The 72,089-nt window shown below is 44.2% G+C and overlaps 1 protein-coding gene across 1 annotated transcript; it reads right to left on the bottom strand.

Moving 5' to 3' along the window:
* Window positions 1-21,234: 21,234 nt before the first annotated feature.
* RAVER1 (ribonucleoprotein, PTB binding 1) lies at window positions 21,235-61,030 on the bottom strand. The gene is made up of 14 exons (XM_068274391.1): window positions 60,778-61,030; window positions 53,709-53,775; window positions 51,526-51,998; window positions 43,748-43,939; window positions 42,287-42,416; window positions 39,763-39,860; window positions 38,943-39,054; window positions 34,793-34,944; window positions 32,418-32,499; window positions 32,196-32,317; window positions 28,240-28,311; window positions 26,865-26,999; window positions 26,689-26,772; window positions 21,235-25,368 (listed from the first exon to the last, which is right to left on the bottom strand). Exons 1-14 carry the CDS (start codon window positions 61,003-61,005, stop codon window positions 25,222-25,224), a joined length of 2,094 nt encoding a protein of 697 aa, XP_068130492.1. The 5' UTR covers window positions 61,006-61,030; the 3' UTR covers window positions 21,235-25,221.
* Between the last annotated feature and the right edge of the window lie 11,059 nt (window positions 61,031-72,089).

Genomic DNA, 72,089 nt, shown 5'->3' with positions numbered 1-72,089 from the left:
TGTCCTTGGCGGATTTTGGTGCGCTGTATCGATTGTTATGGTTAGAGTGCTTGGGGGGGACCCCATTGTAAAACTTGCATTGTGGCCCACAGCTCCTTAGCTACGCCCCTGGGTGTGCAACTTTCTCACTGCTGGCCTGGCTAACAGTGGTATAACAGACTTGAGGGGGGGGGTCACACTTAAGGCCGCAGAAAAACTGCTGCGTTTCCCATGGCCAAATCATCATTCTTGGCCAGCAGAGAAAGGCTGACTGGCAAAGGGTAGCGTACTCGTTGTGATAAAAAGCAAGTGTTGGCTCCAAGCAGCCCCTTCCACTCCCCACACCTTGCACAAAAACACACTTTGCTCCCAGTGCACTGTCTGTGATTGTGCATTTTTTTTATTGCAATTTTTGGTAGGTGTGGGTTTTGCCCTTGTGGTCCGCCTTCACTTGCTGCATTAGCTCTTTATTGGTGCTATAGTGAGATAGTCAGTGAGAGGCAAATAATTCAGTTGATGCAAATGTGTGGGCAATTTTTAGGGCCCGTTTCCACTTGTGCGGTGTGGAATCGCCGCTATATTCCCTGCTGACAATCGCATGCAGGTGCGATTTCGCATAGGGTAGTATGCATGTGATTTTAACCATGTCACTGCATGTGTAAATGAACATTGGTTGCTATGCGAAATCGTGGGGAAAAACGCATGCCAAAACCGCATGCGATTTCCCTATGAAATAGATTGTATGCGATTCGCATAGCGGTGTGCGGGGAGCGAATTCTGACTGCTCTGCCGTGCAGATTTTTCCCGCACACAAACACGCTCTGCAATACGGATAAGTGGAAACAGGGCCATCCACTTGTATTGGCTATGCGAATCCACATGCGGACAACGCATGCGGATTCGCGTTAGTGGAAACAGGCCCTTAAGGGACTCCGAGCGCCTCTCATGGGCATGCCTTTAAAGAGTCTGAAGCGAGAATAAATCTCGCTTCAGACCTCATAGATAGCAGGGGCAAGTGTGCCCCTGCTAAACCGCCGCAATCGCGCCGCTAAACGGGGGTCCCTTCACCCCCAAATCCCCTCGGTGCAGCGGGGGATTGCTTCCTGGTTGAGGCAGGGCTAACCGCCGCAGCCCTGCCCCACGCGCATCTGTCAGCGTGTATCTCCGCCTCTCCCCGCCCCTCTGTCTTCCTTCACTGAGAGGGGCGGGGGAGAGGCGGCGATGCGCCGCTGATAGACGTGACTGGAGGCAGGGCTGCAGCCGTTAGCCCTGCCTCCAGGAGCGACCAAGTCTGCGACCAAGTGTCGCAGTGGGGGGTTTGGGGGTGAAGGGACCCCCGTTTAGCGGCGGTTTAGCAGGGGCACACATGCCCCTGCTAACTATGAGCTCTGAAGCGAGATTTATTCTTGCTTCAGTCTCTCAAGACTCTGAGGGCTCGTTTCCACTATAGCGAATCCGCATGCGGGCACTGCATGCGGATTCGCATAGTCAATGTAAGTGGATGGGGCTGTTTCCACTTGTGCGGCGGCGGGAGCGTTTTTCGGTGCGGCAGAAATCTGCACGGCAGAGCCGTCAGATTTCGCGGGAGGAATGCGGGCGAATCGCCGCTAATGCATTTAATAGGGAAATCGCATGCGGCTTTGTCATGCGGATTTCCCTGCGATTTCGCATGGTTTGCTATGGAGCTTTACTCAGGCAGTGACATGGTTAAATTCGCCTGGCTCCTTGCCATGCGAAATCGCAGCTAAATCCGCATGTGGAAACGCATTTCTTCTGCGGTGGAATCCAGGCGATTCCGCACCGCAACAGTGGAAACGAGCCCTTACCAGTACGGCAAAGTACTTAAAGATGCATACCTTTCTGTAGCTTGTGCTCTGATTTCATTTGATGCCTGAATTGCCGTCCTACACCAAATACTTTTTTTTCGATTTCAATTGAAAAATCGCGGCTGCCATTTTGGCTATGTTGTAACTTTTGGGTCACACCTGTCTTCTCTGTTAGAGAAGTGCATCACTGAATGAAGCAGGAAGTGACACGCATGGCCATTGCAAGAGCCTCCTCCTGAGGGGTCATATCACGACTTTGTTGGAAGTCGTCTGGCTTAAAGGCATGCCCATGACAGGCGCTCGGAGATTTGTGCTGCTTTCGTTTGAAGAGAATTATATATCTTTTTCCAAAACAATCGGTGCCCGTACAACAACCTGGAGGCATGAAACTGGTATGGGCGGCTAGTGCTGTGTGTGCTCATCTTTCCATCTTTTATAGTTTTTGAGATATTAAAGTTTTTTTTGTTTTTTTAAAGGTCAAAAGTTCACTCAGCCCCCCTATAACATTGGAAAGGCTGGGTGAACTTTTGACCTTTATAAAAACATGAATATCACATAAACTATAAGGCTATTTCTGCAGCGCAAATGAGCACTACCCACCCATACCCGTTTCATGTCCGTAGGTTGTTGTACGGGGGGGGGGGGGTGTCATGTTATAGTTTTGGAAATGAGTGCTATTATCAAAATGAAAGCAGCACAAGTCTTATATGGAGGCCTCCATATTTCTTTACATTTCAGCAATACTAGTTGCCTGGCAGCCCTGCTGGTCCTCTGCCTCTAATACGTTTAGCCATAGACCCTGAACAAGCATGCAGTATATCAGGTGTTTTGGACACTCAGATCTGACGAGATTAGCTGCATGCCTGTTTCTGGTGCGATTCAGATACTACTGCAGCCAAATAGATCAGGTCTGCCAGACAACTGGTATTATTTAAAAGGAAATAAATATGGCAGCCTCTGTATTTTCCTCACTTCAGTTGTCCTTTAATTCTTGTGGCACAAACCAAACATGATGGAATTTTTATTAATTTTATCCAAAATTGTTCAACTTGAAAATCGACCAATGCAATGCTGCTGTATTTGGTCAATTATCCATGAAATCTGCATTATATTAGCATTGGCCTGGAATTATTTGCCTATCAGCCATACTAACGTCAGATAGGCAATGAGATACAAATTTTGACTTGCATGAAAATTGCATGCCGTTGGCAACTGGAGCAATCAGTTTTAACAGGAAAGAAATATGGTTGTTTCAAACTGAATACAATTTGCATGAGGATTGAATGTGAATTCAAGCTATTGGCATCTCATTAACCATCTCTGCAAAACCATTCCTACACCTCTCTCATGGTGGATGTCCATGGAACTAAAGCCTGGTACACACATTCAATTATGATTGGCCAATCACTGACCAATTTTACCACCTCTATGTGGTATGAGGGTTTATCTATACAATCTTCTCATAGTAGTCAATATCTGTTGACCCTCATATTACATTGAGGTGGTAAAATTGGTAACTGACTGTTAATAACTTGAAGTGTGTACCAGGCTTTAGTTGCATGGACTAAGTCTAGGACATGGTCAACATATTAACCATTTGGGGACTGGCTACCTAACCCCTCCCCCCTTAAAGGGAACCTAAACTGAGGATATGGATTTTTCCTTTTAACCTCTTGCTGACCGCGTCACGCCGATGGCCGTGGCGGCAACCCAAGGACTGCCTAACACCGATTGGTGTAAAGTCCTGGGGCTCTGTTTTGTAGGAGATCGCGCGCAGGCTGCGCGTGCATCTCCTGCTTGGGGGTGGAGCTCCGCCCCTCCTTCAGTCTCCGAGCGGCTATTGCCGCTCGGGAGACTGTTAGACGGTGTGATCGCCGTCTATTTCCATGTACAGCGCTGCGATTGGCAGCAGCGCTGTCCCCCTGGGGGACGAGAGCGATTGGCTCTCATAGGCAGAAGCCTATGACAGACGATCGCCATAATTGGCTGGCTGTAGGGAGATTTTTAAAGAAACAGTTTTTTTGTTTTTTTTTAAAGTAACAATATTTATTAAAAATAAACATGGGGGAGCAATCAGACCCCACCAACAGAGAGCTCTGTTGGTGGGGAGAAAAGGAGGGATCACTTGTGTGCTGTTGTGCGGCCCTGCAGCTTAGTCTTAAAGCTGAAGTAGCCTATTTTACTAAAAAATGGCCTGGTCACTAGGGGGGTTTAGCACTGCGGTCCTCAAGGGGTTAAAATACCAGTTGCCGGACTCTCCTGCTGATCCTGTGTCTCTAATACTTTTAGCCACAGCCCCTCAACAAGCATGCAGATCAGGTGCTCTGACTGAAGTCAGACTGGATTAGCTGCATGCTTGTTTCAGGTGTGATTCAACCACTACTGCAGCCAAAGAGATCAGCAGGACTGCCAAGCAACTGGTATTGTATAAAAGGAAACATACCTATCCCTCTGTTTAGGTTCCTTTTTTAAGGACCAGGGGATTTTGCATGCTGGGGGGAGGGGGGATGCGGATGACTACTTTTGGTAGCTGGGCATGGTGTCCCCCTGTAGCCAGCAGCATTTACTCACCTTTCCAGGCTCCAGCGATGAGCTTCCGTGGACCCCTCTGCTCTGGCCGGCATCCAGGCTCGTACTGATGCTAAGTTCCAGGTTTGGCTTGATGACCTCATCAAGCCGTGACCCGGCACTTATGTCAGAGCAAGCGGAGATGCCGGCCAGAGCGAAGGGGAGCGCCTATCGCGGGTAAATGACAGGTGAGTGGATCCTCTTCTTTCCACCCCCCACAGCCGCATCAGTAACTAGGATCACTACGAACCGCCAGCGATCGTACTGACCAGGAGCCATACACTATGGCTTCTGATCACTGAGGGGAGATTTCAGCTGTCATGACAGCTTAATCTCCCCCTCGGGTGAGCACAATCGCGTTGAGAGCGGAAACGGTGGGTGGTGTAAATTCTATGTTGCATCAACCTATAGCAGCCACAAGTGCAGTGTAGTATTTACTTGTGTCGGTCTGCAAAAGGTTAAGACTAAGACGTGTCAATCCCCATGTGTTTTCCACAAATTCACAAGAGAATGTAATTTACTGAATTATGTATATTTTTAATTATCACAGGACTAAGGAAGGTTTGCTAATAGATACTTTGGCGATGCGTAGCAGTCAACTACAAGGTGAAAGCCAACATGATGCAGAAGCAGGCCCATCCACAAGATGAGGTGTTCACACTGTCCGAAGGAGGTATCGTGATGGGGAGCTGCTTGGACTATTGCCACCAACCTAATTTGTTTTCCAACAATTGAAGAGGTGGAGGCAGAGCTAAGAACAGCTGTCACCCAGACAAACGTTGGCGGATTGCCTGGTTACATATATGGAGAATGTTCCTGATAACACTACCATACATGTTTAAAGAGATGATAGATGTTATAATAAAGTTCCAACAGACAATAGAACCCAACAGTCATACCATCCCAACAGGCAACATAACCCAACAGTCATTTACCATCCCAACAGAACTTAAGTCCTATACCATCACAACAAACCCAACCACCTTCATAACACAATCGGCACACTTGCAACACCCTGCAACTACTGGTATGTCTGTTAACCAAACGTATGCTTTCACACAAGCTCACTCCTATCACCCAGAACACACACCAGTTTATTCCTAATACTGTAGCCTACAAACTATACTTGCTCATCCATTTGCATCAAAATCAGTCACAACCAATACCCTGAAATCCACACTAAATACCAGGATTCAATTTTTTTTGTGTATGTTGCCAAAGTTTTGGTGAATTTATTTTCTTTTATGGTTTATATTTGTTTGATATTAAAGAGAACCTGTACTGAGTCAAAATATTTAAAATAAACACATGAGGTAATTTCAAATGAACATTACATAGTTACCTTGCCATCAGTTCCTCTCAGAAGCTCACCATTTTCTTCTGACAATGATCCCTTCCAGTTCTGACAATATTTTGTCAGATCTGAAATATATCAGTTGCTGTCAATAAAATATCAGTTGCTGTCAGTTATAGCTGAGAGGAAAACTGATGTACCAGGTAATGTCCATGTTTCCCTATGGCTCAAGTGGGCGATGTTACAGTTTAACTGTGTGCTGACCAGAAAGCTGTTATGGGTAATGGCCATTTTCAAAATGGAGGACGGAAAATTCCCTTGATCACAGTGAACAAACAGGACGCGGGACAGGAGAAAGACACTGAGAAGTAGACTACATGGAAGGTAAGTATGACTTGTGTATGCTTATTTTGACTCTTAATTTTCAGTTCAGGTTTTCTTTAAGGCCACAAAGTAAATTGTTAAAGTTAATCAAGTTGTCTTTTATCAAATGCAAAATACAGAAATAATTTATTTCAATATTGTGTGAATTGGCATATTACTGATCGGTGTGTACCAGGTATAGAATTTGGGGGGGTTGCCCCTAGTTTTTGTCCTCTGGATCTAGTGCATCTAAGGCACTATACTGGGACTCACAAAATCAGTAGTGGTTTGCGAAGTGATTGTCCTGTTTTTTGTTTTTTTTTAATATTCACTGTACAGGAAAGTGATTTTGGAGTGATCACATTTTGCGATTCTATAACATGAAATACCTAAAAAGGCTGCAAGTTTTCGATTTCAGCCAATCACTGGCGATCATGAAGTATCAACACTGCTGTACACTTTACATTGCAGTAGTGCTTGTCAATATGTCATCACCAGTGATTGAAACCGCTGCTGAAATTACTAGTAAAATGCTGCAGTGTGAAGGAGGCCTGATGGTCAGGAGAGCCTTATGGTCTAAATAGTTTATTGTGGGGTCTCCATAGTTGCTAAACAGCTCAAATGCGTTGGTGCAATCATGGCATTTGAGCATTCTCCTGCAGGGAGGCCTATCCTATATGATGCTGGCACCTAAAGACTAACGTAGACACACATCAGCACAACATGGTCATGTGCATTTTACACATTCTGGATACATACAGTATATATTAATCACTTAAGCCTAACTGGACGAGATTTCTCGTCCAGTTAGGCTGCGTGCATTCCCGTGGGTCACGCGTGCTCCCGCTTCCGCTACCTGCCATTTACCCAGCGATCGGGATTATAGATCCCTTTCACCGATCGCATCCTCCCGGAGAAAAGCTGACAGCGTCTCTCTGCGTGCAAAAAAGTTCCAGGTCTTCTTTCTTCTTCCTGGGAGCAAGCTCGATTGCTCCCAGGACTATTTGACTGTGGCCATCTTGTGGCCAAATAGTAAAACTACACCCACATGCATGTTACATTATACATGCACACTTTTTACATTAAAAATTACTGTTTACCTCCCACACCACTAATTACCCACATACAATATTTAATTAAAAAAAATGTACAATAAAAAAATACATAAATAGTTACCCAAGGGTCTGAACTTTATAAATATGCATGTCAAAGGAGTATATGAATATATTTTTTTTAAATTCTGGGCTTGTAAATAGTGATGGATGCAAATTGAAAATTTGCACCTTATTTCCAAATAAAATATCGGCGCTATACATTGTGATAGGGACATAATTTGTATAAATTTCAAACTACTGGTATATTGGCCAAAAGCTGATAAATAATTTTGTTTGCCATTTCTTAACCACTTGCCAAACAGGGCTGTATTGGCTGATCTGTGCTGCGTGGGCTCTCCAGCCCGCAGCACAGATCAGTATTATGGCAGGGCGATCAGACTTCCCCCCCCCCCCCCCTTTTTTTTTTTCCCCACTAGGGGGATGTCCTGCTGGGGGGGGGTCTGATCGCCGCCGGCCATCTGTGTTTTGCGGGGGGGGGGGGGGGGGGGCTCCTCAAAGCCCCCCTCCGCAGCCATTTCCGCCCTCTGTCTCCTTACCTCCCTCCCTCTCTCAGTAATGCGCAGGACGGAGTTCCGTCCTGCGCATTGAAGGATAGGCTTCCGCCTATCAGATGCCGGCGATTGCCGATCTGCCCTACGGCGCTGCTGCGCAGCATGATGTAAACAGCGGGGATTTCTTCCCCGCATGTTTACATTTTGCCGGAGAGCCGGCTCCGGCTGTTCACGGAGACAGCGTTTCCATGGTAACCCGCAGACGACCAGTTTACGCAGATCGGCGTTAGCTGGTCGTCAGGAGGTTAATATTCCTGTTAAAATGGATTTAGAATAAATTAATTTTCAGCAAAGAGTATCACCCACAAAAAGTCTAATTGGTGGTGGAAAAAACAAGATATAGATTCATTCATTGTGATTAGTGATAGTTATTGGCAAATGAATGGGAGGTGAAAGTTGCTCAGATGCAAAAAAATTTCAACCCTGTGGGCTTAAGTGGTTAAACTTCTGTTGCATTTCAAGGCACCATATGGCTGATCTATTCACACAATTTTTTTATGCCTATTTTTATTATAACTCTACATCTATACACAGCGTGATTACTTCCTAGGGATGCTCATTCACATTCTGCAGAATTGAAATTTCCAAGTTTGATTGGCAATTCCCCCATTTTAGGCCAATCACAGAACTCTAAAGCATTGGACCAATCAGGAAATGCAGATCTTTTCCGCCAAAGTCAGATTACTGTGGTCATTTTAGACCAGCCACAAGACTCCGGATATTAGCGTATTCTTGCATCTTGTGATTGGCCTAAAATTTCCATGGTGTTCCGATTAATGTGGTAAAATTCTGCACTCTCTGATTGGTCCAATACTTCTGAATCAACTCAAAGTATTTAGCCAATCAGAGGATACAAAAAGCTTATCAGAAACCAGCATTGGTGAGAATTGGAATGTCTGCGGTATCGGAAATGGCATTTCCAACCATCCCTATTACTGACATTATATGATTTTAATGAGATGTGAGAAACTGCTGGTTCTAATAATGGGTTCCTTCCCAACACTTCTGGGCCTCTGAGCTGCCTGCTAACCCTCCCTCCCAATTTAACTGTGGCCCCTGCAGAGTTTTGGGCAGAGTAGGGTCTTGCCTGCCCCTAGGGATGATCAGATATGCAAATTCTTCTGTTTATGCAAATTTATATGCTGCTTCAAATTGGACCAATCAATTTGAACCTGGGTTTAAACTGATTGGTACATTTTCAAACTGCATATATTTGCATAAAAAATTTGCATCAGCTTGGAAAAATCTCATTGATCATCCCTACTGCCTGCCAGCACACGTAAGATGCTACTCTGCCAAAGACTCTGAAGAGATCCCGGGGAGCAACAGTTAAGATGGGAGGGGGAGGAGAAAACCTTGGGGATCAATACAGGCTCTGGGACAATTGCCCCCTTTGCCTCTATGGTAGTGCCAGCCCTGGTGTGAAAAAAATTTATTTACAATCTGTGTGGCCATCATAAAGAAAAATAAAGGCTTACAGCTTCAGCCAACAAAGGCTAGGAGCACGCTAAGCAGCATTGCCTGTTTCAGCAACTGCATGCATTTTTGTGCATAATGAATGTTTGTGGGCTGCATGAAAGAAAAAAAAGCCTATCTGCTTTCCAAAACTCATGAGTTGCTGCCTATTCATAGGAAACTAATCTGAAATGCACATGACTTTCAATGGAGATGCAGATGTGTGATATACTGTTTATCCATTGAAAACAATGCACAATACAGAAAAATTATGGTTTTCTGTACAGCCAAGTGGTATTTGAAAATCAAATTATCCTGCCCTGGCACATGGTCTTTTGGAATCACAAAATAATGTGACAAGGCATTGCATATATTGTGTCAATGTTTCATGTGGTGGGTTTCTAGAGATGACAAACCCCCATTTCATCTGCCCATGCTCTTCCTCACATCATGGTGAAGGGCACAAGCTGCTTTGATGAATGCTACAGCATTAGGCAGATATTCTTACTGGCCAAAATCTCAAAGGCACATTCTACTTTTATGCCTTGCCTGGGATAGGAGGTAGTTACAAATGCACTGCAATGGAGTTGCACATGAGGACGTATAGGTCTTCATCAGATGAGAGCCAAGGCCACATTCCTCAACATCATATATTGGATCTCAGGACCAGCTGTTCCTGGCCAGGCTTTTAGGGGAGGAAAAATTAAAGGGAACTTGAAGCGAGTAAATAAAAATAAAATTAAACACATGCTGCACCTGCAAATGAATATTACATACATGCTTTGCTGTCAATTCCTCTCAGAAGCTCACCATTTTCTTCTTACAATGATCTCTTCCAGTACTGACAAGATTGTCAGAATTTAAATATGTCCGTTGCTGTCAGTTATAGCTAAAAGGACAGCTGATGTGCAAGGTAATGTCCATGTTTCCCTTTAGCTTAAGTGGGCGATATTAACCCTCCTGCTGGTCAATTAAAACCTCCAGAGGGCAGTGCAGCACTTTTTTTTTAAAATCATGTAGCTAGCCTAGCACTAGCTACATGACAGCTGCTGTGCAGCGGCATCCCCCCACCCTCTTCGATCGCCTCCTGCGATCAAGCACGTCTGGAAATCCCGTTCTGAACGGGATTTTCATTAGGCGATTGGGCAGTACACACAGCTAGCAAAGTGCTAGCTGCGTGTACCCAAAAAAAATTATGCAATCCTCCTGCGTGGCATAGCCTGAGCTCAGCTCGGGCTTACCGCCAGGGAGGTTAAACAGTGTGCTGACCAGGAAGCTGTTACAGGGTCATTACCCTGCAATTGATGAGTAGACTACATGGGAGGAGTATGCCATTTTGTTTATTTTGACACTTAATTTGCAGTTCAGGTTTGCTTTAAATTTGGGCTTTCTTTTCATGGATGGATGACCTGCTGCTAGAAATGAAAATGCAGCTGAACGGCAGCGTCCACGCATGTCATCACTTGGCATGTGGTGGCATTACCAGGTGTCAAAAAAGTCTCCTGTTGCAGGAACTGCCATGCTCAGATGGAAATACATTGATCCACCACCCATACCAAGCAAGCGCATGACCAGTGGATGGGAGCAGCTGACAGGCAGTAAATTCACCACCTGTTAGATGTTCATGGGAAAAAGGCCTAAAGGTGGCCACACATGTTACAATTTTTGTTTGATTTTTTTACCCCAATTCGATGAAAACAATTGGTTGTACCGATAAAAGTGAATTTTTCCATTTCTCTTGATTTTTTTGAGATTAGACTCTGAGAATTTAGACCAACTTTACCAAGAATTGTATGGTATGTGATGGATTGCAATATATTGCTTGGACTAACTGACTAACACCGCTCAATTCTGTACTGAACTCTGCTGCTCGACTCATTCATCTCTCCTCTCGCTCTTCCTCTGCTGACCCTCTCTGTCAAGCTCTTCACTGGCTACCAATTAATGAAAGGATTCAGTTCAAACTCTTAACTCTAACCTACAAAGCTCTCCACAATCTCTCTCCCCTGTACATCTCCTCACTAGTCTCCAGATACCAACCCAACTGCAATCTCAGATCTGCACATGAGGTTCTAAAATTACCTCCTCACATTCACGTGTACAAGACTTCTCACGTGCCTCACCCCTCTGGAATGCTCTTCCACAACACATCCGCCACTCTCCCACCTTTGAAATCTTTAAACGCTCCCTCAAAACCCACCTTTTCCAACGAGCGTATTCTCTAGCTTAGGCCATGCACCCACTAAATAACCTAATTACGCACTGCCTGTACATATACTGTATACATCCCCACCTCTTGTTTCCACCCCATTCCTTTAGATTGTAAGCTCGAAAGGGCAGGGCTCACCCTTTTGTGTCATGGAATGTTATTAATTTAATTGCTTGCACACTGTTAGAAATTTATACATTTTAGTCATCATGTTAAATCAAATTGTAATCAGCAGTGCTGTATCTTGTATCAGTGTTTATATTTGATGTATATCATTGTCTGTATCATTATGTATCCCTTGTTTGTTTTCTTACATTGTACAGCGCCATGGAATATGTTGGTGCTTTATAAATAAATAATTGTCAGTGTATTCAACCAGAATCAATTGTAAATAACTTCAGTACATACCAAACTTTGCATAAAAGTAAGTTATGGTGTGTAGCGTGAAAATATTAAGTCCCATTATTTGGCATAGGCAGAGATTGCCAGATACACATGCTTGCTGCTGGTTGCTTTAAACTGCGCTAGACTAACACATGACCACCCCCCCCCCCCCCCCCGATGCTCCTGGCACTGTCTTCACACAACAGTTATCAAAAGTGTGTACACACCAAACCTCATGTAAGGAGGTTACAGGAGGAGGGACTGATGCTTTTTTACCAGGGGCGTAGCAATAGGGGGTGCAGAGGTAGTGACCGCATCGGGGCCCTTGGGGAAGAGGGGCCCCGAAGGGCCCACCCTCAATTACAGTATTAGCTCTCTTTTGGTCCTGTGCTCATAATAATCACTTCTATAGATACTTTGAACAGTGGTAATCATTAACAAGCTATTCCCCATCCCCTTCTTGCACCTCTGACACTGTAGTTGCCATTGGCAGGTTTTGGTCTGCCGTATCAATTATGTATAGAGTGCTTGGGGAGGCCCCATTGTAAAACTTGCATCGGGGCCCACAGCTCCTTAGCTACGCCACTGGTTTTTTACAAACCATTGGCCAGTCAGAATCAAAGCAAGAGCGGTTGTCTCTTGCTCCTGAAACTATCTTACAACAGCAGCCGTGTGACTTACATGTGTCGGGCGGGGCAGCAGGAAATAGACTTCTCCACTATATTATTTTTACCTCAGTGATGTCACAAAGGTGGATTACCACAGTCTATAGGAAGCTTTCTTTCAGGTACATAAAGGAAACCAGATATATGCAGCTCCTTTATTTACATTTATTAATGTTGGCATAAAATTGCTTTGCTCCGGATCACAGGACATGCATTGGGAGCCATAGGTATGCAGCACGGAGTGTTGCCGTCACAAGGAAGCAGTTAAATATTAATACACAAGTTAGCCCACAACTTGCACAGTTTCAGATTTTGACACCTCACATGATTGAGTTTAACACCCCTGGTCTAAATGTTCATATTTTCTGTCCAGGGAGATTTTCTTTATTTACAGAAGTCAACCAAGGTTACACCAAGCAGCAGTCTAAAGGCTTGTACACTATTTCATTTATGATTGGCCAAACAACCAATTTTACCACCTCCATGTAGTATTATGGTGTGCTTACTCAATCTTTACCACCATCATAGTATTTAAAAGCTGGTGACCAACATACAAGAGGCAAATCAAAATTGAGGGTGTGTACCAGGCTTAAAGGACAACTGTAGTGAGAGGGATATGGAGGCTGCCATATTTATTTATTTTTTTTAATACCAATTTCAATACCAGTTACCTGGCTATCCTGCCTCAAATACTTTTAGCCATAGACCCTGAACAAGCATGCAACATAACATGTAAGGTGTTTGACAAGATTAGCTGCATGCTTGTTTCTGGTGTGATTCAGACACTGGCAGCCAAATAGATTAACAGGGCTGCCAAGCAACTGGCATTGTTTTAAGCAAACCTGTAACAGAAAAACCTCCCCTGGAGGGTACTCAACTCAGGTGGGGGGAAGCCTCCGGATCCTATTGAGGCTTCCCCCATCCTCCTCAGTCCCACGGCGGCAGCAATAAAGCTCCCTGAACAGCGAGGATGTAAATATTTACCTTCCTGGCTCCAGCTAAAGCAGCGCTTATCGAGGGAGGATTGCTGGGCACCTCGGGGGAGCCAGCGCTGGACTGCCTGCAGCTACAGGGGAGGGGGGAAGCCTCATTGGGATCCTGAAGCTTCCCCCTCCCGAGGTGAGTACCCCCCAGGGGAATTTTTTTTTGTTACAGGTTCTCTTTAAAAGGAAAGAAATATGGCAGCCTCCATATTTTATCCATACTAAACATACAATTCATTATAGCATACTTTTTTTTTGCTTCAGTGTCACTTGAACAAGTACTGTACGTTTTTTCCCAAATTAAGATGCACTAGAAAATACTTTTTTTCTTCTATGTTGCTGTCACAGTATGTAGTAAAAATCAGACAGATCTGGCTTTGGACCAGTTCATCTCTCCCTTTCTAAAGTTTATTTAGTAAAGGATACAGAAAATACTGAGCATGAATTATCTATACAAAGATGTTAGGAAGTCTCCCTACTCATATTCAACTGCAGTACAGCAAAGTCTTTAGAAAATTAAAGAAAACAAACAAAAAAAATCCTTAAGAATGAGCAGATTAACTACTTCAAAAATTTCTGATTTTTACTGCTTACTGTAAGGCAGGGGTCTCAAACTCGCGGCCCGCGGACCATTTGTGGCCCTCGATACAATATATTGTGGCCCTCGCCGGCAAAAGCTTCCTTATAGTTCGCTTCAGTGCTCCCAAGTAATCCGCCGCATCCCCGCCACTAAACGAGGGCTGCAGAGCCCCCAAATCGCCCGGGGGCAATCCGTCGGCATTTCCTGGAAGGGGCAGAGCTTTCAGCTTCCACTCTGCCCCTCCTGACGTCAATCGCTGCATGGATCGATGCCTCTCCCCGCCCCTCTCTGTGAAGGAAGAGTGAGAGGGGCGGGCAGAGGCAGTGATGCGCAGCGATTGTAAAACTCCTTATGCGGCCCAGCCTCATCCTGACTTTGCCTCCTGCGGCTCCCAGGTAAATTGAGTTTGAGACCCCTGCTGTAAAGTGAAGAAGTCATTTATAGTGCATTTTACTTTGACAAATATAATTACATAGTTTAGGATTTTTCAATAAGCGGTTTTTGGTGATTCTTGAACCATTTCAGCCCTGTTTTTACCCTTATGCCCAGTTCACATTAGCATTTTTTTCCGGAACGTATACTGTACAAATGGAACGGATGTAAATGAATCCAATGTTAGGCACGGTTCACATCTGCAAAAGGATCCGGTGAGCAGATCCGGTCTCCATTTCACCAGATCCAGATGGCTCAGTTCACATATGAAAACAGATCTGATCAATGATTAATCGGATCGGTTTTCACTCAGCATATACAGTGGCTTGCAAAAGTATTCGGCCCCCTTGAAGTTTTCCACATTTTGTCACATTACTACCACAAACATGAATCAATTTTATTGGAATTCCACGTGAAAGACCAATACAAAGTGGTGTACACATGAGAAGTGGATCGAAAATCATACATGATTCCAAACATTTTTTACAAATCAACAACTGCAAAGTGGGGTGTGCATATTTATTCAGCCCCCTTTGGTCTGAGTGCAATCAGTTGCCCATAGACATTGCCTGATGAGTGCTAATGACTAAATAGAGTGCACCTGTGTGTAATCTAATGTCAGTACAAATACAGCTCCTCTGTGACGGCCTCAGAGGTTGTCTAAGAGAATATTGGGTGCAACACCATGAAGTCCAAAGAACGCACCAGACAGGTCAGGGATAAAGTTTTCTCCCCATTGCACAGGTCAGGGATAAAGTTATTGAGAAATTTAAAGCAGGCTTAGGCTGCAAAAAGACTTCCAAAGCCTTGAACATTCCACGCAGCACTGTTCAAGCGATCATTCAGAAATGGAAGGAGTATGGCACAACTGTAAACCTACCAAGACAAGGCCGTCCACCTAAACTCACAGACCGAACAAGAAGAGCGCTGATCAGAAATGCAGTCAAGAGGCCCATGGTGACTCTGGACGAGCTGCAGAGATCTACAGCTCAGGTGGGAGACTGTTTATAGGACAACTATTAGTCGTGCACTGCACAAAGTTGGCCTTTATGGAAGAGTGGCAAGAAGAAAGCCATTGTTAACAGAAAAGCATAAGAAGTCCCGTTTGCAGTTTTCCACAAGCCATGTGGGGGACACATCAAACATGTGGAAGATGGTGCTCTGGTCAGATGAGATAAAAATGGAACTTTTTGGCCAAAATGCAAAGCGCTATGTGTGGTGGAAAACTAACACTACACATCACTCTGAACACACCATCCCCACTGTCAAATATGGTGGTGGCAGCATCATGCTCTGGGGGTGCTCCTCTTCGACAGGGAAGCTAGTCAGAGTTGATGGAAAGATGGATGGAGCCAAATACAGGGCAATCTTGGAAGGAAACCGCTTGGAGTCTGCACCTTTCACCTTCCAGCAGGACACCGACCCCAAACAAAGCCAGGGCAACAATGGAATGGTTTAAAGAAAACATATCCATGTGTTAGAATGGCCCAGTCAAAGTCCAGATCTAAATCCAATCGAGAATCTGTGGCAAGATCTGAAAACTGCTGTTCACAAATGCTGTCCATCTAATCTGATTGAGCTGGAGCTGTTTTGCAAACAAGAATGGGCAAGGAATTCAGTCCTTAAATGTGCAACGCTGGTAGAGACATACCCTAAAAGACTGGCAGCTGTAATTGCAGCAAAAGGTGGTTCTACAAAGTATTAAATTCAGGGGGCTGAATAATTATGCACACCCCACTTTGCATTTATTGATTTGTAAAAAAAAATGTTTGGAATCATGTATGATTTTCGTTCCACTTCTTACACGTACACCACTTTGTATTGGTCTTTTACTGGGAATTCCAATAAAATTGATTCATGTTTGTGGCAGTAATGTGACAAAATGTGGAAAACTTCAAGGAAGCCGAATACTTTTGCAAGCCACTGTACATACCCAATCTTCTGCAGCAGAGAGGAGTTCTTCCACGGCGACTACACAGCGTCATATGACTAGTCACATGACAGAAGAAGACGGAAGCCTCTACCGCCTGCTGCTACGGAAGATTGGGTATGTATAAACCCGCCCAGCTGCTGCACCCTCCCCTCACGTCACTAGATTCACGTCAGCCCATGCCCCCATCCCCAGTGGAACGGTCCGTTTCTTCACTAGTGTGAAGAAACGTTCAGTTTTCCATTGCCCCCAATGCTGCTGCCTTTTTGTCCAGATCTGTTCCGCTAAGCAGAACAGTCCGGAAAATTAGGACCTACAGCAATTTTAGGTCCGGGGACTGTAACATACAGAACATATCTGTACCAATGGACGCATCTGAATGGATCCATAGGTTAACATTGGATCCATTTACATCCATTCCCTTTGCACAGTGTATGTTCCGGAAAAAATGCTAATGTGAACTGGGCCTTAACCTATGGGGATCCATTCACATGCATCCGTTGGTACAGATACGTTCCGGTCCCCAGACCTAAAAACTGCTGCAGGCCCTAATTTTCCAGACCACTCTGCTGAGCGGAACGGATCCGGACAAAAATGCAGCAGCTTTGGGGGCAATGGGAAACGTTTCTTCACACTAGTGAAGAAACAGACTGTTCCACTGGGGGATGGGGGCAACGCAAATCTAGCGACGTGAGGGGAGGGTGCAGCAGGCGGATGGGCTAAGGAGGGTTTATACATACCTAATCTTCTGTAGCAGCCAGCAGTAGAGACTTCAGTCTTCTTCCGCGTCATATTACTAGTCACAGCGGAAGAAGAGAAACCCTTTACCACCGGCTGCTGCAGATTAGGTATGTATATGCTGAGTGAAACGGGATCCGATCAATCATTGATTAGATCAGTTTTCCTATGTGGACTGAGCCATTCAGATCCGGTGAAGCGGAGACTGGATCCTTTTGGCTCATTTTGCAGATGTGAACCAGGCCTTACTGCCAAGAACCTCAGTGCTGCTCCTATTCATTTGGTCAGAACTTTAAAGTGGACCCACATTAAAAATACAAGATTTCAGAAATAAAAATCTATTTTCTAAATAATAAATAGCCTTTGTCAGCTGTATGACAAATAAAAAATATTTTATATTTATTGGAGGAACCCCCTCCCTTATTGCCGGGACAGAATCCAGCAAACTAGTAGAGCAGGAAGTGTCCGGCGAAGGAGGAATTGCTAATGGCTGGCACCTGTATAACCCTAGCAATGAAAAGAGTACAGTGAAAAGCATGAACTGAAATGCTCATAGGCTTAAAGGAGTGTTTATTTACCTTTGCATGTGTCAGAGTGGTGCAACTAAATATTTAGAATTAAAAAATGTTTGGTTTGAGCTCGCTTTAACCAGTTATTGGTACTGACAGTATATCTACACCCTGTAGAACTTCATTTTTAACCTCAGGGGCTTAGATATACATAACCTTCCAAAAATGGCCATCGCAAGTCCCATGGCCTCCCATTACCAGACTGATCAGTGAATGGGAACATTGTTCCCATTCATTGATCAAAGTGCTCGTGATCATTGACAAATGAAAGTAATACATACATTACTTCCTCCTGGGTACTGTTCAGCATACAATAGGAAAAAGTATTTTGGGGGGGGGGGGGAATATCTAGTGGCCAAATAACCCTTACATACATGCATGCATTACATTAAATAAACCCCATTAAGTCACTTACCTCCCATAGCTACCAAAATAATAAAAAAAGGCACTTGTATAAAACGTTAAAAAGTGACATTGCAAAAATAATATGACCTACATATTTAAAGTTACTCTTGGGAATCCACTTTAATAAGGGCTTGTAATTAGTGACAGACACAAAAATGGAAAAAAAAATGCACATTTCCAAATTTAAATCAAGACCCTAGTACAATGTATGGTGATAAAATTTTAACATCTTAATAACTGGAGTAAATGGGCAAATAAAACATGCTACTGTATATAAAAACTTCTTTATAAAAAAAAAAAGCTGAAAACAAGTTTTCCCATTTTTCTGATTCCTGTTAAAATGCATAAAATAATGTTTAGCAAAACATACCACCCAAGCAAAGCCAAATTGGTGGCAATAAAACCAGTGGATTGTTTTGTGATAAGTAGTGAAAGTTATTAGCGAATGAATGGGAGGACTGCTGAAATGTGAAAATTGCTCTGGTCCATAAGGATTTTTTTTTTAATGCACATAAAGAAAAAATTAAAAAAAGGGGGGGGGGGGGGGGAGACTAGTTCTCCATTAACATCCTCTATAGTGTGTTTTATCAACAGTAGCATTATTTTCACTTTGCGCTGGCTATTGCAACATTTTAATTAGGTTCCTAGTGCAATGTATGAGGACAAGATATTTGAATGGATATAAATGGTGTGTTTGTTTTGTCATAACTCGTAACTACAAGCCCTTATTTGCCAAAAAAAAAAAAAAAAAAAAAAAAGAAGTTCACACCTTCATGACATGTTTAAAAAGTTGAATTCCTAGGGGAGACATGGAGGGTTCCATTACACTTGACATTACTGTCACACACCTGATCGAGCATGACACCTGAGATTTTCCAGTATGTCCAATCAATACATTCAACCAATTCTATCCCAACATAAGTCACATCACTGATCGGGCATGCTGGTGGCAGCACAGATTTTCAATTGTAATTCTCATGCATTGCCCTGGCCTACGTGAATAGTTTTGACCATGCTCATACATGGACAGGAGCGTGAGTGCAAAGGAAATCCTGGCAAGCAGTGGTGGAGGACTGTAGAAGCCTCAATCATCCAGACACTTCCCTCCCCAAGTATATCTTCGTTGCACTCCCTCTGCTTACTTTCTCTCTCAACCCCCCCCCCCCCCCAAGGCTAGTATCACACAAATCACCATTGCGATTTCAAGTGAACATAGCCTAACTGGGATCATTCTCAAAAGTTGCACCACTAGGATCACAGAATAGGTTCCCATGCACCATTGTGTTTTTTTTTTAAAGGTTAGGAGCATCCTTTTAAGTGCACACATGAGAGCCCCTGCACTAGAGTACATGCAGGATCATGTGTACACATGCACAATCGTGTGTACATAATGATTGTGCACAGCAGCAGTAACCGTGAGACTCACATCCTTGCATAACTAGATATAGGAAAAAAGGAGGATGAGAGTCTCATGTCCTATTGGAGAATGATCACGGTTTACATGCGTACACACCTTTGAGGTTGCCCGATGGTGGATCAGGACCCCATCCCCTGGGGCAACATCAATGGGCTAAACTGTACAGATGCTGAGTCATGCTGCGTAGCTGACACCATGATCTGTTGCTATGCGGGGAGGCAGAGGGGCACATGCATTACGAAGCAGAGCAGCATTTTCAAAAGCAGTCAATCAATGGGGAGATTTGCGCCACTGGGCAGCTCTCAGGCCACAGTACACCTGAAATCAACGGAGGCGGTTATTAGCCACCTCAGCCAACTTTAATCAAGTGTTTGAGGCTGAACATGTATTTGCAAGGTTCCATTTCAATGGTCACAGGGCATACAGTATGTGTGAAGAACCTGCTAATTGCATGGCAGCCCCCTTACCCCTTTAAGTTCAATGTATTATACATATGTACATGTACTGCAGTTTGTGATTTTTGCATACACATTATGGTTGCTGGGTTTCCCATTTGACTGTCCCATTTTACCACTTCTAGGTAGTATGAGGGTCAACAGTTTTGAATGCTGGGAACAAATTGGGTAAGCCCTCATACATGGAAGTGGTAGAATCGGATATGTGTATGCACACTAAAAAAAAAAAAAAAAAAAAAAAAAAGGTACATACACTGGATTGTCATTGTGGACAGATATTGTAGACCCACATGTTAACTATGTATGAAGTTTTAGGGTGCATACACACCAATTCTTATTGTGTAGCTTAAACTCATACTACATTAGTCAAAGTGGTAGAATTAATCTGTTCCCAGTACTCAAATATGTTGGCCCTCATACTACCTGGAATTGGTAAAATTGGTCTATCAAAGCTGTACACACCCTTACACCAGGTAGACATGTACAACTACTGTCACCTGGCAGGAATCAGGACTTGATCCATTGGGCACCAGTCAGGCAAAGTTCTCTACAGCTGCAGCAGATAACCACCAAGTCTTCTAGGTAAATACTGCGCTCCAATGAGAACTCACAAATTCAGGGGTACGCAATTACGAGAGGTTCACTCCACCTATCAGTAACACTTATATCAATCACTGCGCACACTTTTCCCTTTAAAATCATAAAAAGCATAGTGCCCAGTACTGCTTAAATCAAGCTATAACTAACACCCCGTGCCGCACACCTGGGGGTAGGGCCACCACCTTATAGGGGAAGTTTAACAGGTCCCAGCAGTGGAGCAGAGATTTCTGCTTGTAAGCCTGCGAGATGCTTTTACCTTATTAAATGGATTGATATCTGTATACTTCCCCTTGGCCGGCAAAGAAGTGTGGATTTGATGTGATATGCAATAGAGCAAGACGCTCTTTTGGTGAGTGCAAGCACGAAGGGAGGACCTGTTAAACTTCCCCTGTAAGGTGGTGGCACTACCCCCAGGTGTGCGGCACGGGGTGTTCGTTATAGCCTGATTTAAGCAGTACTGGGCACTGTGCTCTTTATGATTTTACAGGGAAAAGTAGTATGTGCAGATAAACCATCAGCGCAGTGAGTGTTGGGGGGGGGGGGGGGGGGGGGGGTGAGGATTCTGAAAACACCGAATTCTCAGCCAACAGCCCTTACTGACAATTGTCGTGTCTAAAGCTGTGTACACACACACACACACACACACACACACACACACTTATATAACCAATATGTTATAATTAATGTTACTAAATCAAATAAAGAGGCAATTCATGTTTTTCCATAAAAGTTAAATTTTACTTTCAAAACCCATTCAAAAATATACCAGCAAGTAAAAACAGTCAAATCACAAAAGTAGATTATGTGGTCCAGAGTCGGAGGCTTAAGACTTCCTGTAAGATCTTCACAGCTGCTTTGATCCTTCAAGAAACACTACAGACCCGGACTTCAGCCCAACAAGCGCAAGACAATGGGTGGAAAGGACTTCTAGGAGAGCAAAAGTCATAAGAATGTGCAAAGAAAAAGTTGAGCCAATCAAACCCTTCTAACGGCTGGGTACTCAGGGATTTGGCACTGATCAAGTTACTAGTTAAGGGATTGGCTCCAGCCTTGAGTAGAGGACTTGTGTGTTCAAGTGTGGGAATCAAAGTAGAAACGGATTTAATTTAGCTCAATCCAAAAAAAAAAAAAAAAAAAAATAAAAAATAAATTTTCCATTTGTCAAAAAACACCAGTGCATAAATATAAGCTTTTCAAATTACTTGTGGAACAAAATTGCCCAATTTTGTCAATTTATATAGTCTCCAGTGATGCAAATTAATTCTTACAGGGTTTAGGAACCAAATCTTACTGAAGCAGCTAGAGTCTTATTGGACAAAAGCACAATTTATTGTAAAATGAATTAGGTATAGACATCTTGCCACTGGGGACTACCCCTGGAGACGAACACTGCGAATCCAGCACAGGAGATTTGGGCGCAGCCAGTGCCACCATAGGCCATAATAGGAATTACAGCTATAGCAGTGCACAGGGAGCAACTCCGGCACTGTCAGAAGACGGAGCTCAAGTTACTTTTATAGCACAATAATTCGGCCTCCAGCAATTGCTGGAAGCCGAATCATTTCATTCCCCACTACCCATGGCGGCCTGGAGGTGGAATATTTAACACAGCCGGGAACTTGTGCAGCAGCAGGATCAGCCATATACCGGCTGGATCCTGCACCCAAGTCTCCCACGCCGATTCCTTACGCTATGGAGAAGCATCCAGTATGCAAGTCAGTGACAAGTTACCAACCTCCACACCCTGTGAAAGATCACCAATGGTAGCAGATCATTAGAACCTGCCATAGCTTGTAAAGATTGTATACCAATGCTGTTGCCTCTAGAGAAGGCAGCCACTGCTAACAGGGAAAGCTGGCACTCTCCCAACTGTTATAGGACAGTTGGAGCAGGTATGCACATCTGCATTTCTGACTTTCCTTATGACGTTCCAGATTGTTACATACAGCAACCCAAGAACAAGAAAAGAAAAAATGAATACAGTGAGCAACATTAATGTCTCACACCACTTCAGCAACACAGGGAATACCTACTGCTATAGTTAATCTGATTTTGGCCATTATCCCCAACGGAGGTGTGCAGAGTAAGAGGGAAATAGAGCACTATCTGGGCCATCTCACTAACTTACATCAGAGCAGCCAGTCCTCTGCATTAGTCCAGAGGTGGTCTATGTAGTTTAGATCAGCAGTGGAGGTATGGACTACTGGGGCCCTACAGTAGCTCAGGAAAGCCCCAGTCTTGACCACTTACTACCAGTTACAAGCAGAGAGATCTACACAGAATTGTGACCAGCTCTAATGCTCACACAATGACAGGGCAAGGATGAGACTGTCCCAATCATCCAGAGAGCGGGGAAGATCCAAGAAGTTCCCTTTACAAAAACTGAAGTACAGAAATGAAAAGTTAAGTTAGGAAACGCAGCAGAAGTGCAACCTTTACAAAAATAAGCATTTGTCTATTGTGAAACAAGGCAGTGCAATACAAAAATAGTCTGCAATGCTAGTTTACTTTTGGGTGGCATGTTATTTCCAACTGCAAGATCTACTTATATGGCAAATGAAGAAAAAAAAATTGCAGTTAAGCAGGGGGTAGGCAAATTTAACATGGAAATTAGGAGCCAGCTCCATTGACAACAGTTGGAGAGAAAGTCAAAAATTGCAGCTGGCATCTTACTTTAAGAAGCCTCAGCTACCTGACTCCGGGGACTTGTCCAGCCTCGACTTCTAGTGCCTGTAGAGGGAGGAGCATGGAAGCTGCCATCTTTATTCCTTTTAATAAGTGACCAGTTACCTGGCTGTCATGCTAGTCTCTTGGCTTCAATAGTGCCAGAGTCACAGCTACAGCTACCATGCAGCCAGCAGAAGACCTGATCTGCATTCTCATTCTGGAGTCCTTTATTCAGAAGGTATTGACAGTATGAACAGAGCAGCCAAGGGAGATGAAGTAGAAAGGCAGCCTCCATATTTAAGTCAAAAATACATGAACAGCAATTGAGCAAACCCCAAGCAAAAGCAATTATAGTAAGTCTTCCATAACCAAAAAATGGACCCTTGCATACACAGCTGGTGCCTACTACAGTTCGGATGAGCTCTGTTCAGAAGATAGTGTAAAAATGCCCTCCTCGGCATCCAGCTTCTCTATAGCCTTTAGGTAATGCTAGAGTACAACACAACAATTTATCACCCAATTACAGTGTCATACCATGGAATGACAGTAGGTACCTTAACCAGTTGGGGTTAAAGTACTTTATTGGTTCAGTTCCAAACTAAGTTGCTTGTTTGGCACATTTGCTGGAACACCTCACGGAGAGAGCCCAACCTTTAGGTTCTCAGCTCCCTCCTCCCATACAGGAGGCATACACCGATTTCCAAGGTTCTCACTCTGTATGCGAGATTGTCACACTGCAGTGATAAATTGAGCCATCTTCATTTGCCTAAGCGTTGAACAGAGCTCATACACCATGTAGCACTAATTACCAATTAACCTAAATGGGGAATAAATGACCATCTCATAGCCGGATCTTTGGGAGGGACCATCTTGCTGATATGCCAATTTCCATTTTATTTAATGGTTTTGTTGCTTAAGAAAGTACAGAGGTACTAAGCAAAATATTTCATGCTCTACAAATGGAAGTCAAACGTTTGCCTCAATTTCTACTTTGAAACCCTCTGACCATGTATTCCAAAGCATTAGTAGTGCTAAATCCACACCTACATTGGGTGCAGTGTATTAAATAGCGGCAATGAAGATATTCACCATCAGCAATATATGAGGACAAACTGCAGTGGGAGGGATATGGAGGATGCCACAATTTCCTTATAAACAATACCAAATGCCTGGCCGTCAGCTGATCCATTTGGCTGCAGTAGTATATTAACACCAGAAACAAGCATGCAGTTAATCTTGTCAGATCTGACAGTGTCAGAAAAACCTGATTTGTATGCGCTTGTTCAGGGGCTATGGCTAAAAGTATTAGCAGAGAATTAGCAGGATAGCCAGGAAACCGGTATTGCTTAAAGAAAATATGGCAGCCTCCACAGCCCTCTTGTTCCAGTTGTACTTGCAACCTGCTAATACAAGCACTTGGTGTGCTGACAGCAGTAGAGCTTACATAGAGATAAACTTTCAATGGGCAACCACCACCTGCTGCATGAGATGCCTTGACTCAGTACAAACAGCCAATGTAGAGAATCCCTTCATAAGTTGATAGAGGAACCCTTATTTGGCTCAGAAAGGCAACATTAAAAACACCAGCACAAGAGACGACTTGACTAAACACCACAATAAAAACAGAGCAAAACAAAAAATTGAAAGCAGCATTTTACAGGCACTACAATTAAAAACAGACATGTTAAATAATACTCAAAATAGACGTAGTCTTCAACTACACAACACTTAAAATCTTTAAATAAGAACAAAAAGTCACTTTAAAAATATATATCGCAGCAGGAAGCCTCTGTGCTGTACATATAAGCTTCTCAATTTAATCTGATCCCGTTTGTCAACCCCAAAGCTGCCACTTTCCGCAGGCAGCTTAGGAGTTACACTACGGGGGAATAAAACTATACAGGAAATAAAACTATACAGGAAATAAAACTATACAGGATAAAAACTTAGAAGCCATCAGAAGAGGCAGCAGACCGCCCTGCAGGCACTTGTGTGGCATTTAGCGATTGCTGCCAGTCTCAGACTTGCTGTGTGCGCTAGAATATCCGCTTGCGCTTCATGTAGGAGTCTGCATAATGCCCTCCGAGACCTTGTGAGTGTTGTCCGACATATACGCCCTCAGGACTGGGCTCTGGGGATGGGATCAAGTGGGAGAAACTGCGTTTCTGGGCACCAATCGGGGTCTAAAGATGGGGAGAAAAAAAAAAAAAAAAAAAAAGATTAGGCGTAGAGTTCATGATATACAGGTAGTCACTAGTTAAAGTGAACCTAAAGCCGGTGTAAAAAAACAAAAACAAAAAAAAAACCTGGGGCTTCCCTCAGCCCCCTGCAGCTCCAGGACCCGCCGGCGAACACTTCCGGTGTCACCGGCCGACAGGCATGGGACTGCGATTGTTCGCGTTCCCAGCCTGTATATCGCCCCCCTATGCTGCTATTGCGGCCAGGAGGCCGCAATAGCAGCATAGGGGGCGATATACAGGCTGGGAACGCGAACAATCACTCGCGGTCCCAATGCCTGTCGGCGACACCAGAAGTGTTCGCCGGCGGGTCCAGAAGCATTGGACCGGAGCTGCGAGGGCACCGATCGGCTGCAGGGGGCTGAGGGAAGCCCCAGGTGAGTTCATCTTTTTTTTTAACTGGCTTTAGGTTCACTTTAAGGAAGGAGATTGGATTCAGTAAAAACCAACCTACAGTGCCTTTAACCACTTAAGTACCAGCGGTCTCTAGCCCCTTAAGGACCAGAGGCCGCTGGTACAAGAAACGGTGGGACGAATAGCTGCAGTCACCGTCCATGCCACAAGCGCGGAACCTCAGCCACCCATTCTGCTGGCTGACAGCAGAGTTCCTGTGAGCTGGTCAGGAGCAGCTTTCATTGGCCCTGCCCCACTTGTACTTCCTGCACTCCAGTGGCCAAGTGTAGAGTATGTTCAGCATCACTTGCCTCACCTGATCCGGGCACCTCCAGCAATAGACGACCCTCTCACAGACCCCCCCCCCCCCCCCCCCCCCCCCCCAGCTTCCCGATTTCACAATTACATGCAGGTGATGCTGGCACTAGGGTGGAGCAGTGAGGGAGATGGGAGGAGGATTCCCATTGCTGGAGGTGCCCAGAGCAGGTGATCAAAGCGCTGCTGCCCATTACTCCAAGTCATGGACTCCCTGTACTGTGTACTTACTACCACACCACTGAAAAAGCCACTACTTCCTCTAACCTCAGGTCACGTCAGAGGACTTGAGTACAGGGAGAAGATTTAATGAATACATACTGTGAGCAGGAGATTCACAGTAGGTTCATGTAAAAAAACTGATCCATTTTATTGGGCATCAGTTTTTGATCTGTTCCATTAATGTGTGATTAACACATGCGTCACTCTTGAATTACCATGAAATAGTAATTCCACATTCTGTGCTGGGCAGTGCCAGTTAGCACATAGGTGGTCCCACGTTTCAAGCACAGAAGCAGAAAGCCTGAGGGAGGGGAGAGTGTAAAGGGCGTATCGTACCTTAGTTGAGTTTATAGCAGCAAGAGCATGATCCTCATAGTCTAGAGGAACTCCTCCGGGGCTGGTAGGAGGCATGCCAACAGTCTGCAGAGAAGACAAAACCAGCGTTTATTAGACAGCCACACCACAAGCCCACAGCAAGATAGACAGCTCTACCAATACAAGCCAGGCCTCACTTTGTTCAGTTGTGTCTGATGCAGCCCGGCCTGCAGTCCACTGGTGAAGTACGACGTAGGAGACCCAACATTGTAGGGAATCAGAGAGGCCGGCATGCTGCTGCCACGCTCCCGAAATCTTGAAGGTGGAGAAACCTGCAGAAAAGGCTGCATGGTGAGTTTTCCCTCAATAGCTTATTTTCAAAGACATTTACATCTAAAAGAGAAGTGTGTGCAATGTACCTACTCTTATGTACACACTTACAGCAGCCAGTGCTTGCAGATGCTGCAGACAGCCTCTCCAGTCATAATACATAGACAATATCCACAGTATCCTTAAAGAGGAACTGTTGTGAAAATCTTAAACAAACAAAAAACAAAAAAACAAAAAACACAAAGAAGTACGTTTTTTTCCAGAGTAAAATGAGCCATAAATTACTTTTCTCCTATGTTGCCGTCACATTATGTAGAAATCTGTCATTACTGACAGATTTTGGACTAGCCCATCTTTTTAGAGGGGGGGGGGGTTCCTCAGGGTTTTCTTTATTTTTAAAAGCACTTAGTGAATGGCAGTTGCTCCATCCAACTGCCAAAACAGTGTGCAGCGAGCAGGGAGGCTGGCCAGCATCTTTGTAAAAAATTTTTTTAGAGAATGTCTTTATAAATAAATGCCATGCTGAGAATCCCCTATGGAGAGATGGACTAGCCCAAAACCTGTCAGTAATGTCAGATTTCTACTACCTACTGTGAGTGACAGCAACATAGGAGAAAAGTAATTTATGGCTCATTTTACTCTGGGAGAAGTGTACTTGTTTGTATGAGTTTTAAATTAAGATTTTTGCAACAGTTACTCTTTAAAGGACAACTGAAGGAAGAGATATGGAGGATGCCACATTTCCTTTTCAGCAATACCAGTTACCTGGTTGTCCTACTGATCCTCTGCCAAACACTTTTAGCCATAGACCCCAAACAAGCATGCAGCAGATCAGGTGGACATTTTCAGAATGGATTAGCTGCATGCTTGTTTCTGGTGTAACAATTGCAGCCAAATAGGCCAGCCAGGCAGTTTAATTGTATAAAGAGTAAACAAATACAGCAGCCTCCATATTTTTATATCTATAAAATTCGCAGCAAAACTGCCGTGATCATGATTTGGAGGGGCTGCAATTTTTAATTATAATGCAAGTTGATGGGATTGCATTTTTAAACAGGAAAACTGGAATGAGTCAGCTAAAAGGCAGACTATGCAAAGCGCCTTTCAAGCAGAGATTTGGGAAGAAGAAGAAAAAAAAAAAAACACTTCTAAGATTAACAGGGGTATATAGCCCAGTGAACCCATTTTTCATCACTACAATTTTATACTGATCAATGGGAAACCTCTACTGCCAACACCTACCTTATGTCTGTGCTCGTAGGGGCTTGGCACAACATGCCCCCTGCTTTGGGAAAAGGTACGTGGAGGCAACTCCTGTGGAAAAACAAAAATCCAAAAAGCTAACACCCCACGTGACAAAATGTTCCATTTCTCAGATCATCATTTGTATATAAAGTAATAAGTCAGTCCACAAAAATTGAAACTATAAGCCAATCGAAAAAACTGCTTTTGTTGCAGCAGCACAAGGAACTGTCACCACATTTTGATAAAAACACATGTCTGTAACTGGATGCATATACTCTGGAATATTTTAGCTAATATCCCTGCTCTAAGAATAAAGCCCGATGAGTAGTTGTGTCACCAACAGTAATGGTCAGTTAAATGCAAACTATTCTGTGTTGATGCAGGTTTATGCAAGTGTAGCTTTTCAGCTTGAAAATGGATTAGTGATAGTCAAATTTCACCTTTGCATTTTACGATCTGTAATTTGTTTAAACAAGTGCATTTGAGTGTTAACACATGTAACTATAGTCAACTCCAGTATCAATTATATATGATTTCCAGACTCCCTTTGCTCAGGAAAAGAGATAAAATTTTGGGTTGGTGACCAAGTTATACAGTAGTACTATACTCTAAACCGGTGGTTCTCAAACTAAGGCCCGTGGGCCAAATGTGGCCTGCCGAGGTATTTTAACTGGCCCTCCAAACAAAACAGATGCTGCCCACTGTACCTGTAAATATTGTCAGCCCACATATAGAATAGCCATGCTGGCTTCACCCATCCACATACTGTAGAAGCCAGCGAGCAGTCATTTTCTGGCTTCCAATTCTGCATCAGGTGTCACTGCTGACCAATTGGACAGCAAGCTGACACCTGGGTATGCTTCACAGTCTGGTGCACAAAGTAGTTCAGGCACCACGACTGAATGGCTGCTGCTGGAAATTCTCCTCTGGGCATGGGGGTGTAGGAATACCTTGCTTCAATATGTTTTTCAACATCATTTTATGTATGTTCCGGCCCCCCAGCAGTCTGAAGTATGTTCCAGACCTTCACTGAAAACGTTTGGGGACGCCTGCTCTAAATACTTCCTGCAGGGTTGTGTCAGATCATTCAAGAATGTGTAATGGAGGAAGAATCCCCTCATTCTCCTGCAGAGTACCTGCACACCACTCTTACACGTACCCACAGTTACATTTCCCAAGGACCAATTGGTGTTTGTGCTTGGTAGTACATGTAGATAGTGCAGACATTTATAAATAATGTGTGCAGAAAATGTGATGGTACTATAGTAACTGACCGAGCTATCAACAGTCATTTGCATTCCACAACGAGCGATGTGACCATCTTACTAACAAAGTGGGATGAAACGCTGTAAGCTTAAAAAAAAAGCGAACTACTCTAAGGGTAGGAACACACCAGGGCTTTTTTTGGGCAGCATTTTGGGATCCCCAGCAATTCCCAAAAACGCTTTGCCAATGAAAGTGTGGAAACCACTTTTTTTTGGGATTAGGTGTAATCACAGGACATGTAGCAATTTAAGCATGATTACGCTCAAAGTATACAAGTGCTGCCTAAATGGCTTATCAAAGCATTTTGCAGCATTTTAGGGGTAGAGCAATTAGCCTTTTAATACTTTATTACACTTACCGAGTCTCCATTTCCTTTTTCCTTCCACAGCCCCCTAAGGGAAGTGGTCACAGGCGCTTCAGATTGGTCAGAGAAGCACCTATAACCTTCCTTTAGGGGTGGAACTACAGATGGGAGGAGAAGTTGCCTTATCGGATCTTGAGCTGGTAATTAGAGGCGATAGTCTAGTACCAAAAGGATATCGCAAACCCACAGTAAGCAATGCCCTATTGCACAAGTAGTTTCCATCCTGCACATGTCACGTGGACACCGCACTACGCCCAGTTCCTCCAACAACGCAGACTTTCGTCAACAGTCTGAGGAATTGGGCGTGAGGTTACTAGCTAGAGGCTACAACACAGGAGATCCAGGAGGTGTTCATAAGAACCAATCAGAAAATGAGATCAGATCTTCTGAAAAGAAAGTTCCTTCTAATCATCAAAGGGTCCCTTTCTCTTTGACTATACAAACATGGCGGACCATATAAAGAAAGTTATCCAAAGGAACTGGGATGTTCTGCTCAGAGACCCCTACTGAAACCTATAGTTACCGAGGGGCCCCTCTTTTCCTTTAGAAGGTCACCAACAATAGGCTCGTTAGTCAGCAGGAGTGAGTTAAAGTCAAGAAGTGGGAGCGATTGACTACATGAGGGTGGGCCTCGGGAAACCACAGGTGTGGCCACTGCAAATCGTGTAGTCAGATGGCAGTCGGTTGTCAGCTTTATATCGGCCCACTTCGACGGTCCGTACGTTCCCTATTTACATGCCAAACACGATTTGTCGTGTATGCAATGTGGTGCCCCTGTGGAAGGTTTTATATAGGAGAAACCACAACATCAATAAAATGAACGGTTTAGAGAACATTAATTCTCTGAAATCTGGCAAAGGTTCTCCAAGACTGATTCAGCACATGGAAGGAAAGACTGAAAAGGGGAGGAAGCCATGTGGATTCTGCAGTCGTAAGCTATGGGACCTTTATGCCTAAATAACCATACAGATCTCTCATGCTTCCTTGAAATCCCTGGTATTCCTTCTGGATCTCCATAACTGTCAACTGTATATGGTCTTGATATACTTTATACTGTATGTTTGGCAAGTGTGGTGCATATCCATGTACTCCCCTCCCCTCCATCTTTTCAGCCATTGCTCATCCCCCTGGCGGGCAAACGCCAGAGGAGTAGGCTTTTTTCACTTTCCCCTGTTCCGTTCCCCACTTTTCCTAAAGAATATTTTTTGCATTTGCACAAGCACGACAATAAGGGCCACGTATTCTTCACCTTTTCAGAATTTCCTGATCTTCCACTTTTTGCTATGTTTCCTCATCGTCTCTTTATTTTTCCTTTTCTCCTCAATTTCACCCCTTTGCCCATGTTGCCTGCACTGATGGAGCCATGCTGCACTCTTTGGTCGCTAGATGGAGCTCTCCATTCATGGCGACCTTTTATGCATGCATAATAATGCAGGAGGCGAGTATCAATTTGACTCACGTCCATTATAGGCCGCATGCTTAATTACGTACGCCCCATACTGGCGTGAATATGTCATATGGGGGGGGGGGGGGGGGTGAGGTAACCTTTGCCAGCTACCACTGCCCTGGTTTCTTCACTCAGCTCTCCCTACTTCTGCTGATGCGACTCTGCTCTCTAATACACATTCCTCCGCACAGTAATGCAGCTAGGCGGATTTCCGGAGGAGTGGGACAGAAGCCAGAGCAGGTACCAGCAGCAGTAAGGGACTACCTGGCTAACCTGTACTGTGACACCTATACTAGCAACAGCTGAGTGAAGAGGCCAGGCAGATAAGCCTATTCTGGCCAGCAATGATTACATTTGCCAATTAGATTACAACAAACCTGCAATGAAGGGGAATACGTTCATTATGTACCTAAAAGTAGGTACTGTAAGTATTCAGGGAGATCTGCTCCACCTTAAAGACAAGTGATAGTCACGTACATGCAAATTTATATAGCTTGAAAATGAATCAAAATTTTACCTCAGCGGGTTTTGATTGGTTCATTTTCAGGCTGCATACATTTGCATCAACTTGAAGTTATTTGCATCTACTTGACCATCACTATTAAATACTTCATAATAAAAAGCAGGTTTGCAAATTGGATCTCCGAAAGGGCAACTTATGTACAAAATAGACCCTGGAAACACTGCCCCATAGCTAGAAGACTAAAGACACTTCCAGAATGCAGTCCTGAAGAGAAGTCCAGAGCCTTAGAGGTACAGTTTGGGGAACATTCTAATAAGTCAATGAGAATCCTTGGTTTTCAAACCCTCATAATTTTGTCAAACTGTAGGCTGCAGCAGATGTAGATCCAAAAATAAAAGCTATGGAGGTCTTACTGCCTGGAATTCAAAAGGATAGCCCTCTGTGGGTGTCGGCATGGATTCCTGCAAGGAGGCGAGAGGAACTCTTGAGCTTGATGCCTTGTGCTTGTAAACTGCTGGTGGTTTATTGGGAGGGCCTGCGCAAAAAAAAAAAAAAAAAAAAAAAAAACCCAGATTACAAAAAGGTGACCATTGTTTGGTTAACAGTACAGTTTATTTCCACCACTTGCTTCTTACCCAATGCTCCTGTGCTGGGAAAGCGGAAATACGACCCAGAATGAACATTCAGATCCCGAGGAGGCTCTCCAAGCAGAGACAACTAGGATGTAAACACAAAGCCATACAGTAGATAAGTCTAACAGGGCTTCAAGTAAATTCTTTAGGGGAGCTTATGGACACGTGAGTGCAAACTGGTGTGTTGTAGCAGTGCCTATGGGTTGAGTTTGACAACAAGTACAAGTACATGACTCAAAAAAAAAAAAAAAAAATCATGGTCCGCTAATCCTAAAGTCAAGGCTCATGGAAAGTGTTTGAGAGAAATTGCATTTACCCCCAGAAATTAGAGGGGGAAGAGGACCTGGAAATCCATGGGAAAAAAAAAAAAAAAAAAAGCCATCTCTATCTGAAGAGGACCCTAGAAGTTCATACCGCCTTTAACCACAGATTGACACCCCCCCCCCCCCCCCCCCCGAGCGGTTTTCACATAACCCTCATTTCATTCGCCAATAACTATCATTACTTACCACATTGAATTAATCTAGATCTTGTTTTATTAGCCACAAATTATGCTCTTTGGTTGGTTTCAGTTTGGTTATTTTATAAGCTTTTTAAAGAGAAAAAAAAGCTTTCGTTTAAAAAAAAAAAAAAATTAGTAATCTACAATCATAACAAATTAACAAAATGCATAGATACCTTGACTTTATTTTAGCATCTATGGGGTAGGGGTGTAAGGGGTTAAATTGCAACTAATGTAGATTAAAGAGAACCCGAGGTGGGTTTGAAGCATATTATCTGCATACAGAGGCTGGATCTGCCTATACAGCCCAGCCTCTGTTGCTATCCCAAACCCCCCTAAGGTCCCCCTGCACTCTGCAATCCCTCATAAATCACAGCCACGCTGCTGACAAACAGCTTGTCAGAGCTGGCTGTGTTTATCTCTATAGTGTCAGTCTGCTGCTCTCCCCGCCTCCTTCAGAATTCCAGTCCCCGCCTGCATCCCTTCCCTCCCTGCTGATTGGAGGGAAGGGACAGGGGCAGGGACCGGAGCTATGCAGGAGGCGGGGGAGCAGCTGAGACTGACACTACAGATGTAAATACAGCCTCACAGCATGACTGTGATTTATGAGGGATTGCAGAGTGCAGGGGGACCTTAGTGGGGTTTGGGATAGCAACAGAGGCTGGGCTGTATAGGCAGATCCAGCCTCTGTATGCAGATAACATTCTTTAAACACACCTCGGGTTCTCTTTAATGCATTTTATGTACTTTATGTAATGTTAGATGGATTTTACTTTTTGGCCACAAGATGGCGATACACTTCCGTGTTATTAATATATGGACATACTTTTGGCTTTTGTGAATGCCAGCCTGCGTCTCACTGCTGCAGGCCCTCATTCATTACAGGCACTGCGATTGGGATTTAGAACAAGTTGTTTTTATTCCCTGATCCCAGAGCGGCAAGACTGCAGCAGAATGGTAAAGCAAACAGGAATGTGTATCTACCCAAACAGCAGTACAGAACTGGTTAAACTCAGCCCAAGCAGTCAGATAATGTTACCAATATGCCTGCCAATTCAGTCATACCACATCTTGCTTGAAGCCATTGTTCTCTCCCCCACAAAAAGTGGCAGAACACATAGCTAGCCTGCAGGCTAACAACAAATCTGTATCTTCCATCACCAACTCTGACCCAATTTATTGCATTCCACTCCCTGCCAGGTGACAGTGTGTAGGTGGCTTAAAGAGAAACTGTAGTGAACATACAAAAATAAAAAGCTTCATTTTTACAATTATGTTTAAATGATTTAGTCAGCGTTTACCTATTGTAAAAGCTTTCCTCGCCCCGATTTATATTCGGACATTTATCACATGGTGACATTTTTACTGCTGGCAGGTGATGTCACTGGAAGAGATGCCGCTTGTTTTTGGCAGTTGGAAACAGCTGTAAACAGCCATTTCCCACAATGCAACAAGGTTCACAGACAGGCAATTGCCAGGGCCATGGTCCACAGTTTCCTGTGGGAGGGGTTTCACCACAATATCAGCCATACAGAGCCCCCCTGATGATTTGTTTGTGGGGGAAAAACAAACAAACAAAAAACCACAATCCATCCATGGAGAGAGTTCCAACAATAGACTTCATTCTTGCCCAGCTTACAGGCAGCCCTTTAATCTTCTGGGTATGCATCCAGGACACACACTGGCACTAGAAATATTTCCTCTGAGAAACTCCAGCTAAAGGCCTGTGCCCTCAAAATTTTAGGAGTATTGAAAGAGCCAACCAGGCCAGAAGGCATTCCTGCACAGATGTAACGCTTCAAATGCAGAAATCTGGTCAACCACACATACAACACTGATTGTAGATACATCAATGGGAACTACAAATATGACCTACCCCTGACTCAGTCTTTGGTAGCCCACCCAGCAGGGAACCCAAGACAGGAGTAGGTGGAGGACTGTCCCAGTCAGGCGTCTGAAGTCCTAGAAACGTCTGGAGTTGTGATGTGCCCAGGTCAGAAGGAACTCCCACAGCAGGAATAGGGCCACCTAAAATAAAAAGATATGAAGATGGTTCATTAGGACACTGCATTTCTCTAACATAGCAAAGACCATGGTAAGATCACTTAGATGCCTCAAAGTCTCACCCTGCTTAACTACAGTAGGCTGTGGAACAGTACATGTATTTTTAGCACGGTCGAAGCAACAGCCAGTGTCAAGTTTTATGAATGATTTACTAAGCATGAGCAAGAAGAGACGTAAAAACCACAGTAGTCACTCACAAATCATGGCCAGAAGGATTTTGTAAGCAACCATTTACAGAATACCTTAATGTAGCATGGGGACAAACGTGAGCAACCTAATACCAATCCTATTTAGAACTTGACAGTTTTACTTTTATTGCAAAGGTAAAAAAAAAAAAAAAAAAAACAACACTAAACAAAAACACAAAACAAACTTTAATCGATACAGGTGGAGCAGTTGGACTGCTGCACAGCTTTGCTGAGAAAACAATTAGAGGGCATAAAACTTCTGTGGCTGCGCAGGATAGTGGTTAAGAGTTCAATAGGTTGTTTCTCTGTGTGGGTGCTGAACAGCAGTTGCATGAGTGTTTGAAACCTAGCTCAGATATTCAGCACTTAAAGTGTACCAGAGCGGAAGGAAAATTTGCAGCTGGTGCTGGAGGAAGCAAAACCAGTTGCCTGGCAGCCCTGCTGGTCTATTTGGCTGCAGTAGTCTCTGAATCACACCAGAAACAAGCATGCAGCTAATCTTATCAGATCTGACTGTCAGAAACACCCGAGATGCTGCATACTTGTTTAGGGTCTATAGCTGGAAGTATTACAAGCAGAGGATCAGCAGGGTTGCCAGGCAACTGGTATTGCTTAAAAAGGAAATATGGCAGCATCTATATCCCTCATTACAATTGTCCTTTAGAACTTGCCTGGAATCCCACGTTATAAGTTTTGGTTTAGTTACGATTAGATCTACAATTACTGTATTTATTTTATTGTACTTTATCTAAACTTTTATAAGTCTTTCATGCTTTGGACAACCAATCACTCCAACAAAAGTGAAGGTTCCCAAAAGTCTCATAGCAACTGTATGCAGTAGCAGTAAACAAAGTACTGTTGCTACAGCTGCAAAGAAAATTTGAGCTTCCTGACAAAATTTGTAGCTGGATGAAATGTAAAGATCATTTTTGACACTAATGCTGCATACACACTTGAGATAAGTCTTTGGACAAGGCAAGATCACAGACCAATTTTACCCCCTTCCATGTAGTATGAGAGCCACAGTCTATTCTATGGAGCTGAACTCCCCATCAGATAAAATCTTTGCAAGATGCTGCACACAAAGATGCCCGTACACATTCAAAAGATTATTATCTGCAAAAGATCCCTTTCTGCAATAGATCCATTCCTGCAAAATGCATTCATAGTCTATGAGATCTGCAGATCCTCATACACACCTTGTTTAACAGACTTCATCTGCATATCTGGCAATCTGCAGATCTGAAAATCCATCCTGGTGGATCTGATCTGCAGATGATTGCCTGTAAAACAAGGTGTGCATGATGCTCTGCAGATCTCATAGACTATGAATGCATTTTGCAGGAATGGATCTATTGCAGGAAGAGATCTTTTGCAGATACTGATCTTTTAAATGTGTACGGGCATCTTTGTGTGCAGCATCTTGCAAAGATTTTATCTGATGGGGAGTGCAGCTCCATAGAATATACTGTGTAGAGTGTGGCTCTCATACTACATGGAAGGGGGTAAAAATTGGTCTGTGATCTTGCCTTTTCCAAAGACATTTATCTCAAGTGTGTATGCAGCATAAATTGCAAGATAGCTTCTGCAGCACTGATGGGGTATCCAGAGGAGTTTCTGGTTAAAGTGGACCAGATCTCTTGCACAGGACAGAGGGAAAAAAAAACATAAATGCACACTGTATATACTTAGAGAGACTAATTACAACTGTAATTTTGACTCATTTGTCACCTGACTGCCACAGCATATAAGCTCATTTGAAAACACAGGATGAATGCCTCCATTAAAGCAGGAAGTAGACACTAGATTTATTGTAGGATTTTTATCAGCTGTAACAAACAAACGTTTTACTTTAACGTGGACCTGAACTCTTGCACAGGACACAAGGAAAACATAACGGGGAATTCCACAGCCTAAACTCTTTAAATACATATAGGGTACATTTCTCTCATTTGTGTCTAATCACTAGTAAATTGGCCTCGCCGCGTCACATGACTGCCTATGGCAGATAAACCCATTTGAAAGCACAGGCTGTAAACAATATGTCTGCTTCCATGAATCAGGAAGTAGAAACTGAAGATTTTAGGATTTGTAGCAGCTGTAACAAAGAAATGTTTGTTTAAAGGTTACTATGCTGTTGTGTATTTTTTAGAGCAGAGAGGAGTTCTGAGTTCAGGTCCACTTTAACTTGTGTCCCTACACAACAGTATGGAAATGAAGGGACCTGTTCCAGTAACAAAACTGAACAGAAGGGGGGGGCGGCTCTAGTGCAATCATGTATTAAAGCGGAATATAACCCTGCATTTCAACTTTGCTCTAAAACATTTACAGTATTATATGCAACCAGCATTTTTTTTTACTAGACCAGCATTGGAAGGGTTACACAGGGCTTTTAAGTTCCTGGAGATTTCTGCAGACACATCCGAAGCTGAATATATTTATTTAATATTTGCATATAATGTGCTGTAAATAATATTTTAGAGCAAAGTTGAAATGCAGGGTTATATTCTGCTTTAAGTGTATCTGAAGTCCCAAGTTCCAATCATTTGGAGACCAAAGTAAAAAAAATAAATAAATAAAGTTAACACGCTTCCTTTCCAGATAAAGGAGATGTGTATAACCAGCTGCAAATCTTTGAAAAGCCACTCAGGAAAAGTGGGCATGTTCTTGCATTTCACAAGTCAGAAGACTATGAAATTAGTCAAGTAGGAAGGACAACTCTGCAACTGAATAAGCTAGGTAGTAAGCTTTTGTCACACAAGCTTGCCAATGTTTTAGCCATTCATCTTCAAACACCGTTGTTTTGTGCAAACATGTCCAGTAGTCCGATAGTCACGCCCCTGCAGCTTTGCCAGTAGCCACAAGTCCCCTGTGCCAATCAGAGCACGACCGCTGAGAACACTGTTTTTGTTCAAATTATATCCTATGACAAGAGGGCATATAATAGAATGTAAAAATAAAAAAAAAAAAAATTTAAAAAAAATGCACCGTTATTTCCAAATATTGTCACCATAAAATTATATCCCTAGTATAATGTAACGTTGCAATAACCAGGACAAATGGTCAAATAAAATAGGGGGATTTTAATTATAATAGCATGAATTTTAAAACTATAATTGCTGAAAACTGATTTTTCTCCTTTTGTCATACCCATTATAATGCATTTAGAATAAAATACTTAGCATAATGCACCACCCAAAGCAAGCGTAATAGGTGGTGGAAAAAAAAAAAAAAAAAAAGTGTAGATAATTTTGTTGTGATAAGTACTGATTAAGTTATTGGGGAATGAAAGGGAGGAGGGCTGAAATGTGAATATTCCTCTTGTCCACAAGGTGAAAAATACCTGCGGGCTGAAATTGTTAAAAAGAAATATGGCAGCCGCCATATTTTTTACTTCAGTAGTCCTTTAACCTAGGCTGTCATGTAGCCTTCTACCCCAGAGACTTTAGGAGATCATGTGACATGGAATGGTAACATTTAATTCTTTTTAAGCAGCATTATTCCTAGAGGCGGTCTATGATGCCAATTCCTGCTTGTGTGCAAGTTGTACACCACTTAGCAATTGGGCTAATACTGGCAGGAGGCACTTTTGATTAGCCCATCTCTAAGCTGCACACAACCAGGGGCACTTTTTTTTAGTCTTGGTGGACTAGAAGGTAAAGCAGCCCAGCTGTTAGAGGAAAAAAACACCTAGAACCTTATTGACCACTTCTTCCTCACGGGTTTTTATGCAGATTAGTTTCTTGGTTTGTATATGCAGCAGTGAATATTTACCAATCCCCAGATCAGGTAATAGAGGCTTTCCTGGCGTAGGTGTGAGCTGTGGGGACAGGCCCAGAGCTCCATATAGAGCAGTAAGCGGGGAGTCACCCAGAATGCCAGGCTTCTGCAAGACAAGGAGCAGGGAATACATATTACACTCTGAAATATACTGAAAATAATGCATTGATTAACCAAATGCTACTGTTTAGACTCAATTTTCATACAAACACACGATGAAGGGGTGTCCCTTGCAGGAGAGGCACTCCTGCAAAAGACCCTCTGGGAGCATTCCAAAGAACCTTTCCCCAGCTGTCATTGAGCAGCTCTATGATAAGACACGCACACAAAGTTTGCAGCGTTGTGACCCAGGTCACTGAAAGTGATGGATTGCTGGCCATAGGAGTGGCAGAATTGAGGCTACCGGATCCAACTAGACACCAAACCACCCCCTTCCTCTGATCAGGTAGGTTTTTTGTTTTTAGATTTAAAAAAATATAAATAAAATAAAAAATAAAAAAAAAAAAATATATATAAAAAAAAAAAATAGTCCATCGCATATTCACATTAATGTCAATAGAAGAAAAAAAAATTTAAATTACATACACGCAAATTCACGTAATAGATACAAATGAAAATTTGCATGTCAACTCATGCTTCTAGTGGAAAAACAGGCCCTTAGAGCTAGAATTGAAATCAGGCCTAGGCAAGGCAATGGTTTAGCATGGGAAGCAAGATTTGAGGTCATGTTGGCCATTTCACTTTGTCATTCTTATGGAATATCCTCCTCACAGTTCAGTTTTTGGAACATTACATGTAGGAGTGTGACACTTACCTGCGAGAGGCTCTGTGCCTGCAGTACCAGCTGCAACAGAGCGGCAGACACAGCAGGGCTGCCTAGAAGAGACACTGCAGGAGCTGCACCCAGGAGTCCTACAACACAAAAAAACACGAACACAGATGCAAGGTTCTTAAAGACATGTACCTCTTACAAGCCACTTAATGTAAGCTTAAAGAGACTCTAACATCAAAAACGTCCCCAGGGGGGGGGGGGGGGGGGGGGGGGGGGGGGGGGGGGAAGCCTCAGGATCCTAATAAGGCTTCCCACGCCGTCCTCTGTCCCATGGGGGTCTTGCTGCAGCCCTCCGAACAGCCGGCAACAGGCCCGACTGTTCAATTCAATGTTTACCTTTGCAGGCTCCAGCGGGGGCGCTGTGGCTGCTTTCGCTCCGAAGGAGGCGGAAATACCCGATCTCAGTCGGGTCCGCTCTACTGCGCAGGCGCCGGAGACTTGCGCCTGCGCAGTAGAGCGGACCCGATGGCGATCGGGTATTTCCGCCTCCTTCGGAGCCGACAGCCGCCAGAGCGCCTGCGCAGGAGCCAGGAAGGTAAATATTAAGTCACCGCTGTACGGAGGGCTACAGCGAGACCCGAGGGACGGCAGACGGCGTGGGAAGCCTCATTAGGATCCTGAGGCTTCCCCCATCCGAGGTGAGTACCCCCCCAGGGGACGTTTTGTCGTTACAGATTCTCGTTAAGACAAAAAGTGATATAATCCCCAAACATACACTGGATCCCATGGAGCCTTCCCAGACCTGTCCCCCCATTGAATACCTGAGCCAGGTTCCCAAGTGCTCTGAAGATGGGCACCTCATTACTACACATGCATGAAATCCAGACACCTACATGAGCAGTACAGATCAACTGGTCATGCAAACAGGTTGCTCAGTTTTGGGATAAGTTGCTGCTCTATGCTAACAAACTGTGGCAAAAAGATTGCAAAGGACCATTATCTTTGTATCTTTAATTATGTAAGCAAGGATGTACAAGATGGTCATTTGAGGCAGTCCCCATCATTATTGATAACCGCTAGAAAAACACTTTTCCTAAAATGGCTAGACATCCGCACACCTACAATGGAACTGGTAAAACAGGAGTTACATCGCCTCTTTGTGCTAGATAAAATGAACACTTTGCAAGCAAAGGACAAGAGAACCAAAGGTTAATTCAAAACCTGGAAGAAATTTGTAACTACTCAACTCACAGAAGATGAAAAAAAACTGCACTAATGGGGAACTTTACGTACACCAAATGGTACTTAACAGAACAATTACATGGGACATTGGGGACACTAGAAGTCTCATGAGCCTCTCTCTGATCTTTTGAACAATGTTAAGACAGGATGGAAAAAGTGTGGAACTTGCAGAGATGGGAGGGAAGGGAAAGAGGGTGGAGGGTTAGAGAGGGGAGGGATAATAGGGTTAGGAAGGAGGAAAAGACAAAATGCTGAGGCTCACAGGATACATATACACTTGTTTCTCTGCTCAGCTGATGTTATTTCTTTGACACACACACACACACACAGGAATGCAAGTGGTTCCAAAGCTTGCCTGAGGAGTGCCAACAGGGGTATTCAACCACATTGATCAGAGAAAGTCACCAGGGCCTGGCAGTAGAATAAGGGGACACAGGACTGTGAAGGCTCTGAGATCCAGGGCACAGGCAAACTTTTCTATTCAGCATTGCTTTAACTTAGGAGCACTCAGGTGCTCACTGTTATACTGCTGCGCAGGGTAATCTCTTTAGACAGTGGGCAGGCCTACTTACAGCCAACTATTCTCAGGCTGCGTCTCAAAGCATAATGCAGAGCAGCGCTTGATAGTTACCTTATCTGGACGCACAATCATGTCTCCTCATCTGGACGCACAATCATGTCTCCTCTTCCACTACTGAACAGCACTAATGCAGACATCCTCCTTTGGGTCCCGATCACATGATATGATGGTGTGATTGGGATCCAAAGGAGGATGTTGGCATAACGCTGCTTGGTGGCGGACGACAACTATAAAAGCGCACTCTGCATTAGGCTTGGGGCGGCAAAAGGACTATGTGGTGCCATAGTGCACCAAAATATTAAAGCAGTTAAATGGTTAAAGAGGCACTGTCGCAGAAATAAAATAAAAAAACCTCCATTAGAAGATGTGCTAGTCCAAAAATCTGGTCAGATTACTATTTACTGTAAGTGACAGCAACACGGGAGAAAAGTAATTTATGGATAATTTTACTCTGGAAAAAAAAAAAAAAAAAAAAAAAAAAAAAAACTTCTGTGTTATGTTCACATGAATTTTAAAATGTTATGATTTTTGCTACAGAGGTCCTTTAAGTTCCAAACAAGAATCTTAAATTTCTCATTAAAATGGTTCTGGTACTCCAAGTTTTGAACTGAACTCAAGCTGGTTTCTCTTGCAGAGGGCACAGAGCAATGTTCCAGGATCTTCACATCACGAAAAGCACAAAACCACACCACTTTAGCCCAGCACAGCTGTAGAGAGGCACTGCTGCTCTACTGAAAGACTCACCTTGTTTGTTCCCTGCTGCTCCATGCAACAGAGGATTGAGCAGAAGCTGCAGTGCAGCTGCAGAGCCCAGGCCATTGAGGATTTGCAGAAGGTTTGGCTCTGGGAGAAGCCCGTTACCTCGATTTAATGCCTTAGAAGGAAACAAAGATTTATTCACTTAAGTTGTGCTAAAAGTCAAGCAGACAGAAAAAAAAACAAAAAAAAAAACAAACAAAAAAAAAACCACACACAGATATCAGTATATAAAAACAAAAACAGTGCATACAAGTGAATTAGTACTGTTGCCTGCAGATATCGGGTGTTAATCTCTCACAGCAACAGCTCAGGGGTTAAAGGCTGCATTGACGTGTCGAAAACCTACTTTCAAGGAGCAGGAGGGGGTAAGGAGGCGAGCAATGCACCTGACCTGCACTTGGCTGAGCCCCGAGGGTCAGAAAAGCTGTGCACACTAGATTCTTGCCTGAAATGGCTCTAACCAGCAACCTTGGGCTAAGGACTATCTAGCATAGGTAAAAGCCTGTACTCTAAAGCTTGGTACACAAATCCAATTTGGAGTGTTAGTTTTGCCACCTCTGAGTAATATGAGGTTGAACAGACTTTGGATATTATGAACAGAATAGTTGACCTAAGCCCATTTAAAAAACAGGCTTTAGGTCTCTTCACGCCACCAGTCAGTGCGCGCGCAACATGTGCAGTAGCGCAAAAGCACTGACACGGACAGGACACAGGGACACTTGTAAATTACATAGGATGTGTAGGTAAACCCTCCTGCTTCATGAAGTGGGCAGCACGGTGGCGTAGTGGTTAGCTCTCGCCTTGCAGCACTGGGTCCCTGGTTTGAATCCCACCCAGGGCACTATCTGCAAAGAGTTTGTATGTTCTCTCCGTGCCTGCGTGGGTTTCCTCCGGGCACCCCGGTTTCCTCCCACATTCCAAAAACATACGGATAAGTTAATTGGCTCCCCCTAAAATTGGCCCTAGACTACAGTACTTACACTACATAATATAGACATATGGCTATGGTAGGGATTAGATTGTGAGCTCCTTTGAGGGATACACACACACAGTACAGCGCTGTGTAATATGTCGGCGCTATATAAATACATAATAATAATAATAATAATAATAATAATAATAATAATAGTCCCACAACCTGCTGGTAAGAGGTCCAAACAATCAGCTAACACGTGACAGCTAAGCCAATCACAGTGCACGTTACTCTGGTGCAAAAGTATATCTTATCCATATATGCAAACATTCATTTTACAGCGTGCCCCTTAAACAGTTCCCATCATTTCTGCAACCATACCGAAATAATCCTGTCCGTCAGGAAACATGCCTGACTAGAGAAGCACTGCTTGCTGTTACACACACACGCCTTACAGACAGACACATTCCCGTTACCTTGGTTACCCTACAGAAGTGTGTAGTAACAGTTGCATGCCTTGAGCCCACACTTACTGTTGCCTGTGCAGCTATCAGTGCAGCCAGCATGCTCCTTCCTGGGGGTCCCGGAGCACAGAAAGACACCCGAACACAACTTCCTGCCACCAGGGAGTTGTCCACCTGCCGCTGCACTACTTCAGCCATCACTTCAGACTCGTATTCCACGACAGCAAAGCCTTTATACTGCCCATCTTGTCCATATGCCAACTGAGGAAAAGGGGAGCAAAACTCCAATTAAAGACAAATTGTTATATGCACATAGTTAAATAAATGGACTTCACATAAAGTCAAGAAATTTCAGCAAGTAACTGCAAGTGGATACTTGGTTTCAACTTTCACATAAAGTAAAATAGTATAACAAAACATGTGGCACTTCCTGTACAGGCACAGGAGTTTGAGGACCACTGCTATACGCAATAGTGCATCTTAGGTGCGTCTCCTACCCAGAAAGACATAACATTCAAGAGACTGACTAAAAATTTTACATAACATGTATGTCATATGGCAAATACATGATTTAAAAAAAAAAATAATAATTCTGAGTGAAAAAAACAAAACCTGAAGTTAATGTAGCGATGAACTCTTGCACAGGACAGAAAGAACAGAGAAATGCACCCTGTATGTATTTAGTGAGTTTACTCTGTCTAATTCCCCCTCATCTGTGTCTACTCACAAGTTGTAATTAGATCTCTCACTTGTGTCAGCTGACTGCCAGACCAGACAAACATTTGAAAGCGCAGGATGTTAATATGCCTCCTTCCATGAAAGCAGGACGTTTAAACACTGCAGATGCCTATCAGCTGTAACTTTAATATAAAGGTTATGCTGTTGTGTTCTTTTCGAGCAAAGAGGAATTTTTGAGTTTAGGTCCACTTTAAATGGGCAACTAGAGAGGACGAGTTGACAAATTTCAGACATCTCTACCAGAGCCCAGCACTGAACATTGAGTAGGGCAGGCTTTCAGGCTGTAACTATTCACACGCAGATGGGGATTTTACAACCGCTCTGCAGCTGTCAGTCCTGTACAGAAAATAACCTGCTGGAACAATGCAGGGCTAGTATGTCCGGAGCTGCTCGGTGAAAGTCAGCATTTAAACTTAACTTTTACAAGCATCTGAAGAGTGCACAGAAGTGCCCAATCGTCTCGCCATGTTACAGTATACAGTGCAGTCTTATACACGTGTGCCAAGGAAACCAAAGCGGGATACAAACCACAAGGACACAGCAGTTGCTTGTCCAGCAGCTTGTAATCATGCACCGATCTGCCAGACAGAAGGCCATGATATCCCAGCAATCCGTTATCACACTAAAGGCGCACACACACAAACCACATGACCCGTACATACCAGGGCTGTGGAGTCGGAGTCGAGGCAATTTTGGGCACCGGGAGTCAGATTTATGTACAACATCCACAACCCTGTTAAAGAGAGACTGAAGCCTCTTAAATCTTTATTAAAACAATCCTGTTTAGGGCCTCTTGCACACTGCAAGCGATTCAGATTCAGCTTTTTAATCTGTTTTTACTTCCGATTCAGATTTGCAGTTTGCTCCCTGCACACTGCAAATCGGAATCTGAATCGCTTGCAGTGTGCAAGAGGCCTAATACATTAGCCCTACCTAAACTGCCACATCCCCGCGGCTCCAAGGTATCTAAATACCCCCCTGAATCACCCTCCCTCTCTCCTGCAAAATCCACAACTCTCATTGTGGATTTTGCTGCCCCTGTGTGCTTCAGTGTGAGGCAGGGCTTACAGCCGCAGCCCTGCCTCACACGTGCATCTCCGCCCCTCAGTGAAGGAAGATTGAGAGGGGAGCGATCCGGCGCTGACAGATGCGTGTGAGGCAGGGCTGCAGCTCATGGCCCTGCCTCACACGGAAGCGCTGCCCGGATTGCCCCCCCAGTGAGTTGGGGGGGGTTTAGATAGTCTACTGCTGCGGCGGTTTTGATCTGTTTAATACATTAACCCTGATTGTTAAAAAAAAAAAATGGATTTTTAAGAGGCTTCAGAGTCTAAGTATTAGGCTGAGGAGTCGGAGCCGAAGCCATTTTGGGTCGGAGTTTCATAAACTGAGTCTGAAGATTTTTGTACCGACACCTAGATTGCTAAACAACCGACTCAATTAACATTCTGCGCACACAAGAGGACCGACTGAACACATTTAACACAAGTACAAGTCTTTCAAACAACTTCTACACACGCACCAACTGCATGATATCAGACCAACATAGATACAACAGTTGGATTGATCAAACCGCCTGTTAACAGTTGCTCATCAAGTTGTTTGCATGTCTACCCATACCTGATCCTCCAACAGACTAAAGTCAGACGGTAATCAGGCTGCAGGTTGGTCTGTGTGTACTTTGCTTTAGCTAAAGGCTCATACACATGTTCCAGTTTAGAAGATGGTTGGGCAGATTGGTCTGTTGAAGATAAGCTGGGTGTGTACAGCTGGCAAAGACGACCAACTGATAAGATGTTTGCCAGATCCAAACAGTGGATCCACCTGCCCAACTATTGCAGGATAGCACGTGTGTTAAGGTGCGTACACACGCACTACAGAAGCAAACGACGGGTCCATCGTCACCTCCCGCTGGGCAGGTTCTCAGCAGACTGTAGTGCGTGTGTACACTGTCGGCGGACTGATGATCATTCAGGAACAGCCTTATCAGTCCGCTGACAGTGTGTACACACGCACTAGTCTGCTGAAAACCTGCCCAGTGGGAGGTGCCGACGGACCAGTCGTTGCCTGCTGTAGTGCGTGTGTACGCACCTTAAGTCTTAAAAAAAAAAAAAAAAAAAAATTACAGAACCAGTTTGTAAAAAACGATGAAGACCTGATCTCTTGCACCGTTGTACATTGCTTTAGAAGTGGAAGCCTCTCACCTTGCAGAACTAGGGACCTCAACTGCATAAAGTGTGAATGTTCTGTATGCACAAGTGGGTTACCTCACACACCCAAAAAACTGATCAGCCATTTGGTTCCACCTAAAATTGGCCTTCATTCGCACCAGGCATATACAACTATGGTAGGGATTAGATTTTGCGCTCCTTTGAGCGAACACGCTGAAATCAGCGCATGGAGATTTCGGCGCCACCATAGGCCGTAATAGGAATTACGGCTATAGCAACGCACAGGGAGTAACTTTGGCGCCGTCAGAAGACGGAGCTTAAGTTACTTTTAAAACCTAATAATTCGGCTTCCAGCAATTGCTGGAAGCCAAATTATTTTATTCCCCACTATCCATGGCGGCCTGGTGGGGGGGGGGGGGAATAGTGTTTAATATGGCCGGGATTTCTGCAGCAGCATCAGCAGCCATATACCGGCTGTGTCCTGCGCCCAAGTCTCCTGCGCCATTCTCTCTCGTACGCCCTTTGAGAAGAGTAGGGGCCCTCTTGCACAAGCAGTTGCTAGGCAGTGAAAAGACCATCAAACTTACAACTGCTTGCTGCCGCCTGGTAACTGCTCACCGAGCGTGCAGTTCAGCCACCTGTGGAAGAGTGTCCTTCGGCCTCTTTTCCACGGACTGTTGATAAGCAGTGAAACGCCTCAAACTCAACTGATCACTGCTGCCTTGTAGCCACTTGCTGAGCACTCAGTTCAACAGTCCATGGAAAAGAGGCCTTAGTGCCTGGATATAGAAAACTATATAATAGTTGTGGATAAGGCAAGTCTACAGATCCCCAAGAATGCTGTCTCCAAAAATATGAAAGCACTGTTCCAGTGGGAACCTCCACTTATATTCCCTCAGAAGAGTGCTGTTTGTGCCTCTCCACAAAAAAAAAAAAAAAAAAAAAAAAAAAAAAACACCCACACTGCTCAGCCAGGCAGTGTCTGTACAACACCAATAGTATACCTCAGTGTCATACTACACTGACAGAAATGCAGATGTGACGGTGTCCAGTGGAGCAACGGTGGGCTCGAGGAACATAGAGGCTTCCCTCTACTGAAGTATCTAAGTGCCAGTGCACACCTAAAAGCGCTAGCATAGTCGCAAATGCCATTTTTGAAGCAATTTTTCACAGCTATTTCAGGCATGTGCCTAGCAATTTTCTAGGTATGCCTAGTGATATTTGGAGTAGCAATTTTTTTTGTACAGTAGAGCTGAAAGTGTACAGCTTTTGTAAGTGGGGGAAACACCTTGAAAAAATGCTTTTAGCGCTTTTTAGAGCAATGTTCAACTTTCATTTACTTTGCATTGAGGCCAAATCTGCTTTGAAATGTTCTAGGACCTGCATTTTTTCACTCGGGGGCGATCCATCCCATACAAATACATTAGCCAAGCGCTTTTCAAAGCACTAGCGTTTTTTAAAAGCGCACAGAAGCGCTGTGCGCACCAGCCCTTACGTTTTTATAAGTCTCAGGTTTGCTTGAAAGAGACAAACAAAATGTTGAGCCTTATTTCTTCTATCCTATAAGTTTATATACCTGTTCTAATGTGCTCTGGCATAGGGCACCATTTTCTAGTTGCACTATATCTTTAATGAATCTTATCTGCTTTCCTCTGTGGGGTCTGTCGGGTTGAGGCTGGAATGTGTAGCACAGCTTGTCATTGCCAGAAGCTTTACACACCCTCTCCAAGCTCTGCTGAAGTCACACAGTAAGCTGTTCTCAGCGTATCATACTCTGGTTAGAAGCCATGTCATTTGTTTGTAAACACTGCCTAAAACTGTTAATAACAAGCCAGGATTGCAGCAGGGAGTAGCAGAAACAGCACAGAGGGGCCTTGGAGAACATATTGGAGAATGATATGCTTTTTATTGTAAGAATTTTAGAGTACAGATTCTCTTTAAGACGAATTCCAGTAAAAAAATAAAAAATAAATGTGTGACTGCAAACCACAAGTGTTTGTAGTCATGTGACTGTGGCTTGGAATGCAGCGTGGGATGGATGAAAGATGACAGCTGCTGGGTAAGTTTAACCCCCCCACCTGCATTAATTATCCAGATGAAATCTGAGTGACATTCGTGTTTCATCCGTTGCTCATCACTAAACAGGAAGACAGTTGTCCCTTTGCAGCAGAGAATCTCTGCTACAGTAAACCACTTTTCCTGGTCCCTGACCAAAATGTTTATTAACATGGTCCCAAACTAAGTGGCCTAAAAATCTGAACCATGAGAGATGCTCTTACCCCATTTTGCAGAGCAGCAGTACTTCAGTGCAGTTTCAGGTCTCCTCTGATCTTCCTGACAACCACACTGCACTACTCTCCAATGTGGTGAGGGTACAAGGTTGGGGTGGGGTTTTACCAGCATGCTTCTTTGGGTGAAGAGGCAGTTTTACGGCTCTGAAGCATCACAGAGACATGGAGGGCTGCATTTGGCCCACAGGCCTCAAGTCTGACATCTGTGCTATAGGTAAACCACTATACCACTCGGTGGTGGTAAAATTGATCAGAATTGAAAGTATAAAAGGCTTTAGAATAAGTCCCTTGTTAACATTTGCAAACGCAGGTGGCTGTGTGTTCAGAACGTACAGTCACATGACATCAGCACTTAAAGAGGAACTCCAGTGAAAATAAATGTAATAAGTGCTTAATTTACAATTATGTATAAATGATTTAGTCAGTGTTTGCCCATCATAAAATCTTTTAAATCCCTGATTTACATTCTGACATTGATCACATGGTGACATTTTTACTGCTGGCAGGTGATGTAGCTGGTGCTTGCTTTGTCAGTTGGAAACAGCCATTTCCCACAAGGCAACAAGAAACCGCCAGGACCATGGTACTCAGAGTCTCTTGTGGGGGGGCTCACCACAATACCAGCCATACAGAGTCCCCTGATTATCCATTTGTGAAAAGGAATAGATTTCTCATGTTAAATAGGGTATCAGCTACTGATTGGGATGAAGTTTGTGGTTACAGTTTCTCTATAAGTCCTTACATCACACAGCAGGAGTCTTGTTGCATTGTGGGAAACAGCCGTTTCAAACCAGCATTTCCCTCTGATGTATATATACATATACACAGACCCCCCCAAAAAAAATAACTTGCATTGTTGGGGGTGTGGTTATAGATAATAGCAGTTGGTGCAGTCTGTTTGTTCCTGTCTGCCAGTAGTAAAGAGGATTACTTGCAGGCTGATTGTGGATCAACCTATATGAACAAATTACATGGCGATCATTTCTTGATTTCTATTTAAATTTCTCACTTTGCAATGGATTTATTGTGTTCTCCCTCTAGGGTTCCTCTTTAAACATTAATATGTTGCCCAATCAACTGTCCTAACAAGACTGGAAGTATCTCCGTATGCCTTGTAATGTATTGTTACTCTAACTCGCTGCATGCAGGCTTTATATCAAAGTCTGTGTCCAATGTCTGACCCCTGTGAATCCAGCCTTAGGAAGTCAGGCCCAGCATGCGCTGATAACTCTAGTAGACCTAACCCAATAGGACAGCAGCGCCACAAGTGAATGTGAATATATATTATATATTTACTAGTGTCTAGGTATCAGAGTATACAGGTAGAACCCGGTTGATGAACGAGATAGGGAGGGGGGGCTGGGAACTGTAGGTTTGTTCTTAAACTGAATTTGTTCTTAAGTTGACACTGCCATCTGTCCCCTGTGGTGAAAATTTTTGCAACAATTTACAGCAGTGGTCCTCAAACTAAGGCCTGCGGGCCGGATGCGGCCCCCAAACACAAAATGTATAACTTATAAATGTGGCCCACTGCACCTTTAAATATCGGAGAGCCACATACAGAATAGCAGCGCTGGCACCAGCCATCCACATACTGTAGATGCCAGTGAACAGTCATTCACTGGCATCCAATTCTGCATCAGGTGACATGGCTGTCCAACTGGATGGCAGGTTGTCACCTGCAACCCAACCCCATTCTCACAGAACCCTCCCCTACCAATGCCCAACTCTAACTACTGCTTTACTGATTCCCAATCCTACTAAACTTAAAGGAATACTATCAAAGTATCTCAATTTGTGGCAGCAGCATTAATCAGTATGGCAACAGTCAGAACAAACAGCATGTTTTTGGCTGTGCAGTGTGTCTTTTTATACCTTACAGACGGCGTCCCCAGAAAAAACTGACAGCGACGGGTTATTGGGGCAGGTCATTATGCGAGAGGAGATTCTCTTGCTGAGCACAGCCATGGATTATACTATTTTGATGCTCCCCCACATCAGTGTGTGACCTGCCTCAAGTTACTATGAGGAGCGAGAGACAACTCCTCTTGTTCCAAGTCTGCCTGGCCAATAATGTGCTTAGTTGTCCCTTTCTGTTTGCCATGAGCTTGCTTTTCTGAAGGAAACTTGTGTGCTGAGCTGCTGCGTCATTAGTTGCTGCACAACGGCAGACATGAGCTGAAGGAGTGCGTGTCATTGCTCAAAAACTATCCGAAGCAGGAGCTGAAGAGGAAGCCCCATTACCAGAAGTTTAAATAGATGCGCTGCACAACTCGTACTGATGTGGAGGAGCATCAAAATAGTATGGCTGCACTCAGTAAAAAGAATTGCCTCTTGCATAATGACCTGCCCCAATAACCCATCAGTTTGTTCTGGGGATGCCATCTGCATGTAGAATAATAAATAAAAAAAAAAAAAAGTGTGCTGTGTTCATTCTGACTGTTGCCATACTGATTACTTGTGTTGCCACAAATTGAGATACTTTGATAGTATTCCTTTAACTGCTCCCCTCCTGCTGCACCCCCCCCTCCCCCCCAATTATCAGTTAAGTGTCATTGGTTGCAAATTACAGCTGGGGTCAGTGAAACACTGCATGCACAGTTGAACCTCACCACCCTGGTTCAAGAGATTGCTCCATTACTGCACCCACCTGGCAGAAGGAAGGACTGCAGCCTTTTGAAGATTTGGAGAAAGCATCTTTCAGTTCTGTGACATCACACTCCTTCAGACGCTCCACACACAGGCAGTGAGAGTGGAGCAGCTCGTAGGTGAGTTGGTTAACATCCGACCAATGAACATACAGTGTGCGGGAACCCAGCTGCCTGCCCAGCAGGTCTGACTTGGCGCGGGACGCAGAGTCTTTCTTCATGTACTCCACAAAGCCATAGCCTTTGGGATGTCCGGTGAAGGCACTATAAACTAGGAAACAACGCTCCACATTACCAAACGGCCGCACCAAGTCTTCAAACTGCTGCTGGGTGTAGCCTGAGGGCAGGTTGGCAATACAGAGCAGGGCATCTGTTGGCTGCAGCTGTACAGAGATCTCACGGTCACGGAGGTGTGTGTGATGAAATCGGCGGATGGCAGACTCTGCCTGTTCTCCATTCAGCAGGGTAACAAAAGCTACAATGGAGGAGAATGGAGAGAACTCTTTAGTAAGCACATCTCAATGGATGCTTTACAGAAGGTCATACAACCTAAGCTGACATGCTATAGGAGAGAGCCGAGGGTCACAAGTTTACAGCAGGCAGTGTGGAAGGCCACAGGGGAAATGCATAAACATGCTTACACGCAGAAACAGAGGTAAGAACATCCCGCTCTGCTCTACAGTCATCCCACCGGCCTGAGAGCTCCACAGCCAGCCGGTGTTAAAAATCTGAAAAGTTTTATTTAGATTAAATGACTGAAGTCTCACCAATACGTCTTGCGAGGTTTAAGCCTGGGACACCTAAATGCAGTCCTAAGTGTATGAGAGCACCTGGTACTTTAATGTGGGACTGTCCTAATGTCAATTTATATTGGAAGCAGTTGATTACATTTGTAAATTATCATATGGGATGCTCAGTAGTAAGTGAGTGAGCCTTAACTACGTATTCTGAGTAGTTTCCCCGATTCCTTAACTGTTAAATTCACTAAATACTTTACATTTTAAGTGATGCACATTGCATGTAAACTGCTTGCCAAGCATTGGATCTCAGCTACTGTTCCTACTTGCTCTGACTTTATAATAGCTGTGAACCAGTTCTTACCACGTCGCAAGGCGATAGTGGTAGGGACACCATGGCCAAATTTGACAAACCGTGGACAACTTGTCTCCTATTAAATCCAAAATACAGACTGTCTACAAATCCTTAAAGTAGCCATTTCTTATTGTTATAAATGCTTAGCGAAGGATCGGTACTAAATCCTTTCAACAACATTATGTAATCTAACTTCATACAAGGATATACCAATTCCTTTACTGGATATACATTAGCATTCCCATCTAGATTAGACATCAGTGCTAATGCTGGCTTTTGTTCTGATGTCAATGCTGACCAAGGCTTTGTTGCATTAATGTGTGTTACTATATCATTTCTACTTTGCTGTCGGGGGGGAAAAAAAAAAAAAAAAAAAAAAAACACAACCAAACAAACACAAAACCCCAGAATATGTATGGTTCTTTCAACCTGCTGAGGGCCCGTTTCCACTATCGCGAATCCGCATGCGTTGCTCACATGCAGATTCGCACAGCCAATACAAGTGGATGGGCCTGGTTTCCACTTGTCAGTTTTGCTGTGCGTTTTTCTGTGCAGGATTTTTCTGTATGGCAGAGCCCTCAGAATTCGCTTGCGTGTGGAATGCAGGCGAATCGCACGCAATGTATTTAATAGGGAAATCGCATGCGTTTTCTGCTGCGAATTCGCATAGGTACCCATGTTAATTCACACAGGCAGTGACATGGTTAAAATTGCATCACCCTAACCTATGCGAAATCGCGGCAAAAACGCATGCGGAATCGCACTCGCATGCGATTTGCCTGCGGTGATTCGCCGGCGATTCCGCAACGCTATAGTGGAAACGGGCCCTGAAACTAACTGGTTGGATTAGTGGTGCAATGTTCCTGTACTAGTATCAAGGTGTTTTGTATGGGCAATAACGTGTCTGATAGCTTTGAGCTCCCTTAGCGTTGTTTGTATATTAGTGGTGCAATCTTCCTGTACTAGCATCAAGGTATACATCTAGCAATTTTGCAGCCTGATCAACTGATAATTTTATCCAATGGGGGGAAAAAAAAAAAAAAAAAAAAAAAAAAAAAAAAAAAAAACACCCCACACAAAAAGAGCCACTCACCAGTTCCTTTGTATTTGTCAACAAAGCAGTACTTCAGTTCATAGTCCCCCAGAAGATCATGAACTTCCTGGGAAAAAAAAAATTAAGATAAATGAAGTCAAATCAATGAAACTTTTTGGGCAGCAATCCATAACATTTACTGGGCTGCAGAACCAGACATTCAAAGCAAAACTGCACTTTAAAGTAAACCAGAGACCAATAAATACATACCTGGGGCTTCCTCCAGGCCCTCTGCATTGACAGCTCCCACATCAGCTTTCTATGCCTTCTCCTGCTCCCAGTGGAAGCCCCTTTGGGCAAGTCAGGGCACACTTTGCATACGCAGCCAGCTGGGAAAACCCCCCACCCCCGGTAACTGAGCATTCGCCCAATATTTACGGGGAGAAGGCAGAAGAAGATATTGTGGGAGCGATTGATACAGAGGGGGCTGGAGGAAGCCCCATGTATAAAAGCTTTTCTATTTGTCTCTGGTACACTTTAACCTCCTGGGGACTGCATAACGCTGATTGGCATCAAGTCCTGGGGCTGCAGTTTGCAGGAGATCATGTGCAGGATGCGGAGCTCCACCCCACATTCGGCAATTGCCGCTTGGAGGCTGAAGGTGGGAGAAAAAAAAAAAAAATTAATGTCATCTGTCTCAGGTTTACTTTGTTACACAGTAGTACTATACTCTACATATGCACTCCCCACAGAGCTACAGGGAATCCCCTGAGAATGTTGTGCACACTGAAACAGAGAAAAAAATTCTGGGGATAACAATGAAAACCTTTAAAGTGAACCAGAACTCTTGCACGGGACAGAAGACAAATGCACCCTGTATGCATTTATAGTTTGTCTAGTTCCCCCTCATCTGTGTCAAGTCACAAGTTGTAATTTGATCTGTCACATGGCCTCATTTGAAAGCACAGGATGTTAACATGTCTCCTTCCATAAAATAACGAAGTAGACACTGCAGATTACAGGATTTGTATCAGCTGTAACAGATAATTGTGTCCCTCCAAAGGTTATGCTGTTGTGTATCTTTTAGGAGCAGAGGGGGAAGTTCTGAGTTCAGGTCTGCTTTAAATCGTGCATGACAGCCTCCACGCTTTGCTCATCCTTCAAAACTTTTACTGCAGCCTCTAGACCTATTTTTACTCTGCAGTACAAATAGATACAAACAGAAGATAACATGTCAGTTTTACAACTGCCACTGAGCTGGTATTCTGGATCATTCTAGGGTACAGAGAACTCCTACATATGTTCACTAGAACAGGACGATGACACAACAGCCGGGATGCATCATGTGATCATTCTGTATAAAACATTCCTGGGCTGTAAGCCTTGCATAACCCCCGCTGGGTGATGGCATCAAGCATGGGATAGGGAGAGGGGACTGGAATTTGCGTACGATCCCATTGTCAGGAGGCCACTAGCAGGGGCGCATGAGGATCACAGGACTGAATGACAAGCACACGTTGTGGCCGTACTGCAGACAAGTGACATCATGCCAACACAGGCGCTCCAGCCTTAGCTAGCAACATCCTCTGTATCCAAGTGTCAGCCTCAGGACCGAATGCCCCAAATCAAGGGCAGCTTCTAGGTGCAGAGCTTTGCACTAACCTGATGGGCTTTTCTACCAAATCTAATATAAGTGAGATTATGGAATAAGAGTCATTACTCCCAGATAGATTTATATACACACTTGGTGGAAGCGGAAGGGAGATAGAGGCAGACATTTCCAATTAAACAATGCAAATTGTTTGCAAACATTGTAAAAGTAACCATTCATACAGTGATTCTGATTCAATTGACAAAGTGATCGACTTCAGTATGGTTGATCAAAAGTCGATCAACTAGTGGCTCACACACTACCAGCCATATCTTATGCAATTCACCATCACCAACTGATCTGACTGATGAATCCCCATGGGAGAAAAAAATAAATAAAATGTATTCAGAGTTGATCGACAGACATGTTAACAGTAGCTGATTCCTGTGCGATCAACAGATATCTTGCATTCTGCGCGATTCAACATGACAGCCACCTTCATTGATTGGGCATACTGGAACACACTTGACTTAATAAAATGATTGAATCAAATGGTCGATCGTACAGCCAAATCGCTAGATATACGACTACCTTAATACATTTAGCAATAGACTCTGAACAAGCATGCAGATCAGGTGCTCTGACTGAAGACTGATTGGATTAGCTAGAAAGCACGATCGGTCCCACACATGCTGCCTCACGTGCAAACTAGTGATTGCTTTACAAGCAGCATGTTGCAACTTACTTGGAAGAGCCATTGCACTTTTCTACTGTTGCGGCATTTCCCTTACCCAATAGATCACCAATCAAGAAATCAGAATGAACTACCACCCAAAAAATATTTCATAGCTTAATTGTTCTAGGCCCCAAGTCATTGCATGGTTAGATAGCACACCCAAATTAAGTGCGGGGGAAGGTTTAGAGGCTGTATATGAAGTAAACAAGCCCTGACCTGTTTGGTAACATCCTATGGAGAACTACATAGAGAAAGTAAGATGTATAGAAAGAATCTGGGAGGTATAAAGTCAATAAATTGGGGGGGGGGGGGACAGAACAGTCCATTAGTACAATAGTTACAACCTTGGGAGGGAGGAGAGAGAAAGGTTAACAGTATATGAAAAAAAAAAAACTCATCAAAACTGTGGACAGTGTCTGCAGCAGAGTCGATCTGCCACACAACCGATCATTAGATAAACAGCCCTCTCTAATCAGAGAGCGATATATTACCGGTCCACCGATTTCCATTAGATTTAAAGAAAACCTAAACTGAAAATTAAAAGTCAAAACATACACAAGTCATACTTACCTTCCATGTAGTCTACTCCTCAGTGTCTTTCTCCTGTCCTGCATCCTGTATGTTCACTGTGATCAAGGGAATTTTCCGTCCTCCATTTTGAAAATGGCCATTACCCATAACAGCTTTCTGGTCAGCATACAGTTAAACTTCAAAATCGCCCACTTGAGCCATAGGGAAACATGGACATTACCTGGTACATCAGTTTTCCTCTCAGCTATAACTGACAGCAACTGATATTTTACTGACAGCAACTGGTATATTTCAGTTCTGACAAAATGTTGTCAGAACTGACTGGAAGGGATCACTGTAAGAAGAAAATGGTGAGCTTCTGAGAGGAACTGATGGTAAGGTAACTATGTAATGTTCATTTGAAGTTACCTCATGTGTTTATTTTAAATAATTTTACTCAGTACAGGTTCTCTGAATGGTCTGAGAGCCTGCTTTCGCTCAACCAATTTCAGACAGAAATAAAATTAAATTGATTGGGTGGTCATATTGCAGCATTGATTCTTCCCAGATTTGATAAAATATTGAGTTGAAAGGTCAATCAGGCTGAAAAATCTAGTAATGTATGGGCACACAATGGCCATACACCTCCCAGTTTAGAGGTCATACATCCGATAATAGTCGAATGAAAATCCGGCAAGAGCATGCCCGCTCGACAATGCATCCAATTTCAGGACAAAATTGGTCACATGTATTGATCGGACATGCTGCAAGATGTCAGACCGCCGTGAGCAATCGGGTGCGGTAACTGAGCGATATAGGGACGAGCGACAAACCCCCGGCGCTGTCGCCTCTAATGTAAAGTGTTCCCACCCAGTGCAGTATACTTTACCTGTCCACAAACTGCATACACGTGTGTGATGTTACACGCCTGCACTACAACCAGGGACGTGTGTATCTGCTCTGCAGACAGCCAGCGGCAGACATGGACAGGTGAAGTATACGGCACTGGGCGGGAACATATAAAGGGAACTTGAACTGAGAAGGATATGAGTTTTTCTTTTTAAAATACCAGTTGCCTGACTCTCCTGCTGATCCTGTGTCTAATACTTTTAGCCACAGCCCCTGAACAAGCATACAGATGAGGTGCTCTGACTGGAGTCAGACTGGATTAGCTGCATGCTTGTTTCAGGTGTGTGATTCAGCCACAGAGATCAGCAGGATGCCAGGCAACTGGTATTGTTTAAAAGGAAACATCCCTATCCCTCTCAGTTTAGGTTCCCTTTAACATTGGAGGGCAGCATAAGGTGGTTTCCCCGAGACATTTCATGCTGAAGTTGATTGGGAATAGGCTTGCAGTGTATGGGCAGCCAACAGATCTCTCTAGTCAGAGAGAGATCTGTCTCTTGGTCAATCTCCCATAGTTTAATGTATGGGCAGTTTTACAGAACCTCATCTGATTGGCCATTTCAGGAGAATAGGAGAGAGACAGGTATACAGACTGGTAGAGCTTAGTAGTGAACCATTAGAGGCAGTTATACAGACAGCTAGAGAGTAGTAGTGACCTAGGAGAGGCAGGTATACAGACAGGTAGAGATTAGTAGTGACATGCTAGTTCTCCACTGATTCACATGGAGGCAAAAATGCTGTTTGGAAATTAACCAGGCCAACTCAGCTGCAAGTGCAGGTGATTGGGCCAAATCCAAGCAATTTACACCGAAATGTGCATCCACTCAGAAGATGCACATTTCATCAGTCTTCTCTACAGAGAACCAGTAAAGTGTACAACCAGTGGGTGATGAAGGACAGGGAGATAAAACATATACTAAGTGGGAGATACACAATATACTGAACCAGAAGTACAACAGGCAGTGTATACAAAAAGATGCACAGCATAAGGTAAGCAGGTATACAAGACTCAGATGAAAGGTGATAAGCAGAGAAGAGACTGTCCTCATCAGGTTAGGGACATCACCAAGAACAAAGATACAGGCAATATATGAAGGGTATGAGAACACACACAGGCCAGAGACATCTTCTGGTCAGGGTGATCTCCAAGAATGAACATATGATATTCAGCAATCATTTGAAGTCTATAGAAAGGATGAAGATACACAGAAAACAGGATGCGCACATTTGGGGAAATGCAGGACTTATATTGTAGACGTTACTTCTACTTTATGGACTAGCCACAGACTAAAGTCTTGTCAGTAAAGAAGGCAGTGTCACCTGGTTGGTGCTACCAAGATGAGGGTAAAGGCAGTACATGGCATAACACACAATTCATGCCTTTGCATAGATAGATAGATAGATAGATAGATAGAATTTGGAGTGCATAGGATATATACTTACCTGGTTGGGGACAGACAAGACAAGGGTGTCCAAACCTTTTAGGCCAAAGGCAGTATATGGTGCATATGGACAATATAACGGCAGTACATGAAGTATAGAGATGCTCACCTAGTTGGAGACAGCCCATGGGAGGAGGACATAAGGTGTATGGAATGTATGGGAGACACCATATGGAGTGGATAGTGGCTAAAGTGTGGAGTACACAGTAGCTAAACTGATCAGAAACATCACCTGGGTGGAGGATATAGGCAGTGTATTGCAGATAGAGGATCAAAATAAGAAGTATATAGATATGAGTAGTATATGAAGTATATAGAGACTAAACTGATCAGAGGAAATGCATTGAAGATAAAGGGGCAGTGTATGGAGTGTATAAACAGAGGTAGTGTATGGTAGATGACAGAGATATAGCAAGTTTACAGGTAGAGGGGAAAGTGTATAGAGTGTATAGAATTAGGGGTAGGGTGCTGCAGATCTAGAGGGGAAAGTGTATGGAGTGTATAGAATTAGGGGTAGGGTGCTGCAGATCTAGAGGGGAAAGTGTATGGAGTGTATAGAATTAGGGGTAGGGTGCTGCAGATCTAGAGGGGAAAGTGTATGGAGTGTATAGAATTAGGGGTAGGGTGCTGCAGATCTAGAGGGGAAAGTGTATGGAGTGTATAGAATTAGGGGTAGGGTGCTGCAGATCTAGAGGGGAAAGTGTATGGAGTGTATAGAATTAGGGGTAGGGTGCTGCAGATCTAGAGGGGAAAGTGTATGGAGTGTATAGAATTAGGGGTAGGGTGCTGCAGATCTAGAGGGGAAAGTGTATGGAGTGTATAGAATTAGGGGTAGGGTGCTGCAGATCTAGAGGGGAAAGTGTATGGAGTGTATAGAATTAGGGGTAGGGTGCTGCAGATCTAGAGGGGAAAGTGTATGGAGTGTATAGAATTAGGGGTAGGGTGCTGCAGATCTAGAGGGGAAAGTGTATGGAGTGTATAGAATTAGGGGTAGGGTGCTGCAGATCTAGAGGGGAAAGTGTATGGAGTGTATAGAATTAGGGGTAGGGTGCTGCAGATCTAGAGGGGAAAGTGTATGGAGTGTATAGAATTAGGGGTAGGGTGCTGCAGATCTAGAGGGGAAAGTGTATGGAGAGTATAGAATTAGGGGTAGGGTGCTGCAGATCTAGAGGGGAAAGTGTATGGAGTGTATAGAATTAGGGGTAGGGTGCTGCAGATCTAGAGGCGAAAGTGTATGGAGTGTATAGAATTAGGGGTAGGGTGCTGCAGATCTAGAGGCGAAAGTGTATGGAGTGTATAGAATTAGGGGTAGGGTGCTGCAGATCTAGAGGCGAAAGTGTATGGAGTGTATAGAATTAGGGGTAGGGTGCTGCAGATCTAGAGGCGAAAGTGTATGGAGTGTATAGAATTAGGGGTAGGGTGCTGCAGATCTAGAGGCGAAAGTGTATGGAGTGTATAGAATTAGGGGTAGGGTGCTGCAGATCTAGAGGCGAAAGTGTATGGAGTGTATAGAATTAGGGGTAGGGTGCTGCAGATCTAGAGGCGAAAGTGTATGGAGTGTATAGAATTAGGGGTAGGGTGCTGCAGATCTAGAGGCGAAAGTGTATGGAGTGTATAGAATTAGGGGTAGGGTGCTGCAGATCTAGAGGCGAAAGTGTATGGAGTGTATAGAATTAGGGGTAGGGTGCTGCAGATCTAGAGGCGAAAGTGTATGGAGTGTATAGAATTAGGGGTAGGGTGCTGCAGATCTAGAGGCGAAAGTGTATGGAGTGTATAGAATTAGGGGTAGGGTGCTGCAGATCTAGAGGCAAAAGTGTATGGAGTGTATAGAATTAGGGGTAGGGTGCTGCATATCTAGAGGGGAAAGTGTATATATGGGATAGAATTAGGGGTAGGGTGCTGCAGATATAGAGGAAAGCGTATGGAGCGTATAGATAGACTCACCTGATTGGAGACATCCCCCGGCAGCCCCTTGATGAGGACCTTCCGCCGGTTTCGGACCTCGCGCTTCATTCGCTCCACTCTGCTGCGGATCTCCTTCGGATCAAGCCGGAGCTCCAGCACGTCCTCCTCCGGAGCAAACACCTCCCCATCATCGCCGTCCTCCGGGTACCCCCAGGACCCTCCAGCCGGACCCCCAGCGGCAGCTCTAACGGACACGGCTGCAGCCATACTGACAGCTCGCCTTGTCCACCTGGGCACACAACACTGATACTGCTCGTTCATTGGCCGAGTTTAAACCAACCGGTCGGGCGTGCGCTGATTGGTTTCTTCGGACGCCGCTCCGCCTTCACGTGGTTGCCAGGGTTACGGGGGCGGGAAGAGAACGTCACGTGTAACACGTGGGAGACAATGGTGTTCTGAATTCCATGATTACAGGGGGCATGGCAGATCGTGCAACTAAGCTGCATCACCCCGAGCACATTGACCCAGCGATTTCTGCCAAACCAATCTGCACCTCTCTTCAGTAAACGGCCGAGAAAATATTCGATTCCAATAAATATAAATAAATAAAACTTAACCCGTTTAGGTACTCTTTTTTTTTCTCTTTAAAGAGTTTGTTCTTATGAGAGCCCAACAGCATGGTTAATCAGTTGGCAGGGCCGGGTGTTCCGACGAAATAACCTACCCATCGAATGAGCCTACATTCACTATCAAACGTATAGCAGGAGGGTTGAGGGGATAGTAATGTCTATGGGATGTAGGTTAGTTCGAGGTGTAGGCTAGATTGTTGGACTCTTAATGCTGGCTACACATGATGCGTTCCCGCACTCGATTTCCCGCTCGAATTCCCGTCGATTTGTTTATTTCCAACATGTCCGATTTGCATTTTGATGGATCGTTAGGTCGATTCGCATGTAAAGTATGCTAAATCGACATAACGATCCATCGAAATGCAAATCGGACATGTTGGAAATAAACGAATCGAGCGGGAAATCGTGCACCGCTTGTAGCCAGCATTACCGCCCAAGGCTTCTGTCAGCAGCAGCCACCCTTCAGTATAGGTAACCAGATGTCCCCCCCCCCCCTCCAATTTAGGTATCCAGATGACCCTTCCACCCCTCCTTCCAGTATAAGTAGCCCGTTGATGCGTCCCTCTATTATAGAAAGCTAGATGACCCTCCCCCCCCCCCCCCGACCTCCAGTATAGGTAGCCAGATAATCACCCTCCCTTTAGACAAACCCACCCCACCACCCCGTCCCTCTAGTCTAGTCTAGTCCCTCTAGTCTAGTATAAGAAGCCAGATGACCCTCCCCCGCTCCATAAAGTTAGCCTGATTACCACCCCTCCCTCCAGTATAGGTAGCCAGGTGACCAGTCCCTCCTTCCCTAGTATAGCCTGCTGCCCACCCGCCCCTTGATCCTGTGGTGCCCTAGGCCATGGCCTATGTGACTTTGGCTTAAATCCGGCCCTGTCAATTGGAGCAGATCATTTTTACCATAGCCTAATGAACTACATGTGATACATGTAAAAGAGAAACCGAGAGCCCAATAGTGTAATATGTTAAAACAAGTAGAGTATACAAAGAGTATAATTTTATACTCACAAAACAGGGTTACCTCCAGGCAACCACTGTATAGGCAGGTGAGGAGATTCTCCTGTCCTCACTCAGGATTAAGAAGTCGCACTCTGTAGACAGTAGGAAAGAAGGGGTATCCCCCTCCACCAAGGGTGGATATATATGACCAAGCAGGTATAGACCAGAGGCGCCAAAAGTATAAAATCAAATTATTAAAAGTTTTAAAATGCTTTGGAGGCAGTGGTGGACTTACCTCCTGCAAGCAGACCCAAGAGGCTGTATTTATTCAACAAAGTATTTATTGGGTATACTCCAGGGGGATTTTGCAACGCGTTTCACAGGCTTTGCACCCGCTTCCTCAGGCAATAAACAATAGGAGCATACATCTATGAACAAAGGCACAATTTTTGCGTGTCAGAAACCAAATGCTCACATATATATAAAAAAACAAAAGTATGTAATCATATACATATCCGCTTTTTCACTTATACATACATAAATAAATACGTGCAGAAGTGTGCACCTTCCCACAGTTATAGGTCAGTGAATAATCCCATAGGGGCTCCCTGTGGTAGTGATTGATTTGGTCTAATGTAATATAATGGGAGTTTTTCATACAAACTGGTGAGGTGACTAGTGTACACATTATGCTCTTTAGATTGATTTAACGGACTGTGGCTAGGGGCTGGGAGTGGGGAGTGGGGCAGATGAGAACACCACCCCTACCTCGTCCTCTTTTTTAGACCTGCCTGCTACCCTGTCCCAGAATACCCTGACCACCCAATTGCCCGCCACCCTTTCCCTGAATACCCTGACTACCCAATTGTCCAGTCCAAAAGCATCCCATATAATCCTACAACCAAAGAAAACGAGACCCCTATCAGACTCCGAAAAAGAGGAAGTCGAGGGAAAAGAAAAACGAAACAAACAACAATAACCTCCACACCCTCTTCCACACCTGCTGAACAATCTACCAGATGTATATTTAATTTATCCAACCACAACCTTTCCCCCAGCGAAACTACTCTGTTAGAAAAAGGCTTATCATTCTGTCCCACAAATCAGTCCAATATGTTTGAAATCTTTACAGAGCTCAATTCTTATATTCGCAAACTAACGCTTAAGCGACACTTTGCAATAAAAAAACTCAACACATCCCACACTGAATCCACTGGGCTCATTCTCACTGAGAATGACCTAATACCACCATGCACAGTCTCCAGTACAGAAATGGCCACCGAGCGTTACATTACTACACAACTCAAGGGAAGATCACGGTTCTACCCCACAGCCTCCAAGGGTAATTACATTAATGCCTTCTACTCCCTAGTACTCCACGATTTACAGAACATCCCTACTGACGTACCCACTCATACAACCAATCTCACCCGAATACAAAAAGCAGCGATTAAAACACTTCAGAAAAATTCAAATATCATCATCAAACCAGCAGACAAAGGGGGAGGCATTGTCATCTTGAATAGAGACGACTACCTTGAGGAGGCAGAACGCCTCCTTGGGGATCACAATTATTATGAACAATTAGACACAGACCCCACTGCAGAACTTAACAAAACTCTTAAATCATTCATAAATGAAGCCCTACTTAACAATATTCTCACAAAAAATGAAAGGAACTTTATTATCAACACCGATCCAAAGACTCCATTTTTTTATTACCTGCCAAAGATTCACAAATCCCTCTCCAAGCCTCCAGGACGTCCCATTATATCCGGTATAGACTCTATGACAAGTAATCTATCACGTTTTGTGGACAAACACTTGCAACCACATGTCCTTTCCCTCAACTCGTATCTCAGAGACTCTTCACATCTCATAGACCTCCTCAATAATACCGTTTGGCACAATGACTACGTATGGCTTACATGCAATGTCACCTCACTCTACACAAATATACCCCATACATTTGGCCTGAAAGCCATCCAACATTTCCTATCTACTAACCAACAGATGCCCCAGAATCAACAAGCGTTCATTTCCCACTGCACAGAATTCATATTACAGAACAACATATTCACCTTTAACAAAAAAATCTTCCATCAGACCAATGGGACCGCGATGGGGTCGGCGTTCGCTCCATCCTATGCAAATCTCTCTATGGGCCTTTTTGAACTTGAAAAGATGCAACACAACAACCCTTTTGCAGAGAACATTATATTTTACAAAAGATACATTGATGACTTGATCATGATATGGAGGGGAAAAACTGAACTTATTCCAATATTCATTAACTATCTCAATTCCAATACAGCTGGCTTACAATTCACCTTTCACCAAGATCCACTTACCATAGATTATCTAGACTTAACACTTTTTATAGATTCCAATACCATTAAAACAAAGACATATTTCAAAGCAGTAGATGCTAATAATTACATACACTTTGACAGTTTTCACCACCGCCCTTGGACCATTAACACCCCATACAGCCAGTTTAAAAGAATACACAAAAATTGTACAGACCCCATAGACTACCAGACACAATCCGAAATCCTAACAAAAAAATTTCTGGCCCGAAAATACCCGAAAAAATTGATTAAAGATGCCAGATTCCGAGCCAAAAAACCCCGTAACCCACAATCTGATACCACCGATCCAGCCAAATCCAATATACCTAGATTCATCACACGCTACAACGCCCAACACTCACAGATTAGATCTATTCTCAGGAACAGATGGGAAATTCTACTACAAGATCCCTACCTTCGACCAACCATTCCACCAACCCCGGCCATTACCTTTAGACGAGCACCTAGCACCGAGCCGACTTAAACTACCCATAGAATTTGAACACTCCCAACCACGCTCCATACCCGGCTGTGCTCCCTGCAAAAATGCCCGATGTTTGGCATGTCCTTTTATCCAAACCACCAATTTTTTTTTCTCCAATACCACCAAGATATTATACCAAATAAAAAACCATCTCACATGCACCACCAGATATGTCATTTATGTTATATCGTGTCCCTGCCATCTCCAATACGTGGGACGCACTACCCAACCAGCACGCAGTAGAATCGGTCAGCACAAGAGAAATATACTAAAAAACTTTCCACTCCATAGTGTCTCCAGACACTTCAGCACTCATCACAACAGTGACCCCACCAAATTTCACATTACACTCATAGAAACCATTAACCAACACCAACCGGATGCTTTTGGCAAATTAAAATCAAGGGAGATGTTTTGGATTCAAATGTTGAGAACCCTGGTACCTGAGGGTCTCAACGAACAATTAGAAAAAATCCCCTAAATCCGCAAATCGTATAATAATTATTTTTATCTAGTCGCCTCTTTTATTACCCCTTGTCTTTTAAACAATTTCTGTAACCAACTTTATAATCCATTTTTATATCTTATTGACCTTTGGACATGTCTATATAAATTTGGGTATATTTTGTGTGTCTGTATGTATACATGTGTGCTTAATTACCCATTTTTCCTTGCGTAAAAATCATCCTTTATACGTATTTATGTTCTTATGTTTGTGGCTTTTATACTACTATTAATCACTTTCTTTCTAAAAATTGTTTTTTTATCTGATTTAGTACCTCCAAATTTGTTGTTAATTTTAACCATGAAAACATGACACAGATAGTGAACTTTTAAAATTTATACAACCTGATGGTTCAAAGATGTTTAGACAATTCCCAAAACACCAGTAATAATGAATTCACCCACTAGGTGGCGAGTAAGTCCTTCAGGGGTCCCCAACCTTTTTGGACCCGAGGCCCACTTTGACGTAAGACATTCTGTCCAAGGCCCGGCAGACTGGGACAGAGAGAAATAAAGCGCATAAAAACACAATGAAGTATATACCTATTATATTATTATGCACTATAATTATGTTACTATTTACAGTATAATAACGTATAACATCAAATTGTAATGCAACTCATGCATGACAGCCTGAGATTTCCCAGCATGTGTGATTGATACACGCGCCCCATTTCGGCCCGAAATTGGCCGCAGTGTTGATTGGACATACTTTTGGTGGCACCAAATTTAATCCAATTCGTTAATATTTATTGAATCAGATGGTCGATCGGCCACCAAATCTACAGATGAATGGCCACCTTATGCTGGGTACACACTATGAGATTTTCTGGTCGATTTACTGTCAGATCGATTATTTCCAACATGTCCGATTTGCTTTTCGATCGGAAAATGCTCGGAAAATGATCGGAAAGCAAATCGAACATGTTGGAAATAATCGATCTGACAGTAAATCGACCAGAAAATCTCATAGTGTGTACTCAGCATTAAACCTACGTCACCAATTGTAGCAAGTACAATAAGAAGAAAGAAACTAGCAAAATATTGTACAAAGTAATTGGAAATGTACCTGCTTTATGTAATCTGTGGACTTGTTCCAGGCTCTCTGCAGTGTTCCCAGTTCATCTCTCTCATCACAGTATTGGTAGGGAAATGGCAACAGGTGCTCTTTGTTGGGGACAAAGGCACAAATGTATTTACATTCCTCCCACTGTTCCTAAAAAGCTTGCTGCCACATGACACCGTGCCCACACCACTGATGGCTCAGGAGCAGTGATGGAGAGGCGGGACTGAAGGCTTCCGGCTAGCGGGGCCGAAGTTTAATTACATCACAGCTGTGGCTGCACACAGTTCTATGAGGAGGCAGGGATGTAGCTACGTGCATTTGCACCAGACGATGGAGGGGGTAGGAATGGAGACTTCCGGCTTGCGCAGCCGAAGGTAAATTACATTATATCCGTGGCTACACACAGCAGTGAGAGTCAGGGAATGTAGCACAAGGATACACACGTAGAGTGGAAGATAGGATGGGTGGGACTTCCGGCTTGCGCGGCAGAAGAGCTATATTGCGGCTGCGCTCTGCAACGCGTACAGGCGGAGATCTAGCCGCGTGCACTCGCGGCTATGCACTCGCAGCTAAGTTTTTACAGCTGCAGTTAAAAATGATTGAGACACAGGGGATCAGCCGCGGCCCGGCGCAAAACGTCCCGCGGACCGGTATTGGGCCGCGGACCGGGGGTTGGGGACCCCTGCTCTACAATACATCTCTATGATATCTAACTACCCAAGTGATGAAAATACTGAAACTTGATGGCAATAGGATGTTTCACCACATATTATAATTGGAACCAACATACCAACAGTTGGTATGATTTAAATTGACCTCTAAAACCAATTAATCTTTCCCCAACACTCTTGGAGCGATAATCCAGACTTGCTGGCCGCATGACACTCGGCGCATGCGTACTAAGAGTCGCATGACGCCGGTGGACGCTACCTTACCCCCAGCGCCCTCAATATGACGTACATGTGAATTCCCTGCCCGTACATCACGTCACTAAGGCGACTAAATAGCCATAGTCGCTTCTCCACTATGCGACATGACGTCGGCCCGCTCCGCTTCCTGATTGGCCAGGGACGGAGACAAATGACCATTTAAACAGCAAAACGTGAACCCTCTGGCAACTAGGCGCCAAGCGTGTCCCTGACCAATTGCTGGTAAGTGGTTAATCTTTCTAAAGATTTTTACTATTTAATCTATGGACAACTTTTATTCCTACACTTCATTCCCTAATCCCCACGCAACTATAACCTCCTTCTCTGATACTTTGCTGTTATATTCTCTGGTTCTCATCTGCCCCACTCCCCACTCCCAGCCCCTAGCCACAGTCCGTTAAATCAATCTAAAGAGCATAATGTGTACACTAGTCACCTCACCAGTTTGTATGAAAAACTCCCATTATATTACATTAGACCAAATCAATCACTACCACAGGGAGCCCCTATGGGATTATTCACTGACCTATAACTGTGGGAAGGTGCACACTTCTGCATGTATTTATTTATGTATGTATAAGTGAAAAAGCGGATATGTATATGATTACATACTTTTGTTTTTTTATATATATGTGAGCATTTGGTTTCTGACACGCAAAAATTGTGCCTTTGTTCATAGATGTATGCTCCTATTGTTTATTGCCTGAGGAAGCGGGTGCAAAGCCTGTGAAACGCGTTGCGAAATCCCCCTGGAGTATACCCAATAAATACTTTGTTGAATAAATACAGCCTCTTGGGTCTGCTTGCAGGAGGTAAGTCCACCACTGCCTCCAAAGCATTTTAGAACTTTTATTAATTTGATTTTATACTTTTGGCGCCTCTGGTCTATACCTGCTTGGTTACATGTGATACAATTTTCCATCTGATTGACAGGAATTGGCTGATTATTTCCAACATATCCGATATGCTCCCATTTCATAATGGGATTGATTTTGCCAAGTTATTATGGGAAAATCGATCTTGTGATTGTTCCCAAGCAGTTTGGACATGCGATACAACATTCTGTCAGATTCAGGGCTGGCGCTACCATAGGAAAAAAATGGGCAATTGCCCCAGGGCCCCAGAGCCTGTAGGGGCCCCCAAGGTGTCCCTCCCCCATCTTAACTGTTGCTCCCCAGGGACTCTGCAGAGTCTGTTAAGTTGGGAGGTGATTGGGGGAGGGACAGCAGCCAGCTCAGGGGCCCAGGAGGGAAATTTGGCTGCAACAAAGGGCCTCTAATGACGCTTTCTGGTCGGGGGGTGTCTGTTGGGGGGCCCCCAGGCTAATTTTGCCCTAGGGCCCAATTGTTACTTGAACCGGCCCTGGTCAGATTACCCGTCAATCGGATGGAAAATTTAATTGTGACTACCCAGTGTTATGTTCCCAATTGAGCCAGACGTCCAATGGCCAGTGGGAGTGGACAGGCTAGTGGTTGGTTGTTGACCGGTTGGTACCCGGAGCAGATGTGCCTCAGGACTCTGGCCACCGTACAATGAACTAGCCGCAGCGTCTACTAGACGCTGCGCTAGTTCATTCCCCGCAGCCCCGCTCCAGCCTGCAATGTTCTCCTCCGGCAGGCACAGGCAGAGCAGGGCTACGGGAAGATGGCGTCCGGAGGCGGAGCCCTGTATTGGAGACTATTTGTCTCCAGTACAGGGCTCCGCCTCCGGACGCCATCTTGCCGTAGCCCTGCTCTGCCTGTGAGAGGCTGAGCGCGGGAGATTGAAGATTGCCCAGGCCAGGGGGAGCTGTACACACCAGAGGCACCAGAGGCCGGCTGCGTGAGGGGACGTCTTCTGCCAGGTGAGTAAATGCTTTTTCTTGCAGGTGAAGTGTTTGCCCACATTGTGTTCATTTTCTACTGACATGTTTGCCCGCATTGCGTTTATCTTGTACGGACATGTTTGCCCGCATTGCGTTTATCTTGTACTGACATGTTTGCCCGCATTGCGTTTATCTTGTACTGACATGTTTGCCCGCAGTGCGTTTATCTTGTACTGACATGTTTGCCCGCAGTGCGTTTATCTTGTACTGACATGTTTGCCCGCCGTGCGTTTATCTTGTACTGACATGCTTGCCCGCAGTGCGTTTATCTTGTACTGATATATTTGCCCGCAGTGCGTTTATCTTGTACTGACATGTTTGCCCGCAGTGCGTTTATCTTGTACTGACATGTTTGCCCGCAGTGCGTTTATCTTGTACTGACATGTTTGCCCGCAGTGCGTTTATCTTGTACTGACATGTTTGCCCGCAGTGCGTTTATCTTGTACTGACATGTTTGCCCGCATTGCGTTTATCTTGTACTGACATGTTTGCCCGCAGTGCGTTTATCTTGTACTGACATGTTTGCCCGCAGTGCGTTTATCTTGTACTGACATGTTTGCCCGCAGTGCGTTTATCTTGTACTGACATGTTTGTCCGCAGTGCATTTATCTTGTACTGACATGTTTGTCCGCAGTGCATTTATCTTGTACTGACATGTTTGCCCGCAGTGCATTTATCTTGTACTGACATGTTTGCCCGCAGTGCGTTTATCTTGTACTGACATGCTTGCCCGCTGTGCGTTCATTTTGTATTGACATGTTGCCCGCCGTTCGTTTATTTTGTACGGACATGTTTGCCCAAATTGTGTTCATTTTGTACTGACATGTTTGCCCGTAGTGCATTTATCTTGTAATGACATGTTTGCCCGCAATGCGTTTATCTTGTACTGACATGTATGCCCGCAGTGCGTTTATCTTGTACTGACATGTTTGCCCGCAGTGCGTTTATCTTGTACTGACATGTTTGCCCGCAGTGCGTTTATCTTGTACTGACATGTTTGCCCGCAGTGCGTTTATTTTGTACTGACATGTTTGCCCGCAGTGCGTTTATTTTGTACTGACATGTTTGCCCCCATTGCGTTTATTTTATGCTGACATGTTGCCCGCAATGCGTTTATTTTGTGCTGAAATGTTGCCCATTGCGTTTATTTTGTGGTGTCTGGGGTAACTGTTGCTGCATTTATTATTTAATGGTCATAGTTGGCTGTGTTTGCTGCTTTGGGGTTATGGCATACTATTAAATAGCATCACACAGTTTCTGCACACCTATGATGTGAATCCACGTTTGACCACATCACGGCGTAAACACTGCTTTCTTATGCCTCGCTGTTTCATCAATACGTTAGCTCCGCCCATAGAATGTCATGGCCACGCCCATTTTTCACGCGCGCTGCAGACACCACATTTTTCGGCGCGGCGCAATGCACCCCCTGTTCTTCGCGCCGCAGCCGCCCGCTCCCCCCCCCTCCCCAATTCCCCCCGTCCCAGGTTGAGCCTACAAAAATCTGGTCACTCTATATTGTGTGCAAACAAACATTTATGCTCTCTGCTTCCCTCCTCCCTTCTCTGTCCACTCCCTGCCCTTTGTCCATCTTCTCCCCTTCTCTGTGTGTCCACCCCCCTCTCCTTCTCCTGCCCTGCTAGTCATTTCACCCCCCCCCCCTCCTCCCAATGCTTCCCTTGTAAAATGATCCGAGATTCGGATCAAAGATCCGGATCTTTTCAATGATCCGATTCGAATCATCCGGATCATTGAATAGATCCGAACTTCCCATCTCTACTGTGAGCAGGTTATGAGCCAATTTAATTGGCTCCTGACCCTGTCTATCACCGTAAACAACTCCCATTGGCTTACAGTGATAGACACGGTCAGGAGCCAATGAAAGCAGCTCCTGACCGGCTCACAGGAACCCTGCTGTCATAGAGATGGCAGAGTGGGTGGCTGAGGTTCTCGAAGTGTGGTGTAGACAGCGGTTGCGGAGGGTATGTGCCGGTGTTGTGTCTGATTACGCTGCCTATTGACTTGCGCTGCCCCGCATGCGCAGTAGGAGACTGTGCGGCGACATTTCCTATTGAATGATGCTGCTGGTGGTAAAATACTACATATCTCCGCTCCCACACCTCTTACACTCCCCAAATTTTCAGGGTAGGGAGGGGATCCCCCGAATGACCTCTATGCCAAATTGCAGCCCCCGAGACCCGCTGGTTCCCGAGATAGGTTTCTGTAATCTATCTCCTGAACCAGCGGGTCTCAGGGGTGGCAATTTGGTATAGAGGTGTGGAAGTGGAGAAATTTAGTATTTTACCACCAGCAGCATCGTTAACTTCACACTGAGCATGCATGCTACTCAGTGTGGAAGGAAGCTTCCGGGCAGCGCAATCAGACATTACACCGCGATTCGTCTGTATTTCTCCGTTTCTTGTACCATTGGTCTCTGGTTCTTAAGGGAGCGGAGACCACATGCACTTAAGTGGTTAACATTAATGCAGAGTTTATGGCAAGTATACAGTGTGGGGTGTAGGACTGATATTTAGTTAGGCCTTTGTTTAACATGGACTCTTAAAGGACCACTATCGCGA

The sequence above is a fragment of the Hyperolius riggenbachi genome, chromosome 3, assembly GCF_040937935.1.
Source record: "Hyperolius riggenbachi isolate aHypRig1 chromosome 3, aHypRig1.pri, whole genome shotgun sequence".
In the NCBI taxonomy this organism is placed as follows: Eukaryota; Metazoa; Chordata; class Amphibia; order Anura; family Hyperoliidae; genus Hyperolius; species Hyperolius riggenbachi.
Note: the sequence above shows the minus strand (reverse complement) of the source record. Positions and strands in the feature narration are given on the sequence as shown.

Excerpts from the sequence above, each read along its gene's own strand:
- RAVER1 (XM_068274391.1), bottom strand. The coding sequence starts at position 61,005 with ATGGCTGCAGCCGTGTCCGTTAGAGCTGCCGCTGGGGGTCCGGCTGGA. Across the intron at positions 43,940-51,525 it reads GCAGTCCTTCCTTCTGCCAG|TTGGCATATGGACAAGATGG; the intron begins GTGGGTGCAGTA and ends CCTTTTCCTCAG. Across the intron at positions 32,318-32,417 it reads TCCCAGCACAGGAGCATTGG|GCCCTCCCAATAAACCACCA; the intron begins GTAAGAAGCAAG and ends TTTTTTGCGCAG.